We start from the raw sequence: 72,089 nt of genomic DNA on the forward strand, positions 1-72,089 counted from the left end.
GGCACTGGTCTTTTGACCAGAGATGTTGGATTCTTCATGCACTTTTCAGCACATGCTCCCCAATCAAAGCCATTGTTGGTGTTTTAACCTCAATTTTAAAACTTGATAACTTGGCCCCCTTAATAAATTTTTTGTATTTTTCCTCTTAGTCTTCGCTAATCCATGTTGAAAAACACTTTATGGAGTCTTGTTTCAAGAAAGAAATGTTCAAATTGATTGTTATAACAACAAATTTAGTAACACATATGCCAAAACTTGAGATTGAGAGAACTGATTCAAATGGTACAAAGTGGTTCCAAACCTCTTGTACTTGTTGAACATGTTTTAGTGATTCAAAAGTTTAGAGTTTGAGCTTGCAGAGCCCAAATTCCAACTTCATTTTTAGATGTACACCATTTTTAGACTTGGAATGTGAATTTAGACACAAATTCACTAGTCAGCTTTCAATAGGTTCAATAAGTTCAGTGGTTCCATGATGCAGTTTCATGTTGTAAGTTCCTTGATTTAGGTCCAATATTCAAAATGTACATTTCAACAATATTATGATTCAAACCCCATATTCAAAATTGAAGTTCAAGTTCAAAGGTTCATGTGATTCAAGAGGTTTAGCAATTGAAAGATTTAGTTTTAACAACTTTAATAGGTTTTCTAAAAACTGAAAATTGGGTCTCAGTATGGGAATCATAACTTTCAAACCCACTATCAGATCATGTTTAGTTTTGGATATGTGTGAGTAAAGCTAATTTTCTAAATTTGGATAGGAGAAATTTTCAAAATGTTCTTGATTTGTGAGATACATATGACTATTCATAACATTGTCAAATCAGCATTAACAGTCACAGAATGCAAATCACATAAATCAATCATATTTCAGGGGCCATATCTCTCAATTTGACCATTGGATTAGGCTAAATTTCAAATATTTCTTTCCAAACCTAATTCTCTAAATCTCCTCCAAATATTGTTATCAGATTCATTATATATCAAAAGTTATAGGTTTTTGAGTGTAGCACTGTCAAAGCAGTACTTATAGTCACAAAATGCAGATCACAAAAAATCAGTCATGTTTCGGAGGTCATAAATTTTAATCTAACTATTGGATTCAGTTGATTCTTGGATTATTTTAAGAGTCCTAGTCTTCTAAATATTCCCCAATTGGTTTTGTCATATTTTTTATAGATCAAATGTTACTGGCATTGGAGTGGACTATTGAAACTATCATGACAATTCTGAAATGATGACAACATTTCATCACCAGTAAATGCAACATGTCCAAGTCTTCTTATAAAAATTATAAAATGATATCCATAAAATCTTAATTATAATTTTTATAAATACTTTATGCTATAAAGAGGAATGTATAAAGGAAAGTGATCGTGAATAATGATAAAAGGAAACAAGATTTTAGTTATGATAATTTCCAAGAATGAGTTATGAAACTGAATAAAACTCTTGAGAAGTTTATTTAGTGGGAGAAATTTAGAAGAAAGGGGGTTCTTCTTTTTATAAAGAGGGAAGATGGTGTACTTCTCCTTTTTGGATGTGGAGAGTCCTAAAGATTCTACTATTTTTGTAGACTGTGTGCTGCATATTTGGGAAAAAAATAGATTGTGTAAAAGGGGGTAGTTTTAGATTATTTTTAGAACTGTTCATTTTAGTTTCATTCTTTAGTTTTTTAAAATAATTTGATTTTCAATAGTACATTCAGAAATAGTATTGTTTTTGAGTTGAATGATGGTTCTATCATTTTGAAGATTGTATGCTTCAAATTGTTCTTATTCTTGGTTTAGGTATGAATCATGGCTGAATAATGGAAACAAATTCTACTATTGTATTCATTTATTGCAGGGGCTATTCCTATTTATCTAATCTTTCTCTTTCTTTTAGAGTGCATATATGTGTGTGAAGATTGTATGCTTCCATTATTGTATGCTAAATCTTTCCTTTCTATTTTAGTTGTAATAATTTACTCCATATCCAAGAATGGTGTGGATAGCCTTCGCTTTTAGGTTAAAAGAATTTTTCAAATCTTATTCATTATATACTTAATCGAGGAGTTGTACCCTGTAAAGTTAGAGGGCATTTGCACAATTCAATGGCAAAGTGACCCAACTTTTGGTATTTTTTTGTGTCTCCATTTTCTAGCAAATAAGAGTTATTTTGATGGTTTATTGTGCGAAGACAAATCTATTTACTAACAACAAGCATGAATCAACACATCCTATGCCATGCTTCCAACTTTCACAAATTCTACCTTGGCTAACGTGTCAAGCATTGTCCCACTTGACTCTTTCCCTTTTTGTCTTCTCTCTTCTCCTTTCTAACTACAACAACTACCCTTGTGGCTGCTTATATAGTAACAAGTCTCACAAAACCACCAAGTGGTATTACATAAACCCTGTGCTAAAATCATGTGCTATTTAACCCATTGACCTCACATTTAATATTGAAAATTTAATTATTTTTCCCCAATATTAAATAATTACATGAAATATTATCACAATGTTATAATACAACTCAGCAAGTATATCCCATGGGAATCTTTATATTTGCACGTCTATCTAGGTGTAGCATTACATAATAAAATATAATAAATACAATATAACAATATTATGAAATGTGTGCAACACCCATTATCTCAACAATCTCCCACTTGTTATATACATTGCATAGGGTCAACCATAGCCACATAAATGAATAAGGGAACAATCCCTCCTAACACATCCACCATCATGGATCAAAGATTATAAAATCTTGTACCAACTAAAATACCAAGCACAAAAACTTGATCCAAAGGTAATCAAATGTATCCATAGTTGTCAAAATATCCATAGCTGAAATGACACCCACAGCAAGTGCCAAACCCATCCAACTATCCATACCTCCAAAGGTATACGAAATGAATCTCACATCATCAACATATCCAATCTATAATCTACAATCACAAGCCTCAAGAGCAATACCTACCACATATATACCAAGAAGCTCCCACTGTAAAAGCTAATGTCAAATCTATAACCAATCCACTCACAACATCACAAAGAAGTGAGTCCATGTAGTCTGAAGGACATCCACAATACATAAACCAATAACCTATAAGAAAAACTCTCCAATAGTCTCCCAAGCTCTGCACAACTAAGAGAGGAAAGAGATAAAGGAATAACCATGTCATCTCTCACATAACATAGATGAGCACAAACCAGTGATCACAATCTCTAACCAATCTCTAATTCAATGTAGATAAAACTAAACATCTAGGAAGATAACCAAGACCAAAGAAAAACTATGCAAATCATAACTGTATCATGTCCTTCTACACACATGTCTAGATGTAAATTGTGCAAGTATGGTATCCTCCATAAAACCCCAACCAAGAAGCCTCAACAACACCTAAACCATACCATATAACTAATCATGGATGTAATCCTCTCACAAGAAGATCAAACTCATAAACCATTCCTAATCCAAGGAATATGCCCAATATAAAACTATCTTTCAAACTCAACCAGCATCATAACATATGCAAATGGAGATAACCAATGCTAAACTATCTCTCAAATGAACCCCCCATCTTTCAAACTCAACTAGCATCGTAACATATGCAAATGGAGATAACCAATGCTAAACCATCTCTCAAATGAACCCCTAAAGAACTAACTCATGTACCATAGCTCAAAATCCATATCTATGAAAGACAATCATAAGCATAATACACTTGAAAGAAAAATGGGCTATACCTCTCTAGTAGCAAACCACCAAGTAGACCAAGAGTGGGGAATGAGAATGCTCATCAAGTTATCCAATTCTCCAACCAAGACTCATCTAAGAACAATCTCCTTTCAAGTCCATATTAGGTGAATGCCCCTCAGACTTCCTATTGAAATCATTAACCATCCCAACAAACACTTCTCTAATCTAAGAGAAATCAGCATCACCATCATCTCTAAGTATCCATGAGCACCTATAACCAATTAATCTATGCCAACTCCAAATGCAACATAGCAATATCATGAAGTATCCAACTTATGATCAATGTACTCAATACCAAGAAACTAAACCAAGATCAATATCAAAGTTCCAACTATGGCCTTAGGAACATAATCATGACAACATGATCTAAACCATCTCAACCAAAGAGATAACATGCTCCATATGAACATACTATAACATGTCACAAGACTAAACACGTATCAAGAGTATATCATGACATAAAAAAATGAAACCTTCTTAACTCCAAGGATAACATGCCAAATGAAAGCATAAACCACACCTTTACCAAGAACTCCACAAGTCCTCGAGATGTAACCATCTCCACACACCATGAAGAAAACCATCTTTGCATATCATAAAGATAACCAAGAACCCCATCAGTCCTCAAGATCTAACCATCTTCACACACCATGAAGATAACAAGTGCACCATGCAAATATAAAAGATGCTTTTGCAGCAACAGGATCTAAGACAAACCTCCAACATCTACAAACACTCAATAAATATGTCAATGGAAACAACTCCCACTCAACCATGGTACCAATTCATCTATGGCATCATAAAATCAATATCCTACATGAAGATCCTCTAGGTCTACATGCACAACCAAAGGTTTACATGAAGGTCCTCCTAGTGTAAGGGTTCAGATGGAGAATTTGAACCCTTGGATTTTAAGCTAGAGTTTGGAAATACAAATAATGCAGTAGAATATGAGGCCTTATTATTGGGGATAATAATAGCAAAATAAAGAGGAATAAAAATATTGAAAGCTCAGGGTGATGCAGAATTAATTGTAAGACAAATCAAAGGCCAATATTCAATGAAAACCCATAAGTTGAAGAATTATAGGAATAGAGTTTGGGATGAGATAGAGGACCTAGATGCCTTCTCTATCATAGCAGTGCCAAGATAAATGAATACAAAGTCTGACTCTCTTGCAGTTTCTGCCTCTCTATTGCTTCCTCACCCAAACTTAAGGATAAGAAGTATCAGATTGAAATTATATATTGATCTGTTGTTCTAGATAACATAGAATCTTGGCAAGTTTTCAATGATGATAAAAGTTTACAAATTTTCCTTGAAAATGATAAGTCTATTTTTGAATAGGAGTCTAGTGGTAATGATCATGAAAGCTCTGGTTTAGATAAAGAACAGAGCCAAAATGTGGGAATTCAATTAAAAGGTAATATTATTCCTCCTTATTTTGTAACCTTAGAGAAGTTGTTTAGCAGACATGATGCCTATATTAAGCAAAAAAGGGTAGAAAAAGGACCTACCACTTGTGAATATGAAGGAGTGAATATTGGAGATATTCATGATCCTAAAATGATTAACATTGGAAAGTGTTGTTCTCTTGAAGAAAGAGAAGCCACAAAAAAATTATTTGAGGAATATAGTGATGCTTTTGCATGGAGTTATGAAGATTTGAAGAGCTATAGAGGTGGAAAAGTGAAACATCAGATTCCTCTCAAACTAGATGCAGTTCCTTTTTTAGCAAAAACAAAGAAATTATAATCCTAAAGTTGTGGATGCCATCTTTCAGGAAATTGAGAAAATGTTGAAAGCAACGATCATCTATTCTATTCATCATTCCACCTAGATAGCCAACATAGTACCTGTCAGGAAGAAAAATGGGGAGATAAGAATTTGTGTTGACTTCCACAATTTGAACCAAGCATCCTTTAAAGATAATTTTGCTCTTCCAAACATGAATCATTTATTACAAACAGTCGCAGGATCTGAGATGATGTCTATGCTTGATGGTTTCTTGGGTTATAACCAGGTTGAGGTGGAGGAAAAAGATCATCATAAAATGGAATTTACTACTCCTTGGGGTACATTTGTGTATCATAGAATGCCCTTTAGATTGATTAATTCTAGTGCCACATTTCAGAGATGTATGAGCAAAACCTTTTCTGATTTAAAAGATTGAATCATAGTTATATACTTAGATGATCTTACAGTATTTTCAAAAAGGAGAAAAGATATATGGAAGAGTTGAGGAAAGTGTTATAGAGGTTCTGAGAACATGGAATATCTCTCAACCCAAAATTGTCAGTTTTCTATGTGACAGAAGGAAAGCTCCTTGGTCATATAGTGTCCCAAGGAGGCATTAGAATTGAACTTGAAAGAGTAGAAGCTATTCAAAGACTAAGCCTACCATAAAAAAAAGGGGGGGTTAAATCTTTCTTTGGGTAGGTGAATTTCCTCAAAAGTTTTGTGCCTGATTTCGTGGAAACTACTAAACATATAGTGGACATGATGAAAGGGAATTCAAATTTCAAATGGAATGAGACGGGAAAATGAGCTTTTCATGATATAAAAATTTCTATTGCTAATGCCCCGGTACTATGTCATCCAAATTATAAACATGATTTTATTATTTATTGTTATGCTTCTGAGCATACATTGTCAACTATCCTTATGCGAGAAAATTATGAAGGAATTCAAGCACCCATAGCTTTTATAAGCATACCTTTAAAGAACCATGAACTAAAATACTTGCAAATTGAAAAGCATGCTTTTGTAGTAGTCAAGGCTCTTAAAAATTTTAGGTTCTATATTCTACACTCACATTCAGTAATCCTTGTCCTAGACATAGCAGTTAAAAGTGTATTAACATAGTAGGATATAGGTTGTAATGTCAAAGGAGCATGGATAGAAAAAATACAAGAATATGATATACAGATTAAACCTACCAAGCTAATAAGAGGGAATGCTCTATGCAGAGTAATTGTAGAAAATAGAATCTCTAGAGAGTTCGAAGAATCGACTGAGAAGCAGTTAGTGCTAGTTGTAGGACTCTATGATTCATGGTTTGGAAATATCTCTTACTTCTTAACATATGGTGAATTTCCAGAAGGCTTGAATGCAAAGCAAAGTAGAGACCTTAAACTAAAAGTAGCTAAGTATGTGATTTGGGATGGTAAGATTTTTAAAAGGGGTATAGATGGTACCTTCCTTAGGTGTGTAGACAAACAAGAGTAAGAAAAGTTGTTGAGGACATTTCATGATGAAGCTTGCAGAGGACACTTCTCTTCTTCAGTCATGGCTTTTAAAATACTGAGGCAATGTTATTACTAGCCTGGGATGTTTAAAATTGCATATGCTTGGGTAGCAAAGTGTGAAAAGTGCAAGATGTTCTCTAGACGTCCTCAACTAGTTGCTCTACCATTGAGACCTGTTATCATCGAAGGGTCGTTTCAACAATGGGGCCTTGACTTCATTGGTCCTATTAGTCCTACATCTAGTGCTAGTCATCAATATTTAATAACTACAACTAACTACTTCACTAAGTGGGTGGAAGCTAAAGCTACAAAGAAGACTAATTTTGAGTTGGTGAGTGAATTCATAAAAGAGAACATTTTGGTCAGGTTTGGTGTTCCTATTAAACTAGTGATGGATAATGCATCTTATTTTTCTTCAATCAAAGTTACTAATTTCTATTTTGAGTATGGGATTACTGTTGATCATTCATCTGATTATTTCCCTCAAAGAAATGGTTAGGCAGAGTCTAGCAATAAGAACTTAATATATATTGTTAAGAAGCTAGTCTCAGATAATCAAAAGACCTGGTACAAAAAGATTCATGAGGCACTCTGGGTAGATAGAGTGACACCCAAGAGGGCAATCGGTATATCCCCTTTTGAACTGGTTTATGGAATTGAAGCCAATCTACCTCTACCTTTGGAGTTAGCCATGAAGAAACTTAGAATAGTAATTGAGGATGATGTTTATAAGGATGGTCTGGAGAAGAGAATCTTATATCTAAGAAAACTCAAAGAAGAAAGGAGAGAGATTATAGACCACATTACACAGCACTAGATGCGAGTGAAAGAGCTTTTTGATAAAAAGACAAGACCCAGAAAGTTTATGATAGTGGACATGGTGTTGCTTTGTGATAAAAGAATGGCTCTGAAAGGAATGCATAAGAAATTTGATACTTTGTGGAAAGGCCCATTCAAGATTTATTAGTCACTCAAAAAAAATTCTTTCAAGTTGACATATGAAGATGGTGAACTACTACCCCTGACTTATAATGGTCAGGACCTCAAGCTCTATCAAATTTCTATTTGAAAATAGGTAACCCTTGTGTTGTATTATAGTTAGGATTAGTGTTTTGTGTGTGTCTTAGTTAGCCTTTTACCTTCCCTTTCTATTTTCCTATTCTGTGTTTTGTTTTTTCTTTTTTTGTGTTGCCACCTTTTATCTTCTTTTGCGAAACCAAAGATTTTGAGTTCCTTACTTGGGTATACTCTACCCAAGTCCCCAATTAGAGCTAGCTATTGCCCCACTTTTCATCCTGTACCTATCTTGCAAAAGTGGAAATTTAATTTGTATCATGTTTAGTTTGGTCAGGTCGGGTCCTTTCCTCCTTAAGTGATAAGTATCTCCATCAGTTTTCCATCTTCTCCCTTCTCCCGCATTACATAACTAGGTGGGTTTCCTTATCATCATGAGTCTTATGGGTAGCTTAGGACTTTGCTCAATGGAGATTTTTGGATTAGGTTATCTCAGATGAACTTACTCGTAGCTCATTTTGATCCAAGCATAAAGAAAATTGAACTTGCAAAAAATCTAGTTTCATCTTCTCTTTGGCAGGTTTTTGCACCCTGAAGGTGAAACTTTGCTGAGATTTATGAGTACAATTTGTGAGCTTGAAGAAGGAGAGTAGGATTATATTATGGATTGATCATTCAAGTATTGCCATATTTTTACTGTGGGAATCATTCAAAATTCACTAAGATGATTAGAATAAGATCTAGTGGAAAAATCTGAAACAACTTCTCCTCAGCGAACTTCGAACCAAGAAGTTAGTTTTCCGAAAAGGCATTTGTGAAAAGGTAAAGTAAGTCAGTTGGTCCCATTTTTTACTTTCAAAGTCTCTTTCATATTTCCCAAACACTTGAAGTCAAGTGATTTGGGCATAAGAGGAAAAACAAAGACAAATGTGGAAAAGCAGAGATTGTCTTCTCCTTTGTGGGGTTTCTACCCTCGAAAGCAATTTTCCACATCTAATAGAAAATTACTCCTACAAGCATGGTTATAAGGCAAATTGGTCACAGGGTGTTTTGGGAAAGTAATGGAATCAAATTTGTTGCATATGTGAAAGTATTTTAAATAGAATTCGGCTAGGTGGGTTTTCTTCCAAGGAGTACTCCATTTCTATTTCACTGAAACTGGGTAAAAATGGTAAAGTAAGTCTATAATTAAAGAAAGTTATCGTTGGGCCAACGGAAATAGTGAAAAGACAGGGAAAAATCCATTATAATCCTCACATTTACTAATTCAACAAATTTATCCTTAAATTTTCTCATGTGGTGTGGATCATGAAAATCAATGGACAGATTAAGGGTTCTTATATAAAGATGAACGTAATAGATTTTCAAATTACTGCTTTCTCTTTTCAACTGTTATGTGTTGTATTGAATAGTGCTTTCAAAAAATTTCAAAGTTACAAGATGCACTCCTTGCACTATTTGTAATTTTTGAATTTTAGTTTACCTCTATATTAGACAAAATGGCAACAAGATTCACCAGTTTTGATGGACTGGGTGGAATCAAGTCTATATGGCAGAATATCATAGACACTTCACTTTGTTTCTTCGACATGCAAGATTTCCAAAGAAGGCTAAGGATGGAACCAATCCATCCCATAACAGAGAAAATTTGAGGAAGTGGACTGGTAGAAGAAGCCGAATTTCTAGTAGTAGTACAAGCCTTAGAGCTAATCATTGAATGTATCAATCACTACAACCCAAAAACTAAGAAAATCTTATTGCCTGATCAAACAATGTTAATCTCAATTGATAGACAAGTAGTAGTCAATTGTCTTCAGATTCTAGAGTGAGAAGAATTCTCTGAATTAACAATAGGATGAGCTATGTCAGAATTCTCTTTGAAGAAAGTGGTATGGTGGAAAGAGATTATGAGGTCTTGGTTTTAGCAACCAAGGGGAGCTAAGAGTAAGGTTCCTAAAACCATTTTCGGCACTGATCTCAAACCCAAGATCATGGACATTCTGGTCCTTTTGCATCGATTGAAAGGTGAGGTAGAAGCACTTAATTTTGTAGAACTTTATTTGTTTTTGGTGCAAATTATTTGCTTAGATACACAGTATATTGACTGGCCATATGAGGTAAGCGAGCATCCATCTAGAGCCCTTAGTGTAGAAAAGTTCTAAAATTCATTTTACATGTCTTCCTTCTTAATATATATGTTAGCTTCCCTACAATTATGGTCAAGCCTTCCCAGAATAGAGATTTTTCCAAACGATGTAAAGAGTTATGAGTTTTACCCATGTTTGCAGTTACAAAATAGTTATGCGAAGTATATCAGAGTTAATGTTGCATTTACAATGAGGATTTGCAAGGAACTCCAAGGATGCCTAGAGAGGAGATTTAGTCTAGGAGCGATGGTGGCCATCAGTTAGTTTGGTAGCTATTTCATTCAATTCTCATCCTTTTCATATTTACGTCTTACAACTTTCAATGGATTTCCCCTGAAGTTGCCTAGATACCCAAATGACGTGATCGTGCTCATTGAGATCATGAACTAAGCAATTTAGGTGAATGTGTTGAGTGCTAGTTTGATGAAGAAGAGATATGAATTCCCCATGAAAGTTGGAGCCTACAGTTGTGAGTCTTGATTAGATGCTTAAAACATGCTTAAGGCATTCAAGAACAAGTATAAGTTAGAGGAGTATGAAGTGGTGAGGCCTATGTTTGACCCAAATGGGTATGCCAGAGATGTGCTTCAAATTGGAAGTGTAATCAAGCATGTTACTACTATGGAGGATTATTGGGCAGATTGTAAAGATGAGTTGGAGAACCGAGATCAGGCTTTTTCCAGATTTACAATGGATCAACTAAAGATATATGGAATTAACTTGGATGTGAAAGGGCTAGAAGATGATGGGCAAAATATGTATAGTAATACATATTTGACTAACCTAAGGAATAATCCTATCAGTTCTAAACCTTATGTGGATATAGAGTAAGATTTTGATGTTATGATGGCTTGGATCATCAAGAGGACTGGGAAATGGGTTGAGTGGACAGCAAAAAAGGGCCAGAGTAAGAGTAAGACTACTCAAGCTTCTCCAACTGCTGCTACTCCTACTTCTTCTTAGAGTGCCACACCTAGTGTTACAACTACAGTCACTCAAGGACCTGCTCAATCTACAGGAGGAGGTGATCAACCCCCAGAGAAGAACATTTCAATAGCTCCAACTTGCTAGTGTGGCCCTCTACCAGTTATTGGAGCCCAAGCTAGTAGCGAAGAAAAGAAGATGGAAGAGTCAAAGGATGGTGTTACTACTCTAGTCTCATCTCCTCATGTTACTCCAACTCCATCTCCTCATGTTGCTCTAGTCTCATCCCCTCATGTTACTCCAATTCCATCTCCTAATCATAGCCATGTTCCATCTGCAAGTGCTCCTCTTTTGAAGTCAATTGGTTCCCCCATTCAAATAGTAGAGATTGGGGATGAAAAGAGTAGTAGCAGTGAGTCCACTAAATCTGATGAAGCTGTGAAGAAAAATCAAGAGGAAGAGAAAGCCCTGAGTTCATCTAGGCTTCTTTTTCAAGATCCAAAGAATCCTTTCTCTACAACTACAGTAGCAATGACTCTAGTAAAAAAGAAGATGTTTAGCATAGAGTCACTTGGGAAAGCTTCTAAGGTGATTGGTACAGAGTCTTGGTTAGAAGACACCTTAGAAAGGAAGAAGAAAAGAAAAGGTGAGAGTGTATCTGCAAAGGACATTGTGTCTCAAGCGATTCACTCTAGGACTGCAATGGTGAAAGCTAAGAAGTAGAAGACCCTATCAATACTTGGACAAGATCCAAAAATAGGTCACTTGACCATGGAGATAGCGAAGCCGAATAAAGTGGGAAGAATTGAAGATATGTCACTTGATGACTTTACTCTACACTCAATTGATCTTGGAGAAGCTAGAAATGATACAAAAGTGGGCTTGTGGAGATCAAGTAATGAGGTGATAGAAGAACAATTGGAAAGCTTAAAATTGTCAAAAATTAAGATGAAGGTTGAGATAGAAGAATTGAATAGGTTTATTAGGCAACTAGTTGTTCCATTAGCAACCATCACTAGTGTACTTGCTACTCAGAATCCTACAGTAGTAGAAGTATAGGCTTTTATCTGGCAACTCTAGAAAGATAGGAATTTTGGCTAGATTGAAAAGGAATGGATTGAGAAACTCAATTCAGATGGAATTGCTCTGATTGATCAAATTGGAAATGTTATCCTTCGATTGGAAACTGAGAAAGATAATATCATATCTAATTGCAATACTTTGGCCAAAGAGAAGGCAAGATGTGATGAATGCATTTCCCTCCTAAAAATGATCATCCAAATGAAGGTAAAAGAGGTGGTTGAAGCAAAGATTTTGAAGAAAGGGACTGAGCCTCTATTCGAATGGCTTCAAAGTATGCAATTTAAGCTAGAGATGATTCAAGAAACTAAAGGACTCAAAGAAATAGGGAAAAAAGTGAAGAAAATCCAAGATAGAGCATCCAAAATCATGCGAGGATTACACATTGATTCACAAACTAGTGGGCAAGGGAAAGCTCTTATTGGAGTAGAAGTAATGAAGAACAACTTCTCCACATACATGAGTAATCTGTTTGGAATGACTTCAAGAAATCAAAATAGAGTGGTAGAGTTGCAAACACTTGGCGGATGTGTACACGTGGCTATGGAAGAATTACCAAATTAGTTAAATTCTATGAAGGAACTAGCTCGAGAGCATTCAAAGTGGCTCTTGAGGTTCACTAATGTACATCTGCCTAGTCATGAGGAGCTAGTTCCAGTTATAGTTGCTGCCAAGGCATATAGGACGAAAGCTAAAAAGGGGAAGAAGTCCAAGTGATTCAAATGATGCCTCCTTTTCACTTTCTTTTACAATTTCTATCAATTTCATAAATTTTGTAATGTGAAAAACTGGCATCTTTCCATTTGTCCTTCTTAGAAGATGAACCAATTGAGTTTCTATTGTAATGGGCATCTCTTAAACCCTATATGTATGAAGTTGAATGATGAATAAAGAGTTAGTAAAATTTTTGGTGTGAAATACTTCTTGTTTCAGAGACAATCGAGAGTATTTTATATTGATCATTTTCTATTCCATTTGATGTTAATTTAAGTTTTTATCTTTCTCTTATGGTTTGGATTGGAATGAGGAAGAAACAGATTTTTACTTCCCCTATTTGTTACATAACAAATGAACGTGATAAGTATTGCTATTATTCATTCTGAGAGGAATTTTAAGTGTTATTAATTTAGCAGTTAAAGTATAGATTTAAGTTCTTATAGTTTAGCTCGTGGGAAAGTTTTGTGAATTCACAAGATGTGTGGATGCAAAAAACCAAATAGATTATTAAAAACTTATGTTCGCCTAAGTTAGATCTTGCCTAAGTCTAGCTTGGTTATACCTCTACTATTCTCGTGGTTAAGAACACACCCCCAATTAGTTGATAAGAATAAACATAATTCACTAAAAATCTATCATAGGGAGCTGTACCTATTAATTCATAGAAAAGCCCATTCATCCACAGATGGCTTTTCAACTATTGTAACTAGATATTGTCCAAAACTTCTGGTATTCAAGAGTCAAATCAAAAAGAACAAAATTGTTTACCAACAGATTTTTGGCAACTCTGTTGGGGATATGAATAGTTGCTTGACCAAAAAGCCTATGTCATGAGGAAAAATGGTACTACTTCATGAAAATATTATTCTAGTTCTCCAACCCAATCTTGGTTTTCAAGACGATCAAGAAGATATAATTTCTTCACTCAACACATTTGTTTGGAGATATAGGTGGAACGCATAACATTATAGAAATGCAAACTACGTATTGGAAGAAGAAGAAATGAGAGTTGAAGCCTTAGAGAGAGCTATCCAAAGGAGAAATATCCAAAGAGCGAAAAGAAAATTATGGCAAGTAGTTCAGAGATAAACTCAACCTAGCATCCTAGAAAATTTTAGGTTCCTTAGAAGTACCAAGGAGCAAGGTGGGAAAGACCCTATCTTTGATAAGCTTACAGAGCTCAATTTTCCAATCCTAGATGTTCCAAAGTGGAAAAATAAAGACAAAGGTCAAAGCAGGCCATCTTCACCTGTTAGAGATCAAGATACTAGTATTTCTCATTCTTCCTGTCAGGTGTTAGCAATACATGGGGTAACACCCCCACCAGTTGTTAATTTTCCTTCTTATATCTCCAGAGTAATCATGGCTACTCCATGGGCTATGGAAACAAGACCCTTAGCCTTGAATGCTTATCACCCACTTTCGACTGGATCCAGGAAGAATTTCCCTAAGTTTTTAGGTGATGGGAAAGTTACTACTAATGAGCATATTAAAGCTTTCTTTGCAGCCACTCACATCCTAGGTGTTGGACATGAGGATGTAGTTGTAAGATTGTTCATGGAAACCCTTACTAATACAGGATTAGACTGGTTTTATCACTTAGATGATGGTTCAATCACTAATTGGGATACATTAAGAACTAATTTTGAAGCAAGGTTTAAAACTGTAGAAGATGAACATGTCCTATTAACACAACTGACCTCTATCAAGAAGTAACCCACTATGAGCATGAGGGATTTCGCTGCTAGTTTCAAAAAGATCGTCAATTGAATTCTGACTGTTGCTAGGCCAACTATAGGTAATTTGATGAATTTCTTCATAAGTGTGATGCCTTCAAATATTAATTATGATCTGAGAAGACCACATCCCACTGATCTAGCTAATGCCCAGAAGAAAGAAATTGAGTGTGAGGATGATTTAATTTTTGTGGGAAAATGGAAACAAGAACTTCATACTAAGGGAAGTTCTAGTAGCACTACATCATCTGAAGAGATGATACAAAAATTATCAAATGATTTGGTGGCCATCAAGAAGCAGTTACCTAGATTTAATAACCCCTACCAATAGAATTACCAAAATTCACCTGGAAGAGGTAATGAAGGCAAACTTCCATAGCTTATAGGACCATCACCTAGATTGCAATTCAAGGTAGCATTGAAGAAAGGTAATATGTGTGTCTTTCATCTGACCACAGATCATGACAGTGACAACTGCCTAGAAATAGCTCGCATGATGCAATTATTGTCTACTAATGAATTGAACACCATAACTCCCACTTTAGAGCTTGATTCCTATCAAAATGGTGACTCTAGAAACTTATTCTTAGAATATGAGTCAGATTCTAAACCCAAGGGAGAATGTTATGCAACCATTGATGGGACTTTGTACACAGTACTTACTTGAGGACAAAAACAAAAGAATCAATCCTTTTCTCATGCTCAAAGAAATGACTCCAATCCTTCGACAAGTAATGCATTTGCCAATCAAGGGACATCTACTTCACATGATGGTAAGGATAAGACATATTTTGATTTTATCCAATTTTGTGAGGAATCAAAAGTTCAAATTTCCACTATTGATTATTTGAAATCACATCCTTCTGAGGTAAATAAGATTAATAGTTTGGTGTAAAGGAAACACATCAGATACAAATTGTAACATAATAGTTGAGGAAGAAAATGAAACCTTAATATACGGTATGAGATTAGTTACTAATTTTTGTTTTGAGTATGGGATCATTTTTGGTCATTCATCTGATTATTTCCCTTAAGGAAATGGTCAGGAAGAGTCTAGCAATAAGAACTTAATTAATATTGTTAAGAAGCTAGTCTCAGGTAATTAGAAGACCTAGCACATAAAGATTCATAAGGCACTCTGGGCAGATAGAGTGACACCCAAGAGGGCAATTGGTATATTCCCTTTTGAACTAGTTTATGGAATTGAAGCCAATTTGACTCTACCTTTGGAGTTAGCCATGAAAAAACTTAGAACAGTAATTGAGGATGATGTTTATAAGGATGGTCTAGAGAAGAGGGTCCTATATTTGAGCAAACTCGAAGAAGAAAGGAGAGAGATTTTAGACCACATTACACAACACCAGATGTGAGTGATAGAGCTTTTTGATAAAAAGACAAGACCTAGAAACTTTATGATAGGGGACATGATTTTTCTTTAGGATAAAAGAAAGGCTCTGAAAGGAATGCATAAGAAGTTTGATACTTTGTGGAAAGGCCCATTCAGTATTTATCAGGCACTCAAAAATAATTCTAACTTGATGACTTTACTCTACACTCAATTGATCTTGGAGAAGCTAGACATGATACAAAAGTGGGCTTGTGGAGATCAAGTAATGAGGTGATAGATGAACAATTGGAAAGCCTAAAGTCATCAAAAATTAAGATGAAGGCCGAGATAGAAGAATTGAATAGGTTTATTAGGCAACTGGTTGTTCCATTAGCAACCATCACTGGTGTACCTGCTACTCAGAATCCTACTACAATAGAAGTATAGGCTTTTATCTCGCAAGTCCAGAAAGATAGGCATTTTGGCCAGATTGGGAAGGAATGGATTGAGAAACTCAATTCAGATGGAATTTCTCTAATTGATCAAATTGGAAATGTTATCCTTCGATTGGAAACTAAGAAAGATATTATCATATCTAATTGCAATACTTTGGCCACAGAGAAGGCAAGATGTGATGAATGCATTTCCCTCCTAAAAATGATCATCCAAATGAAGGAAAAAGAGGTAGTTGAAGTAAATATTTTGAAGAAAGGGACTGAGCCTCTATTTTAATGGCTTCAAAGTATGCAATTTAAGCTAGAGATGATTCAAGAAGCTGAAGGACTCAAAAAAAAAGGGGAAAAATTGAAGAAGACCCAAGATAGAGCATTCGAACTCATGTAAGGATTACACACTGATTCACAAACCAGTGGGCAAGGGAAAGCTCTTATTGGAGTAGAAGTAATGAAGAACAACTTCTCCACATACTTGAGTAATCTATCTAGAATGACTTCAAGCAGTCAAAATAGAGTGGTAGAGTTGCAAATGCTTAGCGGCTGTGTACATGTGGCTATGGAAGAATTACCAAATCAGTTAAATGCTATGAAGGAACTGGCTCGAGAGCATTCAAAGTGGCTCTTGAGGTTCACTAATGTACATGTGCCTAGTCATGAGGAGCTAGTTCTAGTTATAGTTGTTGCCAAGGCATATAGGGCAAAACATGAAAAGGGGAAGAAGTCCAAGTGATTCAAATGATGCCTCCTTTTCACTTTCTTTTAAAATTTCTATCAATTTTGTAAATTTTGTAATGTTACAAATTGGCATCTTGCCATTTGTCCTTCTTAGAAGATGAACCGATTGAGTTTCTATTGTAACGGTCATCTCTTAAACCCTATACGTACGAAGTTGAATGATGAATAAACGGTCAGAAAAATTTTTGGTGTGAAATACTTCTTGTTGCAGAGACAATCAAGAGTATTTAATATTGATCATTTTCTGTTCCAGTTGGTGTTAATTTAAGTTTGTATCTTTCTCTTATGGTTTGGATTGGAATGAGGAAGAAACAGAGTTTTACCTCCCCTATTTATTACACAATGAATGAACATGATAAGTATTATTATTGTTCATTCTAAGAGGAATTTTAAGTGTTATCAATTTAGCAGTTAAAGTATAGATTTAAGTTCTTGTAGTTTAGCTCGTGGGAAAGTTTTATGAATTCATAAGATGTGTGGATGCATAAAACAAAATAGATTATTAAAAACTTTTGTTCACCTGAGTTAGATCTTGCCTAAGTCTTGCTTGGTTATACCTCTACTATTCTTGTGGTTAAGAACACACCCCCAATTAGTTGATAAGAATAAACATAATTCACTAAAAATCTATCATAGGGAGCTATACCTATTAATTCAGAGAAAAGCCCATTCATCCACAGATGGCTTTTCAACTATTGTAACCAGATATTGTTCAGAACTTCGGGTATTCAAGAGTCAAATCAAAAAGAACAAATTTGTTTACCAACACATACCAAGTAAAACCAAGACTTCCAAATCAAGAAGATACAAACACCCCATCACTATCACAAGCTCCCACTAAACTATGTACCCAAGCTATCCATGACATCATGATGAAAAACCATCCTCTAACTATGAGAATAAACCAAGGCATCAAACCGTCAAAGAACTCAAAGTGCATATCATGAGCTCCTCAAAAGAAACCAAATAACCATGATCCTCAACTAAGAAGATATACCACCATAACCAAATTAGAAATCAAAACCAATGAACATCAAGGATGTACCTATATATCCAATCATATCATGCCAAAATTCATGGCACCATGATCACATCCTTGAATTAAGCATCTGACTCTCAAAGTGTCCAACATGTCAGAATAAAATAGTCAACCACAATCTTCCACTATGACTATATCTGGTAACAATATCTCATCTCTTCTACATGAAGAAAAATTAGCAAATCATGTGACTTAAGCCATAGAAAATTCAAATCCAAGCCACCAATCTAAATATACATCAATAATGAAAGATTAATGGGCAAAGACGACCCATATCCAAGCCATAAATACAACTTATAAGTATAGACCACTTATAATACTGCACAACTTGTAGACCCAACAAGTCATTATACATATCCAAATCAAACATTGATAACCATATCACCATGAGACCAATCTAAAATATGAACTGAGTATAAAATGACATCAAATCTTAAATCTCCAAAATACACAATGTCATAAACTCACAATGTTACCATAGTTAATATATATCATAAACTATTCAAATTAATACATCACCAAATAAAAAATGCCAAACCTACAACAAATCTGAATCAATATGTGGATCTTTCCAAGAGCTTTTTTTTGACTACTCAAAGTCCAAAATATGACTCTGTATGCCCAAGTTATGCCCTAATCCATGCTCAAAATAAATAACATCCAACTTTTGAGCTTTTAAAACCTAAAAAAATGTCAATACCATAGAATCAAACCTATACCAAGTTGTAGTTCTCTAAATTAGCTTTCGAATGCCTATAATAAGTCTGAAATCTAATATCCTAAGAGAAAGTTATGGTCATTTTACTAAGATAGTCTTTTTACCATTTTCATTGTGATTTTTTTTTGTAATAAATTTGATGGCCATCATGGGCTGAAACTGAAAAACTCTTATTTCTTCTAAGCATGGCCAAACTAGGGCATATTATATATCTAAATTTATGGAAACATCGACTTGGATCCAATGGTGATGTTTTTTTTTACCCAAGAGGTCATTTCTACAAGCTACCCCCTAAAAAAATTCATTTACATGAAACATCCAAAAAACCCTTTTGTCCAACAATTTCACATGCCCAAAATATTTCAATGTCTCATCATAACAGCAAACCGAAAACTCTCAAATTTGCAATAAACAACTCATATATCTTGCCCTTTATTTTATCCTCTCATGCATTCTCATGAATTCAATCTAGGGTTATAATAATAAAACCATAGCTCTAATACCACTTGTAAGGAAACTTGCAATAAAGAATAAAATTATTTCCACATAGCCCATAATAGACTTGAAATAAATATGTATTTAAAATCCACATGCAAGAGAATAGACAACATACCCACAAAAAATATGACACAAGATATACCTAAGAAAACCCTCATTAAGAGAAAAACCCATCCTCCAAAAGCATCCATCACCATATATTATTTAGCAAAAATACCATTGCAATACAATCATGGAAGTCTTCAAAGCCATAGCCACCACTGATAAATCTATATGAACAAGCATGAATCCACACATCCCATGCCGTGCTTCCAACCTTCACAAATGCTCCCTTGGCTAACTTGTCAAGCTTTGTTTCACTTGACTCTTTTCCTTTTTGTCTTCTCTTTTCTCCTTTCTCACTACAACAACTACCCTTGTGTTTACTTATATAGTAGCAAGTTCCACAAAACCACCAAGTGGTATTACATAAACTATGTTCTAAAACTATGTGCTACCTAACTCATTGACCCCACATTTAATATTGGAAATTTAATTCTTTTTTTCTCAATATTAAATAATTACATGAAATATTATCACAATGTTACAATACAACTCATCAAGTATATCCCATGAGAATATTTACATGTTGCACGTCCATCTAAGTGTAACATTACATAATAAAATAAAATATAATAAATATAATAATATTATTCAATGTGTGAAACACCTATTATCTCAACAAAATGAACCAAAAAATATCTTCCCAAGTTATTAAGAGGGTTTTGAAAACTTTTTAAAGTCTTCAAAGTGTGATTCTTCCTTCCAAATGCATCTCTAATCCTGCACAAGCATCAAAACACACTTGCAAAACATTCTAACAAAAACAAACATTAGATTGTTAGTTTACAAGAAAATAGATTGAAATGGATGAATTTGCGAGGTCCCACTGCATGTGCCAAAATGTATCACCTATGATTTTAATTACTAATGGAATATCAAGGTTGGACAAAACATTCAACAAAAAAAAAGGTTAACATCTTTGAGAAGACCTTCAGCATGAAACCAAAAATAATTAAAACAAATGCAAGCCTCACTCCTCCAAGTAGCTCCAAGTTGAAGAGGATTGATCCAAGTGATGGAGATGTGTGATCAAGTGTGCCTCAAGCCTTGAATGAATGAGAGATGGAAGTGTGATATGGGTATGAATTTGAGCATGGTAAGGGTGTATTGGATGACTTTGTTCTTCACAAGAGCATTATAACATTAGCATAAAGAGTGGATATGAATGTAAAGGAAAAGGGGTTCATTTTATAAGAAAAAGAGTAGTGGAATGGAGGGTCAAGATGCAAAGTTGAGAAAAGATGAGTGAGGGATAGGATGCAAGAAGAGGGAAGCACATGGATTATGATTTCTCAAATCCATAGCCTTGTGACAAGTGTCACAAGGAGAGAGGATGTGAGAGGATGGGAAAATGGAGGGAAAGTGGGGGGATAAAGGAGTTATAAGGGGGTTGGAGTATGTAAGAGGAATGTAATGTAGTATAAGAGAGGTGTAAGAGATGGGATGAGATGTTTGACTTTGGTGGGGTTAAGATTTCTTAATCCATACTTAAAGTTGTGCAAATATTAGGGTGAGGATTATGCTTGGATTAGAGGGGGATTAGGAGGCAAGTGGTATGTTAGAGAAATGCAAGTGGGTTGGGTAATTAAATGGGTTTAATTAGTTAATGAAATGAGTTAGCATGGGTGAATAGGTTGGGTTGTGTTAGAACTAGGGATTTAGGATTGGGTTAAGGGTTAGATTTAAAAATAATTATATAATCAAATGGGAATCTAGGATTAAATTAAATAGATATTATGCATTTATTTATTTTAATAGAAGAATAGGGATTTAATTAATAATTAGACTTTTGGTTGTCATGTAATTTTATCAATTGGACTATAGTCAATTAAATGAATTAATTAACTAAGGGATGACATAAATTCATTAAATATTATATACTTAATAAATAATGCCCTAGGAGATGACTAAATAGAATTACTTAAATAATTTAATTAGATTTAGGTGTCTAAAATAACCAACCAATCCTATAAGGACAAGGATGTCTCACTCTCTTCAAAACAAGTTTCTGAATCATCTCTTTAGCAACAAGGTTATTGGTACTACCACCATCCATAATTACATTGTAATTTTATGACTAGACTTACAATGAGTCCTAAACAAATTACTCCTTTGACAAGGTTTCTCCCCATCCTACTCAAGTTCATTGCCACGGTCTTCAGCTTCACACACAATATCAGCTCTCCTATCACTAACCTTTTGAGAACACTCAAAAGTCTGTGTCCTTCTCCTCCACAATGAAAAAAATTACCTTTAAAGGAAACCTTACCCATCCTCATCCTCGGCTCAATAGGTTTTGGTTCATCTTCTATACTAAGTTTATCCTTTGCCTAGTTATCTTGCTTTTCCTTTCCACTGGAACTTCCTTGATTTCTCCTCTTCAACTTGTCTTCTACCTATAGAGCATACTGATAAGCATTTTCAATCAAAGCAATATCCAATCTCATTCTAATTATTGAATCTCAAGCCATTAATTTACCAAGCCACCTTTTCCTTAGAAATTTCTCTATATCCAGACCAAATAGTCAACTTGTAGAACTTCTTGGTATATTCCTTTACAAACATATCCTTTTATTTCAAATTCTACAACCTCTTAAACAACTCAAGTTCATAATCAGTATGTATGAACTTAGCTTTCAATTTAGTTACCATTAACCTCCATCTAGTGATCTTTATTTCACCTTTTTTTTCTTGATCTCTTTGCAATTCTTTCCACCAAAGAGAAACATGTCCTTTCAACTTAGTCTGACTTTGAGTGGATCTCCAATATCCTCTAGCTCAAAGTAGTCTTCTAATTCACCAATCCAATCAATTACGTCTTCAAGATAAAAAGCACTTGAGAAATTAGAAACATCTATTTTGTGCTTCAACTTCAACTGAGTGTCAGATCTACTAGCTGACCAACTCTATCTTCCATAGATCTCTCCACACAATCAGTTCTATCTTCACCATCCAATCCAACAACCTCAAATTATTCAACAACTTCCTCATAACCATCTTCAATACCCATATGTTGAGATACACCAAAAATATCCCTCACTCTTCATCAACTCCATCTCAGATCTAAAAAGAAATTTAACCTTCTCTGAGATCCTTGCTTCCATAGCATCTCAAAGATCTTCAATCGCCCTAGGGTCCAATCTTCTAGGAGGCATCTTCCAAGAGCTTCACAAGCCCTCTACAACAAATCTACAAGATCAACTAGATCTTCACTTTGATAATCTTCACCATAGGTCCTAGTGCAAACTGCTTCAACTTTGATGATTTGTCTACATACTTAGGGAAATGTAATATTTGATACCATCTAATGTAGGTACAAGGAAGGAGAATCCCCAAATGAGATTTCCTAGCCCCCAACAATTACCCACACTATAGAAACACAACACAAGATACAAGATCTAATACCAAACATGACTCTTTATTCATAAAATAACCGATAACATGCAATGTGTTGGGATATAAGGCCCTCCTAGATATGACCAAATACAAAGCAAGTAATAGTTCTACAAGATCCCTCAAGATCTAATACAAACCCTAACTAGTTGAGATATATAGTACAAAAACAATCTAGTAGAAATCTCTAATGAGATCTAAACTTGTGCTTGCAAGACACCAAGCAATCTCCTTATTTTCGAAGCTGCAACCACTAGCTCTTCTCAAACTTTTATCCTCTCAACTACTCCATGTTGAATGAATAATGGCTCAAGACTCCAAAAGATCCTCTACTTAAGACCCAAATAGGCCAATGCAAACTCTCATGATCAATCTATGCCATGATCACATACTATGTGCATTAAATGCACCAAGTTAGCTAAGAAAATCTGCAAGAACTCCATCTCACAAGCCACATTGTTGAGCATCGTTAAAAATCACAAGCATCATCAAGCTCCCACAAGCATTGTTGAGTTCCATAAGTGTCAAATAGCCAACACACATCAAGCACTGCTCTGAGTGTTGAGAAACATAGTATACACTAAGAAATATTATATGTTAAGCTCTTTTAGTGATCGAGCACCTCAACCAACACTACACCTAGTAATGACCGAGTACCACTCCTTTGATGACTGTGTCCTCAACTCCATAGCCAAAATCCCTCCAACATGTAGGATTTCTGCTAGCTTAGGATTCTCTTGCATCATAAATATTTATCTACATTTTTAACACATATGGAATAATATATCATCTCTTTCACTCTTTACATGTATATATTGGAATGCAATATATGATTTAAAATATGATCTAGTACATCATTTTAGTATTTACAAGAGGATACTTTAATTAATGTGATATATGTAGACATTAGAGATTGGGAAGTAAGCACAAATAAATATGAAGAAATAATATTTACTATATTAGTCTTGTTAAAGTTGTAAAATTTATGTTTTTGTATCGTATTGTTGTGTATCTCTAAAACATTGTTATTGTAAGTTGAATGTATATCTATACTATAGTTGAGATATATGTTATTAGAGGAGTGTACTATTAAAATTTGTATAGTAAAGGTCTAAGGTTTGAGATGGATAAGTGATTTTAAATCAAATTCATGTGTTAGTGTTTGAATATATTGTATGAGCCAAAATTACTTAATCATATAAATGCATGCAACAATATAGTCCTTAGGTGATAAGGAAGAAATTGTAAGAAGATACAAAAAAAATGTAACAAATAATATGCATATTGAACACTTGTCCAAGATAAAAAGTATTTTATCTAGATAGTTGCACAAATAGAACAATATTAATAATATAAAATTTGAAGGGTAAAAATAAAATTAGGCTCTTTATCAATACCCTATGAATTTATCAGGAGATTCTCACAAATTAATTGTGTCTTTAACACTTTTTATGTCTTAGAAAAATTCTAAAATGGGCATTTAATCATGCACCATGTAAAGTTTGTTCTAAAATTTTAAATATATCAAAATCCATCTGAGCTACTCATAATATATAGGTCAATGAGTTTGACTCAAAAATTGCACAATAAAATCCTAATAGCAATATTAGTAAACATTCTTGGTTATATTCATTTACATATTAAACAAAAGGGTTGGAGGCAACTAGAGTCCCTACACTTTGCAAAGTTTAGTTTTTGCTATTGTGGAATCTTTATTTTTTTACACTTTGTAGAATTTAATTTTTGTTGATGTTAAATCTTTATATTTTATGAATATATTTATATATCTTATTTGAGTTGAAGGTTAGAGCTGATCCCAAATGGGTTGATCTACTACAAATGTTTACAAAATATGAAATCTCAAATAAATAAAAGTATTACTATAAGGGAACTTCCAACAATTTATTTTTGGGTAGTGGTAGTAGAATTACATGGAAATGGAAAAATATGAGATACAAAAACCAAAAATTTCAAGATCCCTTAATGTTGATGCAACTAGACTTAAGAATTATAAAGATATACATATATTTAATTGTTTATAAGGGTAGAATACATTATGAGATAAATTTTAAAATGTCAATTTATTTTCCATGTTAAGTTTGTGTCTTTCATGATTTTTATGTGCACATGAGAGACAATTTATGGTTTAATGGGTTGTAAACCCCAAATTAACAATGGTAGTAAGTGAGGGGCTAATATGCCTTTACTAATTTTGATGTGTGTGTGATTTTATTTTCTAGTTTAATGGTTTTGCAAACCCTAATTTCAAGATGGTAGTAAATAACATGGTTTCATAGCCATACCTATTTGCATAAGGTCTGAAAATAATGCTCAAATATAGCTTTAAAATCAAAATCTAAGTTCTATCCTTAAGCATTGTATACATACTTGATAACTAAATGTGTTTAGAGACATGAGTATCTAGCAACTCCAATTTGCAAACATTTAAGTACCTTCACAATTACTTTTAGTAGTTGAAGAATGAATATTATTTCTTCTAATTTTTATTAGAAGAGATGAACTATGGAGGAAATTCAAAGACACTTATATAATTGTGTTAAAACAATTTATATGAACACACATTTAAATGGACTCATGGAAGTATTATACTCATTTATATAGAAATCATAAGCTATCCCAACCAAGTTCCTAATGAAATAGATGAATCATCTTCCATTGTGTTGTCAACCATTCGCTAGATTTGTAAAACATCAATAATTGCCCAACCTAATGATAAAATCCTATACATTCAACAAACTCAAAGGAGCAAGTGGTGACCTCTTCTGATCACCTTCTTTCGGATTCTATCTCTAGCAATTTTCCTATTGCCCCACCTTTGGCTTTGTCTCTAGATTTTGTTGCCCCATCTGTGGACATTGTTGATTCTTCTTCTATAGTTTGTTCCCTGGCTATGGGGGTTTTAGGGGATGGTTTTGGTGTTACAAACTTTGCAAGGTAGAGGGCAGCTAGTTTGGTGGAGGAGGGATGGACCACAATAAAAGGTAAAAAGGTTAGGCCCTCCACTCTTTTTGAAATGGCATTATGTTCTCAAAAGTTAGGAACAAAAGGGAAAGCTTGATTATGGTTGCCCCTTTATTTGGTTTTCCTAGCTCTTTTGGCCTATCATTCTTTTTTGTCTGACATGGTAAGGGACCTATTGTCTATTCTTCTTTTTTACCATGGGGTTTCAGGTGCTCGTTCAAAACCTATTTGTGTGGCTGATGAGTATTGTGTTATCTAGGATGCCACCCTAGTCACTATGTCTTGTTGGGTGACATGTTTCACCTTTGGACTATAGCTTTGTTTGGTTTGGGCTTCTCTAAAAATTTTATGATTTGTAAAGGGTTTCGAGCTCCCTTCAAAACCTATTTTTCTTATAAAAAAAAAACTCAAAGGAGGAAGATAAAGTGGGGTTTTATTCCTATTAAGAAATACCCACACACAAATATTTTTATAGTTACTTACGAAGCTTCCTTCCTATTAATATGAGAACAAATTTCTCTTCCACTTGGACATAGTAAGGGATTCTGCAAGTAATGTTATTGTAAGTAGACACGTTTAAGTAGTTAAGCTTGCCACCCAAAAATACAATTGAATCTACTTGGATAGAAACATGGTAGTAGATATGAGATATGATAATGGTTTCCATGTACGTAGGGACTCATTTTATTTGCATCAATTAAATGTACTATAATGCAAGAAAACTACTAAGTGAATTTCCAAGATATTGGAATTCCTAGGAGTTGGAGATATAAGATTGGCATGTAATCCTTCTTGATATAGTGATGATTGTTTTAAGGTGTAAGTTGTGATGCTTCTATTAGAAAAAGAATTCTTTTGACATGATGACACCCTTTTTTATTAGGTTTCTCTCACTGGTTGATAGACTACAAGCTCTTAGGGTAAAGAAGAAGCTCTTCCTTCTTCCCACAAAGATATTTCTTGATGAGGACCTCACAAAATCACACGTAGCTAAACTAAAGCACTCTAGGAGCCTTGTGGTAGAAGCAAGGAGTAACAAAAAATGGGCAGTAATAAGGAATCTAAAAGTAGTTATTTGTGACTCACCTCCCAAGGGTTGGGATGTGAGACATACCCAAGCCAAATAATGGTCTAAGAACCAATATTTGGGCAAGTCTAAGCCCTACATTGGCTCTCTACTTGTAAATTGTTGGAATCACAATGGCTCCTTTTGGTCTTTTCTAGGATTACTTCATGATGTAGTTGGGTACACTGATTTATTGGTTGTTACCAAGACTCGTGAGAGTCTTGCTCAGCCCCATCTAGGTTACACAAGATATCAATGGCTTTTAGTTTGTAGAGAGGAAGTTTTTACTTCAGGTGGGGTTTATTGTTTGATTAGAGATTATTTTTTTAGTACTACAACATTGGTTCTTTTTGACACTTAGGCCAAATTTATGTGGATCCAGGTTGGTGGCACCAGTCATAGTCAGAAAGATATCTTCATTGTTGTTTGTTACTTTCTACCAACTTCCTCACCTTATGTCATTCATAGTGTTGAGGACAGGAACCCTTTTACATATCTATTTGAGAGCATCTCCAACTTTGGGGCTATGGGTGGCATCATCACCTTAGGAGGTTTTAATACACAAACTAAAGATCTCCAGACCCCCCAATATGACCATGGGTTTGAATTGATTTGTACTACTAAGAGGGATCCTACTAGTATGGGGCTTCAACATTTTTCTGAGGATCATAGTGGACCTCTAACTTGCTATGGTCGCCACCTTCTCTAGCTTTGTGAGTCTTCTGATCTGGTGATTCTAAATGTCCTCTCTTACTTCCTGAGCTCTAAGCTTTTTACATGTTGGCCTCATAGTGGAGGTGCGAGAGTGGTTGATTATATCCTCATTGTTGCTTCTTTCCTCCCCTCCATCCAAAACTTTATCTCATGTCTTCCCCTGGAGGATCACGCCCTCCTTAGCCTTTTAGTTTGTGTTTCTTCCCACCCTATACCACCCATCTCTAGTCATCCTTCCTAGAATCACTCCCTTACTTATTTTTGTTTTGAGGATAGTGATCAAGACCTCTTCATTTTCCATTTGAGAAGATTCCTTTTCCCTACTAGCTTTAGAGATCACACTCAGGTGTCTACCATGTTTCACTTACTAGCTACCATGATTTGGGAGTTAGCTCTCCTCTCTATCTGTCATCGCTCCATTCTAAGCACTCCTAGATCTATTCGATAGAATACTTGTCCCATGAACTAGTGGTTTGATGATGCCTATAAAACTTTCCACCACTCCTTACACTTATCTTTTGATACTCATTCCACCACTTTCATGAATTTATGACTCTCCTACAAACACTTTCTTCGCCATAAGAACCAATTATTTATTGCTTCGTAGGGAAGATCCCTCTTTGATACACTTATTTAGTATCCCAAGTTATTTTGGCTCATCATGTTCTCCTAGTGTAGCCAACCATAGTCCACCCCAACCGTTGCCTCCTTGCCTCTCATGTCTCCACATTGTATGATATCTTGGGTCAACTCGCTCCCCTTCCTATCCCACTCCCCCATTATCACTTATTCTCCACCTCTAGCATTTATGATGCCATCAAACTTATGAGATGCAGTAGGAAGGTTGATGAGGAGGGTTTTTAGGCTGAGCTCCTCAAGCTAGGCACCACGATCCTAGGGCCTTATCTATCTACACTCATTAATAGAGTGGTTTATCTTGGTTTCTTGCACTCTTGGTTGAGACACACTATTCACCCAATCCATAGATCTGGGCTAAGCTCCAATCCTAGAAACTATACGACCATCATGATTGGGCATACATTTGCCAAACTTTTTGCTATAGCATTGAATACAATCTTATCCAGTGAGCTTGATAGGAGGAATTGTAGGGCTAAGGGTCTAGTAGGATTTAGAACAGACTACTAGACCATGGATCATATCTTTACACTACAGGCTATTATTGAGGAGGCTTGACACCATTCGAAGAAATTCTACTGTTGTTTTGTGGATTTTTGTAAGGCTTTTAATTCCATCCCTTAAGGGCCCTTTTTTAGAGACTAAGAGATATTGGTATTTTTGAGATCTTATTGCTATCATGAGGTTATATGAGACAGTGATTGGTAGACTCAGGACCATAGAGGGCCTCTCTAACCCTATCTATAGCACCATTGGGGTGAAGTAAGGTTGCCCTCTCTCATCCACCTTGTTTAAGATCTACACTGATGAGCTCGAGGCTTTTCTCAATGACTCCTTTCTTCAAGGTGATGGCTTTCATCTACATTAGGTATTGATCTCCATCCTTCTCTTTACTGATGGTGTGGTTCTTCTTGCTTCTTCTCTTGAGGGTCTTCAAAGGATTTTGGATAGACTTGCATCTTTTTGTGACATGAGATAGCTGGTAATGAACCTTGAGAAGACTCGTATTATGGTCTTCAATGATTTGAAGACCTCACATCTCCACTTTCACTTCCAAAGTCAAGAAGTTGAGATTACATCATCTTACACATACCTTGGGGTTAATTTTTTTGGATCTCATTTTAGTTTGAGATCAGCAATTCAACCTTGGATCAGTAAAGGGTTGGGTTACCTTGTAATGCTCAAGAGATAGTGCTTTAGACACCACTTTTAGGACACATCATCTAAGCTATCCCTCTTGGATTGCTTAGTAAGACCCACATTGCTCTATGGTTTAGTGGTTTGGGGTCCTTCCCTTTTAGAATTAGATTGGGCCATGATCAATTGAACCTAGACTCTACTCCTCTATCAGATTATCAAATGTCACGGATCTACCCCCCATAGTATTATTTTGGCTGAATTTGGAGCTCACCCATTCAAGCTTGCTGCCATTTTTTATCTGATTTGGTTTCTCCACTATCTTCATGGTTTTTTAGACTTGGTTGAAGGCAAACATAAATACCCTTACTTAGCCTACTACTCCTTATTTTCTATTGCAGACTTTGATCCAGCTACTAGAGTCTATTGTTGGTATGCTCAGGCTACTATCTTGCTAAGTTCAGTTGGGATTGACACTGACCATCTTCCTCCATACCAGTTCTCATTAGACACTCATGCTCATCTACTCCCCTCTTGGCAAGAGTTGAATGGGCATGTCAGACTTGACATCTACAAGCAGTACATCATACGGACCTAGGTGGATCCTCCAAGGGGACTACGTCCAAGGATGGCTTTCTACATCGAGCACTTCTTAGATATTCAGGATGGGATTATTATTTTCCCTAATTACTTACATAAATACTAGACACATGCCCTACATTTCTCCCTTGGCTCCTTTAGGGTGGGCTCACACAAACTCTAGATCTAGGTCAATCACCATATTGCTAGAAAGGATCGAGTGTGCACACTTTGTACCTTAGCTAAGGTAGAATCTGAGACTCATTTTCTTTTCAGATGCCCCATATACTACAAGATTAGAGGGAGATTTTATTGTCTATTTAGAGATTGCAGATCCCTCTCAGATTTTTTCAAGTATAATAATCAATGGTGTATTGTGCTCTATCTCCATGATTCCTTGCAGCTTTGTGATCATACTTTACAGCTTTCATTTCCCAGGAGTTAGGCCCAGACATAGCTTATTATGACCTTGTTCTCATCCTTAACTTCAATTTAGGCTGTGAAGTGTCTATACAATTTCCCTAATATGGGACTTTCTAGATCTTTAAGATCCTAGAGGGGACCTCTTCACTAGTGACACTCCTCTCATAGTACTTAGCTTCATCACAAGGCCTCTAGTAGCTACACTGATTGGTCATTATTGGACCTTTTCCCTACAAGGATGGATACCTAATCTTTTTTGTGATGTCTCCTAATTTTTTCTTCTTTGTTGTACTTGTTTTTTTGTGGGCACTATTTGGTGCTTTATTTGTCTGTTATTTTCTTGGTGTATGCTTACAGTCCCATAGACCCTCATTGTGGTCTTTTGTTAGACATTAATAATATTATCTTATCTTATGATTTTATAAGTTACAACTACTTGAAGTAGGGGTATGACTGCTTGCTAGAGATATTATAGACCTAAAAATTAAAATAAATTTTATTTAGATGTAGATATGGGTAAACTAATCATGTTCTTTGACACCTTCATAGGTTCTTCCAGTGCTTCTGATTATCATTTTATCAAACTTGAACATCTTGATATAGAGATTTTGAGATGAAGACAAAATTTATTAAGAAGCATTATATACCAATATATTTAGATTTATTTTCATTATTCAAAATGGTTTTGATCTATGAAATATATTTTATATGTAAAAATCACAACCTTCGATTAATTTTTTGCTAGCCACATTTTCCACCTCTTATAGACATAATCATAATATATAATTTGGAGAACTAGAATAATGGTCGTAATTATATATGTACAGGTGCATGACACAAATAAGTAGAATGTTATAAATATTCAAGGGAAAAAACATAGTTAGCCTGGAATCTTGATCATGAATGCTTTAACCAATATAATATAATTTGATTTTCAGAGGACTTGTTATTACCAATATCATGTAAAGATACATTGGTAGCTACACAATTTTAGAAAAAAGAAAATATTAGTTGTGAGAGATGACAAATCTCAAGTCAGCGACAAATTAAAAAATGTAATTAATGTCTAGCTCTATTTATTATGAAAAATATATTAGAAAGGATGAAGTTGGGATTAGTAAAATGAGTTTCTTGTGTACACGTAAAACATAAAAATAGAAGATGAAATGAAAAAACAATTTATATCTAACTTATTCAATCATTTCATGGATACTATACTACTAAAATGAGATAAATGAATTATAAAGAGGTACTACTTTTCAGAATTTTTCTTCAATAATTTTGGCAGGATTTGTAGTGGCTTCATCATAATATGTTTCCCATTTTTAATTTCCAACTATTTCATGACAATTTCCTAATAAAACCCTAAAATCTATTGTTTCAACTATTTCATGAAATTTTCAAATAATAAATACAATGATGTGATCATTTATAAATTGAGAATATGTAGAATATGTTGGTCTAAATTATCTTCGTACCAGGCATAACGAGGGCCTTCAATTGCCAAGGGAGTGGGTGGAAAAAGTTTGAGCACACAAACAAATACATCTCCCAATTCTCTAAATGAATTTTCTCTAATGTGTCTCTAAATGACATAAAATGGTATTAGGTGAATGATCCCGTGTAACCTCCATAAAGGTGTAGAAAAAATTGGAGTATATTGTTGAGCTAACTAAAAGATACAAAAAATAAAGTAAAACCAAAAATTGAATCAAAAATAGACGCAAGAGTGGACACAAAGTTTATAGTGATTCATCTAGCTATTCTTGACTACATCCACTCTTCAAGAAGGGGAATTTATCATATTCAAATAAATCACACATAAAAATAATACAACAACAATCAACACATTATACATATTCTTCTCAGTCTTTCAAAGGAAGATGAAAGGGCATGGAAGATGAAGAGACAGAAATAACTGGACTTCACCATCAAACAATCAAAGTTGTTACAATATTATCTTCTAGAACTATTGCAATCTCCCACTTGAAGGCTAATTACTGTTGCATAGAGATATCCCCTGCTTGGAATTTTTATGGCTATGTCATGAGAGAGGCTCTACAGGATCCACAATTCTATTGAGGTACAACTTTTATAAACACATCATTCGAATTAATATTTGTATCAATCTTCTCTAACTGTAGCCTTCCATCTTTAAGAGAGTGATGGATGAAGTGAAGTTGGGTTTCTATATGCCTCGTGTGACTATGGAAAGCTGAATTTTTAACCAAATGAATGGCACTCCTACTATTAGAAAATAGAGTAAATTTGGATTGTTGAAATCTTAGTTCTTCAAATAGTCATTGTAACCATATCAGCTCTTTAGCTCCCTCAGTAAGAGAAATATATTCGTCCTCTGTAGAGGAAAGAGAAACAACTTGTTTCTTACAAGAAGTCTAGCTAATCACTTCCCTAGTAAAAGTAAACACATAGCCTGTTGTAGACCTCCTTTTATCTAAATCTCCAACCATATCAAAATCAACATATCTGTAAATATAAGGGGTCTTACTATTAAAACCTAAAACATGAGAGGAAGTGTCTCTCAAATATCAAAAAATCCATTGAACTACTTGCCAATGAGTTTTACCTAGATTACTCATAAAACCATTTATGACTCCCACTGCATGAGCAAGATTGGGACACGTGCTAACCATTGCATACGTTAAACTCTCGATTGCTAAAGAATAAGGAAGACTATCCATCTCATGTTTTTCTTTCAGAGTGGAAGGATAGATCTTTTAAGACAACCAAAAATGACTAGCCAATGGAGTGGCAATAGATTTAGCACTTAACATATTAAAATTTTCTAGAACTTTAAGAATAATACTTTTCTTGAGATAATCTAATTTCTCTTTTATGTCTATCACAGATTATATCCATCCCAAGAATCATCTTCATTGCCTTTAAATCTTTCATGGAAAAGTGAAGAGCCAATGTGTCTTCATCTCCTAAATAACTCTCATACTATTTCCAATAGTCAACATATCATCAGCATACAGTAGAAAAATCACAAACTTACCAATAGAAAGTCTTTTGTAGTAAATGCACAAGTCTATTTTTCAATGTGTAAAACCTTGTTGAGTCATGAAGTTATCAAATTTTAAGTACCACTGGCATAGAGATTGCTTCAACCCATATAAACTCCTCTTTAACCTACAATATAAATGCTCTTGCCCCATTTAAAAAATCCCTCTGGTTGCTCCATATACAATTCCTCCTCAATATCCCAATGTTGAAATGTTGTTTTGACATCAAGTTGCTCAAGCTCAAGATCCTAGGTTGTTGCTATGCCCAAAACCAAATGAATGGTTTGCATTTTAACCATTGGAGAGAAAATCTCATTAAAATCCATACCTTTTTGTTGAGAAAATCCCTTCACTACCAATCTAGCCTTGTACCTCTTTTATCCTCCTTCGTCTTTTATTCGGTAGACCCATTTTTTTTTTAGAGCTTTACAATTTGGTGGAAGAGGAACCAAATCCCATGTATTATTTGCATTCAAAGACTCAATTTCATCTTTCATTGCATCCATCCAATGGATTGAATTTATATCATTACACTCTTTCTTAAATGTTTGTGGCTCTACCTAATCAGAACTTAAGAAAAATAAAAGTTCATAATCATCAAATTTATGAGGACACTTTCTATCTCTGGTATATTTTCTTGGTTGAGGGATGTCATTGATATCTTTTGTATGTTCTACTCGAAAATCATTGTCAATGCCTTATTCAATTATGTTATTTGGGTTGTGAGAATCGAATGGGACTCCATCAGTCCCTTGATCTATACTACATACTAGAGTAAGTTCATCAATGGGCATGTGTTACAAAGTAGAATCCATAGGGTACCATGTAGCAAGCTGAGGCTGTAGGTGATAGTGGTGCACCACATATTGGAATTTGGAAGAACCACCAAGTGGACATGTAGTGTAGGCAGGATCTATTGTATTTGATTTTTGCACAAAGGCTCCCTACAACTAGTCAAATAAGGGAGGAGGACCAAGCATTGGCACTGCAATAGGGAAGTGTAGAGTATTTGTGGCATTATGCTCTATATTAACAACAACTATAGGGTATTACACACGTGGATGCTATACTACATTGTCACCATTGTGAGCATCGGGTACAAGGGATTTCATTAGAGGGGTGTTCTGAAATAAAGAACATGGCACTACACTATCTATTGTGCTTTGCAATGTAGGAGAAATTTGCATTGGTGTGGGAGGAGTAACTATATGAGATGCTATGAAATTTGTGGTGGAAGGGATATTAACTGGTGAAAAACTAATAGTAGAAGGATGAAACAATAACAATAATAGATCTGAAAATTGAACCATTATTAAGAACATCAAATTTAGTAGAATCATTTGAAAGAGAATTCAGAACTTTCAAACTTGAGAATGACTTTTCATGGAACACTACATCTTGACTCTGAACAACTTTGTGAACTATTGGATCCCATAAGAAAAATCCATATTGATCTGCACCTTACCCCAGAAATACACACCTTTTGGACTTAAAATCCAATTTTGTTCTTTCCTCCTTAGGAATCTAAATATATGCATCACACCAAAAAACCCGTAAATGAGAGAAAGAAATTCTTTTACCAGTCCATCTCTCTTCTAGAATATGAAAATCAAGATGTGATGAAGGAGCTCAATTAATTAAATAAATTGTAGTATTATACACCTCTGCCCAAAATTATTTTCCCAAACCAACATTTGATAACATATACCAAACCCTTTCTAATATAGTATGATTCAACCTCTCTGCTGCACCATTTTCTTGAGTTGTACAAGGGATTGTTTTAATCCTCTGAATACCATGATCTACACAAAAATTGTCAAACTCTGAAGAACAAAATTCACTACCATTGTTCGTTAGTAGACATTTAATCTTCTTCCCAACCTAATTTCCAACCATGACCTTAAAATTTTTAAATTTCAAAAACACTTATGATTTATTATTCAACATATAAACCCAAACTTTCCTGGTGCAATTGTCAAGAAAAGTTACAAGGTGATTAGCACCTCTAATTGAAGTTACTGATATAGGACCAAAAATAATGGAATACACAGGCTCTAATGGAAAATATTTCTTCTCATGACCCATCCTTACAAAGCTGGTGCAAATTTTCTTTCGATAAAGACAATGCTTGCATAACTCCAAGTCAAGTGATTTGAGACCCAAAAGTTGGTCTCTTTGATGTATGACTTCAAGACCCTTCTTACTCATATGACTGAGCCTCTTATGCAAAATTTTAGTGTTACTATATTTAACTGCCATGGCTGCTCCCACTTCACTATTGCACTCTAAAACATATAAACTTCTAGATTTCTTTCCTTTAGCCAAAACTAACTAACCTTTGGATGCTTTCCATGAATCAAGATTAAAGTTAACATTACAACCTTGTGTATACAACTGACTAACTAAAATCAGATTGCACTTGAGTGAGGGAACATGCCTAATATCTTTTAAAAGCCATTGACTACCATATTTTAGCAACAATAAAATATCCCCTTTTCCAACAATATTACATTCTTTGTTATTCCCAAGAAAAAATTTAGCAAACATACCTTCATGGTGATTTGTGAATGCACTCTAACATGGAGTACTGGAATCAAGTCACTAGTTGCAAGTACCAAAACTCCATCATCTTTAACAACTATGGTATTGACACCATCCTAAATTACTTTATTTTGTTCCTTCTTGTAATCCCAATATTGCTTCTTTATGTGGCCTAGTGTATCATAAAACCAACAAGTGCCATTTCTTCCTCTAGACCTCGAGTGATGATTTGATCTACCTCTTCCATTATTATTATTATTATTATTATTATGTCTACCTCTTTCATGACTTCTTCCTCTCTTGTTTGTGCTCACAATTGTTAAAGCATCATCAGAAGAGGGTTCTTGGTGCTTCCTTCAAATGTCTTCACTAAGTAATGTGGCTGTGACTTCATCAAATTTTATCTTGCTCTTGGCTTCTATTGAAGTCCTCACAACCATTACTACACCTTCCTAGTTGTTCAACAGTGAACATAATAATAAAATAGCTTTTATTTCATCATCTAATGGTATACCAACTGATATTAGTTGACTAGCTAATGTATTAAACTCATTTAGATGATTCAACATTACTCCCCCTTCTTTCATTTTTAGATTACATAGCTTCTTCATTATAAAAACTTTATTCAATGTTGAAAGTATCTCATACAATGAAGATAATTTCACAGCTAGCTCTCCAGTTGTCTTCTCAACTAAAACATTAAACAACACATTATTGGAGAGAGCTAAGAAAATCATTGCCCTTTCTTTCAAATCCAGTTTTTCTCATTCTTTGTCTATAAACGATCCTTTGAGTCTTACCAAGCAATGTAGGTTGTAAATCTTTCTTGATGAGTGAAGACTCTATCTACACTTTTCATAGTACAAAGTCTTGCCCAGAATTTTTTTTGAATTTCCACTTATCTACCTCATCCATTGTGCCTGTAAATCTTTATTGACTTCTAGAAAATCAAATGAGCTTAACCATCTTTGATGCCAATTGTTGAGGTAAATAAAAGATACAGGAAATAAAGTAAAACTAAAAACTAAAAACTAAATAAAAAATAGATGCGAGACTAGATAGAAAGTTTATAGTGGTTCATCTAGACTACATCCACTCTTCAAGCAAAAGAATTTCTCTTATTCAGATAAATCACATGTAACAACAATACAACAACAATCAACATGTCATACATATTCTTCTTAGTCTTTCAAAGCAAGACAATAGGGCATGGAAGATGAAGAGATAGCAGTGATTGGACTTCATCATCAAACAATCAGATTTGTTACAATATTCTCTTCTAGAACCATTACATATACATGCAACAAACTCAAAAGTTCCTCATGATCAAAGTCTAGTGATAAGATCTAGATTGAACATGATCCCTTCAACTTTGAGCTTTTCACCATCCCTTCCATGAGAAGGATTTTATGTGAATCAAATTAATGACTAAGGCCACCTGAACATTCTCAACACTGGCACTTTTATAGAAAAGGTTAGACACGACATAAATGAAAACCCAAAATGAGAGAATAAATGATGCCTTTCATAATATCAAGTTGTTATTTTAAAGTTTGATAGAGAAATTATTGATGTTTAGAAAAATGTTTAAATCAAAAATCTCAATGTATTTCATCATGCAAACCACATCTTTGCACAAAATAATTTCATAGACTAGCAAAAAATGCCATGTTTAATGGCTTGCAAAATGCCACATGAAACTTCTAGCAATAGACATTTACCTACAAATTGCCACCACTCCTTAAGCCTTGTTTTTGCTAAAATTTTATCAAAAGAAAAGAAAAATACTACCAACAAAATACAAGACACCCAATAAGAAAGTAAAGACAAAATATGGAAATTTGATTTAATAGCAAATATTGGGACAATTATAGCATAAATGGAATATTTTGAAAATAGCCCAAAGGTCAAGACTACAATTAATAAAAAATAGTTGATCAAAACTAGTATTCCTTAACATTAAAAGGCAAGGACTAATAGTAAAACATCTTACCTAAATTATATATTCATCTCATTCCTCAATGTATAATTTTATTTTTCAACATATACTTCAATTTACTTCATAGCTCTAGTCTCAAAATATATTATTCTATTTCCTTGATTTGTTTGAGGACATAGGATCTAAAAATTATATTAAAGGATTGTAAAGCTTGTAAAATTTTACATTTTTTTTCTTTTGGATGCCAAAAAAGCATCATTTATGTAGGCTTTTGATCAAAATACTCCAACCAAAAAACATAATCATTTGCACTATAGCTTTTCATTACAATTTTATTCTCTTATACCATGTCAAATAAATTTGATATCACAAATAATATAGGATCATTATATACCTTCATATATAAAAACTAATATTTCTATATGTTCTTTTGTATTAAGAAATATACTTATATAAAGATACAGGTTAGCAAAAAGTAGTGTAATTAATTGTTGCATCATTTCTTAACTTTACATAAGATTAATAATAAATATGCTATGATTAATCTTTCTCCTTTTACTGTTAAGCCCATGGAGAGTTTAAAGTTTACTAATCTCAAGATTAGTTAAAATTTAATAGGATAAACCATCCCTAGCCCCACCTCACTTCTACTAGTGCTCTAATGAGCAAGGGGGTCAAGATGACTAGTATAATTTAACTAGATTTAATAAACTAAGATACTAAGTGTCAAAATAAACTTAATAATTTCAAATATTTAATTCAAAATAATATCAAGACAATAAAAATTAAAATAATGTACTACAAAGGTAAAATGTGAAATCTACAAGCTCAATATTAGGATCCGTGCATTAGTCCTGGATAAGAGTGTAGGTTTAAGATGATTGTATAGCACACATTTATCCTATATGGATAGACTAAGGAGGATGCTAGGGAAAATGAGTAAACTAACTAGAAAGTAAAGAATGAGTAAAATGTCAAAAGCTAGAAAAAACATATATGAGTAAACAATAAAAGTAATAAGGAAATAAGGAGAAGAGAGGAGAGAGAGAGAGAGAGAGAGAGAGAGAGAGAGAGAGAGAGAGAGAGAGAGAGAGAGAGAGAGAGAGAGAGAGAGAGAGAGAGAGATGACCTCATGATAGATGAAAGTTGACAAATCCAATAACCTACCTTGTTCTCCCCTATGAACCTACATACATGGGGAAAAAAATTGGGTGGTTCTTTGGATCATTGACTTAGTCAGGTTCCTGCTTTGGTGTTTTTGTCTACTAAATAGATGAGATAACAATGATAGATACCCATAAATACAAATAAATAAAAGATAATATTGCCAGATATTGATAATGAAATGTGATATGCTAAATAAAATATCAAATAAAGTGATATGGATTGTTGATCTTAGATTGGTTTTGACAAGTGAGTGTCTATACACTTAATTCATTTACTTAGTTCATGTCAAACAAGTAATATATGCCAAACACATCATGTATAAGTTAGATCATGCCGAGTCAACACTGAGTGTCGAGTCACTCATGTGCTAAGCAGGCAGTATATGCCGAGTGATTCAAGAGCCGAGAAAGCAGTGTATGCTGAGTCATTCAAATTTCAAGACACAGTATTGAAATTAGTATATGTCAAGCATCAGAGACTTCAAATGTTGAGTAACATAGTTTTTCTGTAGTTATTTGTATTGGCACAAACTACTATGTAAACCATTTTTGAGCTAACTTATAGATTGGATTACGATATTTTGGTGATAAGGATAAATCTTAAGTTGGAATCCCTATTAATTACATGCATCCAATTAGGTAAAGGGAAGGTTTAAGCAGCAAAATGGATGAAACACATCCATTGATTCATACCTAACCCTAAGTCACCTAGGTCTTCTTAAGGAGGAAAAACCCTAAACTTCTTATGAGCGTGCAAAGGAATGTATGAATGATCAAGGAGAGTTTTGCATGCACAAACTAGGACATTCATGATGACCAAGGTATTATGATCTAAAATTGCATTGTAGAATCAATTAAAGGAGAATAGAAGAAGGAAATATTGAACAACAAAGAGACATCTGATCAAGAAGCATCAAGAATACATCAATTTAGAGGTGATCTATCATCAAGCAACAAAGTGTTAACTGTAGGATCAATGCTGAGACGTTCTAACAGGTGAATCAGTTAAATCTCTTAACAAATTAATCCTAATAGGCAGTATTGAAATCCTCTAACAAGGTGCTTACTTTATTGTGAGTTGAAGTCCTTTAACAAGGCACACTTTTAATAGGGCAAGACCTAAAAGTTTTTGTAAGATTTTAATAGGGTAGACCTTTCACAGGGTAGATCATGTTTTATGATCAAACATTGTAACCTTCATTGGATACACTTTATTACTACAATAGTAAAGATTTGTGGGTGTTATCCCCACCCCAATTTTACCTTCTTATTGGAAGGTTTCTGGGTAATCATATCTAGTGTCATATATGTGTGAATGCTTACTTTTTTACATGCTTTACATGGTATTTCAACTTACTTATTAAATGTATGAGATGGATGTGTGGTGAATGTTTTATAGGTCAAAGTTTAAAACACTGATTCACCCACACACCCCCCCCCCCCCCCCCCCCCCCCCCCTTCTCAAAATTTTACCTTTCCTATTATAATTCCAACAATGGATAACTTCCCTTCACTATTATCAAAAAGAAGATACACCATATGATGAGATAGTATTAGAAGTAAAGTCCACACATTAAACTTAAATCTAAATTTGTAAATTACAACAGCAATAATCAAAATAAAGATGCAAAATAAGAGAAAATGATACACCATAACACAATGATTTGTTGACTAGGGAAACCCTTGGTTAGAGTGAAAGCTGGGGTGGTTATAGCACCTACAAGATAGTGTACTAATATATATGTTTTGTGTGAAAGGATGTGACCCTATTAGGAGCCAATTGCAGTGCATTCAGTATAGTAGTCCTTGTTAGAGGATGAATTCCTATTAGGAGACCTTGAACCCTTTTTAGAAGGTTCTAACAATGTTAAAGGTTGATAAAGAAATAAATAGAACTATTTCCTAAATGCTTTAGCAATTATGAAGATTAAACTCCAAGGGAACATATCCAAAATATTGAACTGGCTAATCTACAACTTACTTGCAAAAATAGTTCCTTTGAATCTCAATACAATCAACCAACTCAATTTCTTCTCTACTCTTATCATCCAACATTCAAGCTTGCATCATCTAACCATATGTATTACATACATGATATATCATGATTTTTAACTAAGGAAAACATTTTTCCTATATACACTTCACAATTAACTAATTAGTTTGGCCTATTAAAGCTTCCCCAAAGAACATTTAATTACATCTATCCATTCTAAGGCATAACATCATCATAAGAATCTCTAAAAAAAGTTCCCATACATCAAAATACAATTATTATATTCTCTAATGATATACAACACATCTCCTTAACCTAGTTGGCTGCTAGTAAAACATATTGCATATTTCGCAATGTCAACCATTCTAGAATAATCTACAAGCCTTTCTATCATGATCATAGATGCACAAAATATTATTTTACCATGATCTAAGCTTGCTGACATTAAGTCCACCTTGCTCATCAGATATAGAAAATATGCCACTTACTATCCTTGACATTATTTCTTGTACTTTGGTCTACTACCAACCTTCACCAAATGAACTATAACTTATCTAAAATTCAATAGATTGTGACTTTGTTATAGTGCCTCTGGTACACAATAACCTTGCAAACACTTGATTGGTGAGGTTACAACCAAGTCGAGCTAGACCCTGTTGCTTTTCTGAAAAAATGATTTCTAGGTTTTGTTCGCTTCATCATTTAATTAGGGAATCCATAATTAGATATTCAAAAATAGACTTGGATCTATGATTTTTGGAGCTAAAATACATCTTCTACTATGTATTTCAAGGTGAGTCTTTCATACTTCACTTCCTTGCATATTTTTATCTTAGATCTATATCTTAATTGGATTGATTGTGTACAGTTAGCATCTAGATCTACAATATTCAATCAATTAGTTAAATTTTACATACACATTATCACACATGGTTCAAAGAGTGTATTTCCTTATATGGCATTCTCCTTTACAATCAAATTTAGAATTGACACCCTTCCTCTTTTGGGTCTTTTCCAATCTAATTTGGATTCAAAAAGGAATCATATTAGGAGATTCCCTCTTTACCTCAAATACAAATTTGAATGGATTAGTGAGTAAAGTGGAGACCTACACCTCATTAAAGTGCTTCCATTTTACCCCTAAACAAGAAGTAGTAAGAATGTTCTTAGAATATGCAATTAAAAATTCAAGTTATATCAAATGGATGTTAAGTCAACATTTTTGAATGTCGGAACTTGAGGAAGAAGTCTTCATTGTACAACCTAATGATTTTCCACTCACTGAACACAAAGACATGGTTTGCATATTGAATAAATTATTTTATGGACTAAAATGTGCACCTAGAATATGGTATCTGGGATTAGAAAAGAATTTATTGAATTTGGTATTCTAGAAAGGTAATGTGGATAGCAACATGTACTTTAAAAAATTAGATGGATTACTAATCATTTTTGTATTAGGTGACAATATTATCTTTGGAGGCAGTGATGAGGCTAGTGAGAAATTTTCTAAAGGAATGGAGAATGAATTTGAAATGTCTATGATTGGAGAAATGAAATATTTCTTGGGATTTCAAATAACTCAAAATAAGGAAAGAATTTTCATATCTCAAAACAAGTATCTTAAAGATCTTTTGACAAGATTTGGATTGGGGAGAAGTAAGTTAGTTGAGAAACCTCTAGTTATATGATGCAAATTAACAAGGATGAGTCTATTGGAATTACAAGAGGAAAAGTAAACTTCTAAGAGGGGGGGTGAATCAGTTGTTTAAACTTAGACCCATAAAACTTTCACCATACATCCATCACATGCATTAAATTGAATTAACATGTAAAGCATATACATCTAATCATATAACCATGTAAAGCATATACATATAATCATATAACCTATAAAACATTCACCACACATCCATCTCATAATTGGATAAGTAAGTTGAAATACCATGTAAAGCATGTAAACAAATAAGCATTCACACATATTTGACACCAAATATGATTACCCAGAAACCCTCCAATTGAGAAGGTAAAACTGGAGTGGGGATGACACCTACAAATCTTCACTATTGTAGTAATAAAGTGTATTCAATGAAGGTTACAATGTTTTGATTATGAAACATGATCTACCCTATGAAAGGTCTGCCCTGTTAAAGGCTTACAAAGACTGTTAAGTCTCACCTTGTTAGAGGATTTCAACACCCTATTAGAAGTGTTCCTTGTTAGAGGACTTCAACTTACAACTAAGTAAGCACCCTGTTAAAGGATTTCATATAGCCTATTAAGACTACTCTATTAAGAGATTTGACTGATATCACCTGTTAAAATATCTCAGCATAGATCCTATGGTTGGCACTTGCTTTCCTGATAATAGATCAACTCTAAACAATGTCTTCTTGATCCTTCATGATCAGATGTCTCAATGCTATATCCTTTTCTCTATCCTCTATTCTTCTCTAACTAATTCTGCAATTCATTCTTTCTTCATAACTTCTAAGTCACCATGAATGCTCTACATGCAAACTATCTTGTTCACTCCTTCAATTCCTTAAACATTCCATACCACTCTCTAAAGATTTTAGGGCTTTGTCCTCCTTAAGAAGACTTAGGTGGCTTAGGGTTAGGTATGAATCTATGACTGAGATTCATCTATTTTATCACTTAATCCTTCCCATTTTTTGATTGGTTGTATGTAATTGCATAGGGAATCCAAATAGAGATTCATCCTTATCTCCAAAATATCAAAATATAATCTTAAGTTGGCTCAAAAATGGTTTACATAGTTGTTTGTGCCATTACAAACAAATATGTAAAAACTATGTCACTCGACATATGAAGTCTCTGATGCTCGACATGCATTGATCTTTATACTGTGACTCAATACCTGCATTGCTCAGCATCCATTGTTTACTCAGCTCTTGAATCACTTGGCATGGTCTATCTGTTTGGCACTTGAGTGACTCGGCACTCATTACATCTCGGCATGGTCTAATTTTTACATGTTGTGTTTGACATATATTGCTAGTTCAACATGAACTAAGTAAATGGCTTAAGTGTGTTGACACTCACTTGCAAAACTAATCTGAGATCAACAATCTCCCCCTTTCACATGAGTGTCAAAAACACTTGAATATACAATATTATCCTTAATCTCTCAAGCATAACATATCCATGACTCAGCTTATATACAAAATTCCAAAATTCCAAAATGTTGCACTAACTTGTATATCTCAAAATTTGATGACTCCCCCTAAGTTAATATGTCTGTATTGTATCCAAAATTCCATTCTCCCTTTGAGTAAATGTGTCTCTACTGATACACTTTGACTTCAATGCATTGTGTAACTGATACTCTTTCATCTGGTATGCTCTCCCTTAGCTGATATCTATCCCTTTTGCTACTTACCCACCCCAAAAAAATATATCTCCCCAATGATATATCTCCCCCTTTGTTCTTACTCTCCTATTTTATTCTCCCTATTGCTATGCTCCCCATATCTTATCTTTCTCCCCTTTTTGACACTTATGTCAAATGGGCTATACACTTGGTGTGTGTTTTTCCAAAAAGGATTTATGGACATCCATTATGATCTTGAGGGTTGCATCCTAGTTCTTAAATGCAACATCCAATGACTTAATTTGGGTTGTAAGCTCGACAGCATGGTGTACTAGACAATCTAAAGTAGAACAATTGGGGTCTTTCATCAATAGAGTTTCAACATATCCTAGATCCTTGTGCAATATCTCAATGTGTGGGGTGAGAGTAGCTTGTATGCTTGTCAATTTGGCTCTAATGTTAGCCTCATTTGTTGTTAAGACAACTAACTGAATCTGCGTTTGAAGCAATGTCCTAAAATGCTTCTCACTCTGAGCTAGATTTGTAGGTAGTCATGTACCTAATGCAGATATTTTTCTTTCTAGACTCAGAATGTGACTTCTGGTCTCTTGGGTGAAGAGTGTAGGATTGCACAATTTTGTCTACAATGAGAATATATTATCAAGTATCTTCTTCACATCCTCAACCTTAGTTGCCAATGCAGCTTTTTGTAGTGCTATCTTAGTAGATATTTTCTCATTTACACTATTTTGGACTTCTTTTCTAACCATTCTAATAGTTTTGCATTTGTATCAAGGTCTTCATTACTGACCTTTTCCATTATAGCTGTTAGTTGTTCTATTAGTGGCTTGGTCTCTTTAGGAGTTGGCAGACTGAATGCATCTAGAAGATGTCCTTAATATCTTGAAGTGCTTGCTTCTGCCTATATTCTCTCCTAAGCATTTCTTGATGCTTTTTCCTTTCTAAGGCTTCTTTTAAAATGCATATTTATTCCAATGTCGTAGTATCATAATCATACTTTAGAATAACAATTTCTTCATCAAGGCTTATATCTCCATAATGTATTACCTTTTCATCCTTTGACAAGCTTGGGCTTGGCATTAAGATCTACAGTGGAGTAGTATTTGTGCTTGGCTTCTAAAGAGTTTGTGTAGGAGTACTAGATGTTGGTAAAGCTACTAGTGCTTGGATGGCAACTTATTCCTTCATCTTTGGTTTTGTCTCTTCAGGCTTGCCCTTTATATCACTATGACTTGGCTTGCACCTTGTTCTTGTGTTGTAGGTACAGATGAATCTATTTGTCCTATTTCCTTATGTTGTTTTGTAGTGGTGTCTTTCTCTTCTATTGTTTTCTTCTCAATTGTATCAACCTTGGTAGATGTATCTACTATCATTTGGATCAAAGGTTGTACATTAGTAACTGAAAGGATGATAGAAGGTGGTTCTTGTGGATTCACCTTTTCCCTTGTGACATCAGTTACTGCCTTTTGTAGTTCTTCTATACTAATCAAATTTGGATTGCCACATAGTTTAGCTTGCAATAAAGATTAATCTAAGATTTTCTTTAAATCTTCTATAGTAAGAGGATTGGTGTTTTGAGTTGATGGATCAGAGACATTCTTGATAGTTATAGTTCTAGTAGTTTTGGTTGTGTTATGGGGAGAATTGACACTCGGCAATTGTGTGTCATGCACACTCTGTTCTTCTTGTTGCTACTCAGTTGTTGCCTTGTCATCTTTTTTCTTTTTTGTCTCTTGTCCAACTATGTTATCTTTGTCATAATCTTCCTTATCATCATCTTTTTCATCATCTTTATCATCATCTTTACTCTCTGAAGGGTGAGCTTCTCCTTTCTTGCCAGTGGTTAACCCATAAATGAGTTTTCATATTTGTGTTGATTTCTTAACAACCTCTTCAATATTATTTTGGAGAATGCTAAAGGCTCTATATTTAGGTGTGAACCTAATTGCATATTTCTTTACTGCCTTAGCAATTTGTGTCTTTGTCAACTTACGCTACTTGGGCTAGTGTTGTTTCCCTAATTTGTCTTTCCAAATTTAGACAATAATGCCATTTTTCTCAACAATATCATATAGACTCTTAGGTACTGAGTTGGAAAATTCTAGTGGTGTTATCTTAAATTTTTACATCATCACTTGACTTTTCTCCTCTTTACCCAATTTATCAAAATCAACACAACTAAAACCTAATAAATCAACATTATTTTTAACATTTTCACATAGATTCTCAAGATCTGAGAGAGGATTGTCACTCACCACCTTGAACTGGTTGTTGTCATCTAATTCTGTCTTCTCTTCTTCTGAATCTAGTTGAGCCACATACTTCCTTCTCTATCTTTTCTACTCCTGTCCTCCTTGCTCTATTTTCTTTTTCTTTTCCTTAACCTTTTGTGTTGTATCATGTGTATTGGCTCTAGTTGTAGGTGCAGTGGGCTTTGGTTGACTTGGTTTAACAAGTTTCTTGGTCCTTTCCACTGGCTTTGCCTTAGCCTTTCTTTTCTTTTGCTCAACAGGAGTAGGTGCTTCCTCGGCTTCTTCGCCCTTGGCACCTTTAGTCTCCTCTTCCTTATCTTCTCCCATGCCCTATGTTAATGCTAGAGGTTCTTGAGCTTGAGTTTGTTCTTCCTCTTCTTCCTCTTCTTCTTCTTCTTCTTCCTCTTCCTCCTCAACACTCTCTCCAAATTTTTCTTTAAATTTATTTACTATCTTCTCCTTTTTCTTCATAGCAAAGGCAATTTTCAAATCCATGGTAATTTTGGATTTTACCATCTTATAGTTTCAAAAAACTTTTGCAGCCTTATCTACTTCTTCTGCAAGTAGAGTTGTTATTGCTGCAGAGGTTTCATCTACATTTACCGCATACCCTAAGGGTCTCAACCATCTTACCCTTGGTCTGGTAGATTGCACAAATGTGTTGTCAACATTAACAAGAAAACATGCATCATTATAATGTATCTCAACAAAGGAAACTGGTATTCTAAGTCTCTACTTCATTGACATTTTGAAATCTTCAAAGTAACTAGTCATTAAGAATTCAAATTTTTCTCCTAGTTTCTCAATGTACTCTCCAATCTATACTGCAACTGATCTATTAGTCTTCCATCCTACTATTCCAAATGAGGGAAATGTGTTATGTACATAAAATAATATGCAAATCAATATAGAACCAAACTTACATTGTGCACTCTTGATTTTCCTTATTGCTCCAAGGTTCTCCATTAGTTGCTGCAATTGAAGTTTTTCTAGATCATATGTATGATCTTTCTTAACAATATTATAACCAACATCCATAGCTATGTAGGGTACACTATTCAATCTACTGGATTGATAGAATTTATGTGAGATTACCCTTACAAAAAAATTGATAAGAGGATCTATGATTGTATCTATAGTCATACCTCTCTTATTCCAAACTGCTGCAATATTCTTCTCAATCATTTCCTTGGAATCACTTTTAAGTGTCTTTGGTTGATCTAAGGTTGGGTAGCCAATAACCCTATGAATTATTCTCTTAGTTATTCTGATTGGTCCTCCTTCCAACCACAAGTAACCATCATGAATTCAGCTTAGTACAATTCGTATCCACTCTGTTTTAAATATATCAGGAAAATCTAGTGCTCATGTTAAACCCTTTTTCTCAACAATTTTGAATTCTTCTTTCAAACCACCATTTTCACACAACCGTTTATATGCACCTCTTATTTCCATGTCACAAATGCTTCCTATCTTGCAATTGTATCATTTCCTCACATCTTGCACCATTATCAGATTTGGTGAGATCATAGACAATGCGCTAGAAGAGTCTTGTTTATAAGTGATGTTAGGAATGGCTTTAAATATAGGTTGCTTAACTTCATTACTAACTAGCTGAACATTTAAATCTTCCTTTCCTTCAACATTTTTTGAACTTGATGCCATTTTGTCAAGCTAGGGTTTATGAAAAATAAAACTGCATAACTCGGCTCTTGATAAATACCTTAGAAAATCTAACAAACTAGCAATAAATCACTACACAAATCTTCTACAATTGCTTCTGACAAATTTCTAGGTCACTTAGGTCTTCTTGCTCTCTCTCAATTTTGAAATGATAAAAAATGAGCTGAAATCAATCATATACCCTTTGAAAACCTTGCATTTAATGTTGAGTGCTTACACAACTATAAACTCGGCATCAAAAAATTTTGAGTTCCCTTGGCATCCATTGATATTTCCATCACTCAGCAGCTACTACAAGCTCGGCATCAACTACCTAGTTTGGCAGCTTGGCATCAACTAACATTCCACTTGGCACATATAGGAAACTTTTCATACTTGGCAACAACATGATAAACTTAAATATTTGTCTTGAATTTCTAATAACATCTTGCATCTTTATTCATGCTAATATATTCTTTTTAGTACTATCTCCTTTTGGAACTGATGCATGATATAACCTTTAAATAGTAGTCCCACATACCTCTTGTTTGCCTAGTTTGATGAGCTATGATCACCAGACCCATTAGGTGAAGTGATCCCTTCTCCATTTGATGTGTTGCAAAAATCTTTCTTTTTCCATGTCTTGTTCATCTCATCTCTGATGTGTTCAACATCTGCCTTACCTTTACCTTTATCAAATTCACAACTTGGTACCTTTGACTTAGTTGGACAATATTTACTAAGGCAACCAGTCTTCAAACAGTTAAAACATGTAGTTTGACTTAACCATCTTTTTAAATTGCCACTAAAGTGTGTCCTAATAGAATTCACAAGAACATGTCCATATTCTTGTCAATAATGATAGCTATATCTTGTATTATAATCCCAATTATAAGAGTTGTAATTGTTTCTTACCTTTTTTTTCTTGTTTGATGACCACATGGATTTGGATTTGCATTCAAAACCTCTATGTCCATTCTTCCGACAATTGTACCAATATTCTTCAAATCTTTGTGTATGCATGGTCCTAGTTCTACATTCATGTGCCTAATGACCTTTCTTGTTGCACTTATGACAATGAGTCATGTTCTTAGGCTTGACATTCTGATTTGTAGTCTTGCTCTTGCACCCATTAGCAATATGTCCTTTCTTACCACAATTATGACAAGTAGGTTTGGAGTACTTACCTTTGGTGTTCCTTTTTTCTACAACTTTGCATAATTCTCCTTCTTCAATGCTTGTGTAACCCAGTCCTGATGTATCATTGTTGGATCTAGGAGATCTCAATAATTGCTCAAAGTATTTGATGGCTTCATTTGGCTTGCTAAAACTTTTAGCAAATTCCTTTTCTCTCTTTAGGTCACTCTGCAATTGTTCATTCTACAACTTCAATATAGTAATCTCAATGTCTTTGACATTCAATTCATGGTTGGCATTCATCATTTGACTTAGAGTATCCAATTGCATGTTGGAAATCTTGGTTAGCTCTGTTAACTTCTATTCCAATCTATTGGCCAGAGTTCTTTTGTCTTCTTCAATCATGGCTTTGTCTTCCATAGCTTTCTTCTTTTGTTTGGTCACCTCACATAGCAATATAGCTTTTGATTCTTCTTCTATCTTGAGATTTCTGATTTCCTCAGCTTGGACTCTATTCTTTTCCATTAGATCTACAACTACTACATCAAATTCATTAGAGTCACCATCTACAAATAGCTTAGTAGTTGTTATCTCTTTGTATAGTGTGTCATTCTCTGCAATAGCAATCTCTTTCCTTCTCTTCAAGGATTTCTTTAGTTCCTCTCTTGCTTCATTCATTTGATGTAGTATAAGATGTATTTCAATCTCCTCATTTTCAATAGTCTTTCCCAACTTATAGACTTTTTTTTTAAGATCTTTTCTCAAAGCTGCAAAGCTTCTCTTTTAGAGAACAAGGCCCTGATACCAATTGTTGGAATTACAAGAGGAAAAGTAAACTTTTGAAAGGGGAGTTCAATCAGTAGTTTAAACTTGGACACAAAAATTTCACCATGCATCCATCACATGCATTAAACTGAATTAACGTGTAAAGCATATACATCTAAATCATATAACCATCTAAGCATTCACACACATAACACCATATATGATTACCCAAAAACCCTCCAAGTGAGAAGGTAAAATTGGGGTGGGGATGACACCTAGAAATCTTCACTATTGCAGTAATAAAGTGTATCCAATGAAGGTTGCAATGTTTTAACCATGAAACATGATCTACCTTGTGAAAGGTATGCCCTGTTAAAGGCTTACAAAGACTGTTAGGTCTCACCTTGTTAGAGGATTTCAACAACCTGTTAGAAGTGTTCCTTGTTAGAGGACTTCAACTTACAACTAAGTAAGCACCCTATTAAAGGATTTTGTATAGCCTATTAGGACTACTCTGTTAAGAGATTTGACTAAAATTATCTATTAAAATGTCTTAGCATAGATCCTGCAGTTGGCATTTTATTTTCTGATAACAAATCACCTCTAAACAATGTCTTCTTGATCCTTCATGGTCAGATCTCTCAATGTTGTATCCTTTTCTCTATCCTCTATTCTTCTCTTATTGATTCTGCATTTCACTCTTTCTTCATAACTTCTAAGTCACCATGAATGCTCTGCATGCAAACTATCTTGTTTGCTCCTTCAATTCCTTAAACATTCCATACCATTCTCTAAAGAGTTTAGGGCTTCGTCCTCCTTAAGAAGACTTAGGTGGCTTAGGGTTAGGTATGAATCTACGACTAAGATTCATCCATTTTTTCACTTAATCCTTCCCATTTTCTAATTGGTTTCATGTAATTGCATAGGGAATCCATATAGAGATTCGTCCTCCAAAATATCAAAATATAATCTTAAGTCAGCTCAAAAATGGTTTACATAGTTGTTTGTTCCATTATAAAATATATATATATCAAAACTATGTCACTTGGCATATGAAGTCTCTGATGTTTGGCATACACTGATCTTTATACTATGACTCAACACCTACATTGCTCAGCATCCATTGTTTACTCAACTCCTAAATCACTCGGCATGGTCTATCTACTTGGCACATGAGTGACTCAGCACTCATTGCAACTCAACATGGGCTAATATTTACATGTTGTGCTCGACATGCATTACTAGTTGGGCATGAACTGAGTAAATGGCTTAAGTGTGTTGACACTCACTTGTCAAAACTAATATGAGATCAACAGAGTCTCCTAGTGCTATAAAAACAAGGTACAAATCAATAATAGGAGGATTGCAATATCCAACTCACATAAGGCCAAACATAGAAAATGTAGATGTAATTGTTACAAGATTTCAAGTAGCCCTAAAGAGACACATTTAGGAATAGAGAAAATGATATTTAGATATTTGAAGAGAGGGTTATGGTATGAAAAATCACCACTAGTAAGTTGGTTGAGGTAAGTGGATAGATGTTTTCATTAATGGAAACATTAGATTTTGGGTTATGATATGACAAATCATTGCTAGTAAGTTGGCTGAGGTAAGTAGATAGATGTTTTCATTAATAGAAACATTATGGTAGGGTAAGGTTGCTAATAGTCAGTGTTAAGTTTGATATTGATCAATGAAGGAATTTGACTAGGTATCAAGCAAGAAAATAGAGTATAGGAAGACAACTTATTTTGGCGAGCTTCATAGGGAGTAGAAACAAGGCTACAAATTGGATAGTGATAGTATGGATAGTATATATGATGTGTCCAAGGCCGCTAAACTTATCATGATGTTTTGCATCAGTTTTTGAAAGTAATTCTAAGGATAATATGTTATCATAGAAATAGAGCATATTATAGAGTATGGTCAAATTAATCAAGGAATTGGTTTGACTTGTCAAATCAAGAATTTAACAAGGTAGGGACAACATCCTAGATGCTAAACCTCAGTTAGTCTTGCACAAGACTAACATGTTAAAGAAAACAAGATAAAGGAAAGGGCTTTTGGTTTAGCAAAGATGCCACATGTAATGTAATGTTATGATTATTGTATTTGCACTTTACCAATGTTGGTTAGATGCAAATTTGATAGTCACAGAAGAGGAGTTTATATGCATGATTGGATATAAGGATCACCACAGGACTCATCAAATATTTGGATATCAACATAGTCAAGTTTTGGTATTTCTCTATACTACTTGTAAATTTTTATATTGTTCTAAAAGAGAAGAGCTCACCATTTTGTAAAACAATTCCTAACGGCATTGAGGCCTCTAACAAAGTCTAGTCATGTATCAAGGACAGATACATTATATGTATGTAATAGACTCCTAATAGGTTCCACACCTTTCACAAGGTACTTTTGATTAGAGAATCATTTTGTGGGTACCATACCTAGTGGGTTTTCCCCCTGGCTAGGGTTTCTCTAGTTTTAAAAAAATGCTTATTATTTCTCCTTAGTTTAATCATTTATGAAAGTCTAAGGTTAATATATGATATCCATAGGTGGGCAAAAAGTTTTGGAATAATGTTTCACCCCTAAAGAAAACCTTATATGATAACCCTAAAGAGAATGTGGGGTGAATTTTTTTCCTCCTCTAAAGAAAACCTTATAAAACTATGGGTGAATTCAAGTCATCAAAAAATTTCTCTTCGAAAAGTGTAAGTGAATATTTTGGATTTGTTATGTGCAAAAAATAAATTTGTTTGGCTATATCACACAAAGAATGGAGTCAATTGCATAAATCATTAGGCAATGGGTCCAAGGGTGCAACCCATTTTTTATTAAGTTTGGTGACATGCCCTATCCCAAATGTTGAAATAATTTTCCAAATTCAAGTATGTCAATGTGTAAAATTTGCAAATTGGCGAATATTTTCCACTAAAATTATCCCTGCCTTAGGAAAAGGTGAATCTTTTGAACAAAGTAGGTACAAGAATGAAGATATTCAAATAACTAATTCCCTAATTGGAAATGTGGAATAATTGTTGAAATAATAACATACCCTCAACCTAGAAGAAATTATTACACATTTCGTGAATCTTCAATAAATAGGAGAAACCCTTTCTATTGAAAAGGACAACTTTACATTGTCAGAAACAAGGAATTAAAAATTAACCACAAAAGGGAAACTAGATCTCGCTCAAATCACTGGATAGCAACTTGGTTTTCGATTGTAGGAAATTGGGATGGAGCATACTCTAGGCAAAGATGAAAGTCCTAGTCAAACAATCAAGGTTTTTCCCAATCAATTTAAGATACTTTGAAAAATGAAATGGCAGTTATCCATGAGGATTTACAGGCTAAAGAATAGTACTCTACTCAAGAATTTAGAATTTTGCAAAGAACATCAAATTGGTTGGAAACTAAAATCACACCCCTTCAACAAAAATTACAACATCTATGTTATAGATCCTAGAAGCAAGAAGAGGAATGAAAGAAAATCAAAATTGGATCATCATTAAAGGATCAAGAAATAGATATGGTAACTTACATACCATTAAGGGGACATCAAAAAATAATTCCAGGTTACATATCCATAGAAAAGCACCATAACATAGTGGAAAAATTAAAGAGGATTTTGAAGGAAGGTGGTAATACTAACCTTCATTTTGCTATGGAGGAACATGAAATCCTTGGACAAATGAAAGCCTTGTGGGAGAAAAAAATAGAGAGAGGATATATCCATAGCTAAGCATAAGAAAATTATATAAGAGTTGAGGGATCATTGGGAGGAAAGAAACATTGCAGAATGTATTTCTCAAGAATGCCATCAGAGATAAATCAAAAAATTGAAGGCTAAATTGAAATAGGAAGTGGACATTCAAAATGCAACATGGTTAAAAAAAGTTTGAATAGGATATGTCTCAATGGAGAAACATCTTCAAGTTATCTCAAAATTAAAGATCTCTTTGCAAGACAACCTTAAGGTTGACTACATCTCCTTAAGTACTCACAACAAATGGTGATAGAATTGAAACAAAATTGGAAAACTAAGATGATGACATCCATGTAGAACCTTGCAATAGAACAAAAAGGACTAGCAAGTTGTGATGAGAATGTCTAATGGGGAGGATCCAAACTAGGTCCTAATCTCATCTTAGACTCTTTTAGGCTTCTTCTCAAGCCTCTTAGGGTTCTCTTTCTAACCCTAAATCAAGAGGAATATCTCCTCAATTCCCATTCTTCACTAATCCTCACCTATCAAGTAATCAATCTCCAAACTCCTTCTTACCCTTTTGCAATACCTAAGTTTAATCTTCCAACTAGCAACCTAGAGCCAACTCAAATGTCAGATGGTGTAGTAGGGCTTCTTCACATGTTTATTTGATATTTTATGGGGTCATCATGATTCCAAGACACATAGTTTCCCTAGCAATCTCTTCAAACTTTCTTATAGGCCTTGTAGCCCTTGAGCCCCAATTAGGTCTCCTATTAGGGTTTTTAAGAAATAACTCCTTAAACCTCTTAACAAGGTGCTAAACAAATCATGAATGGTGACACCCTTTTGGACAATCTACAAGATTCTTTTGCTCTTAGACCCGCTACTCATTTGTACAATACTTGCCAAAATATTCCCTATTTCCAAGGGTTTTAAGCATTTATAACAACCATTATTTTCTTGTGAACAAAAGACACCCAAATGTACTCAATTTCTCACCAAGTATTGATCTAAGGATCTTCATTCATTACCCTACACACCTATAATATTTATTGGCACAAACCAATCCATCCACCTTAGCTTCCAAGCTTTGCAACTTCTTAAAACACTATTGGTAAACAGATTTGTTCTTTTTATCTTTTGTGAAATTATGACTCTTAATGCCCAAATTATGAACAATATCTATTCACAATAGTTGAAAAGCCATTTTATGGTTACCATCTTTTCTCTAAATTGGTAGGTACAGCTCCCTATATGAATGATATTCAAAGAATTATGTTTGTTCCTCCTATCTAGTTTAGGGTATGTTCTTGACCCAAGAACAGTAGAGGTATAACCAAGTTAGACTTAGACAAGACCTAACTCACGTGAGTTTGAGTTCTAAGCATCTAATTATTTTTGTGTATTCACAATCTTATGAATTCCCAAAACCTTCAGATATCTAACTACGAAAACTTGAAGCTAAACTACTGCTATTAATTAATTATACTAAATTTTCCTCTTTGAATGAACAATAACAATGTTTATTACATTCACTCACTGTATTATGAATGAGAGAAATAAAACTATGTTTATTCCTCATTCCAATTCCAAACATCTGAGGAAAACACTAATTTCAACAACTCTACGAAACAGAAAATAATTGATATTGAGTACTCTCAATTGTCTCTGCAACAAAAAGCATCTCACACCAAAAATTTGCCAACCTTTGATTCACCATTAAATTTCATACATATAGGATTTGAGAGATGACTGTTACAATAGGAATATCAATCGGTTCATCTTCTCAGATGACAAATGGCAAGATGCCAATTTGTCAGATTTTAAAATTTACAAAAATTTGTAACATTTACATCAAAAAATAGAAAAGGAGTATTGAATAAGTCATTTAGACTTCTTTCCCTTTTCAGTTTTTGCCCTATATCTTCTGGCAGCCACTATAATTGGGATCATCTCCTCGTGACTAGACACATGTACATTGGTGAATCTTAAGAGCCACTTTGAATGCTCTCGGGCCAACTCCTTTACTGCACCCAGCTAACTTGTCAACTCTCCAGCTGCCACATGTACACATCCACCGAGTGTTTGCAACTCTACCACTCTATTTTGACTGCTTGAAGTCATCCCAGATAGATTATTCAAGTATGTGGAGAAGTTATTCTTCATTGCCTCTATCCCAATGAGAGCCTTTCCTTGCCCACTGCTTTGTGGATCTGTGTGTAACCCTTGCATGAGCGCAAATGCTCTGTCTTGGATCTTCTTCACCTTTTCCTTCATTTCTTTGAGTCCTTCCTCTACCTCTTGAATCATTTCCTACTTGAATTGCATGTTTTGAAGCCATTCAAACAAAGGCTCAGTCCCCTTCTTCAAAATATTTGCTTCAATTGCCTCTTTTGCCTTCATTTGAATGACCATATTTAGGAGAGAAACACATTCATCCGACCTTGCATTTTCTATAGCCAAAGTGTTGTGATTAGAAGTAATATTATCCTTCTCAATTTCTAACCGAAGGATAACATTTCCAATCTGATCAATCAGAATAGCTCCATCTGTACTGAGCTTCTAAATCCATTCTTTTTCGATCTAGCCAAAATGTCTATCCTTTTGGAGTTGTGAGATGAAGGCTTGCACTTCTTCTGCAGTAGGGTTCTCAGTAGCAGGCACACCGGGAATGGTTGCCAATGGAACAACTAGTTGCCTGATGAATCTTTTCAATTCCTCAATCTCTGCTTTCATTCTGATTTTTGATAGTTTGAGGTCCTCTAGTTGTTCCTCTATCACCTCATTACTCGATCTCCATAAGCCCACTTTTGTATCATCCCTAGCTTCCCTGAGATCAATTGAATGCAGAGTGAAGTCTTCTAGTGTCATATCTTCAATTCGCCCGGCCTTGTTTGGTTTCGCTACCTCCAGAGTTAAGCGTCATGTTTCTGGATCTTTTCCTAAAATTGACAAGGTCTTCTTCTTTTTAGCTTTCACCATGGTAGATGATACAACATCTTTCAAAGGAACACCTTCATCTTTCCTTTTTCTCTTCTTTTCCAATGTATCCTCGAGCCAAGATTCTGTAATAATCACTTTGGAGGCTGTTCCAAATGACTCAACGCTGAACATCTTCTTCTTCACTAGAGTCATTGTTGTTGTAGTTGCAGAAAAGGGGGTCTTTGGATTCTGAGAAAGAACTCGAGATGAACATGGACCTTTCTCTTCCTTTTGGGCTTTCTTCGCAACTTCATCAGAATCAGTAGATTCGCTACTACTACTTTTATCATCTTCGATCTCTACTATTTGAATAGGAGAACCAGTGGGCTTTAGAAGAGGAGCACTTACGGATGGTGTAGGGCTATGATGAGGGGATAAGACAGGGGCAGCATGAAGAGATGGAGTTGGAGAAGCTTGGGGAGATGGGGGAAGAGCAGCATGTGGAGGTGATACTGGAGCGGGAGATCCATCTCTCCGTTCCTTTGTTTCTTTTTCAACTTTGGCTTGAGTTTTGATTATTGGTAGTGATCCACCTTGACAGGTTGGGGCTATTGGAACATTCCTCTCTAGGGGTTGATCACCTCCACCTGTAGATTGAGCTGGAGCTTGAGCAACTGTGGCAGTAGCACCGGGAATGGCACTCTGAGGGAAAGTTGTGGTAGCAGCAGATGTGGAGGCTTGAGTAGTTTTACTCCTACTCCAGCTTTTCTTAGTTTTCCATTCAACCCACTTCCCAGTCCTTTTGATTATTCTTGTGATGCAGGAGCATCCAGAGGTATAAGGGCAATCTTGTGTCACCCAAAAAAATGTAATTAGACTTAGTTTCTATTTCATGTCTTTACATTTTTGGATACCCATTTGGCTCAAATAAAGGTTCCAACTCTCATAGTTCAACTATCAGTGCGTTTGAAAATCCCAAAAAAATAGGAGCATGTATTTGGGCCATCATTTCAGTAAACTAGAAGGTGTGAATTGGCCAGATGAATGTAATCGTGATTTAGAGCATTCTAGAAAAATAATCAGGTCAATAGGCCCCACGGTTTGAAAGTTATTGCATTTTTTCGAGTTTTGGAGACCTCCTAAGAATGCTTCAAAGTCAGGTTTGGGGCATTAAATAACCTCAAAAAGGGTCAAAAAATGGGGGATGAGCAAAGCTTGTCCATAGGGCTATAGAGCGCTTCGAGATCTTTTCGAAAATGTACTAGCTTATTTTCTCAGTTAATATAATTTTCCCTTTCTGTTGGTTCCATTCTGTTCTTGGGCCGTGTCCCCATCAAGTGGAATCAGAGCATAGTTTTTCTGAGTGTGTAGACAGAGCGCCGACTGTGAGGCAGTTTGCACCAGGACTGTGTGGTTGTGGGTTCGAGTTAGAAGATGCCTCCATGAAGAGAGCGTGGTGGAAGGGCCAGAGCTATTGATCCTGAGGAGGTTAGAGCCCTCCAGAGGCAAGTACAAGCATTGCAAGAGGAGCTTCGTAGAGGAGCAAATGTTGTCACAGGTGACAATAGTGAGGATGACAATGAAGAGGAAGTAATGGGACCAGAAGAGGAAGTTGACGGGAAAGTTTTGAATCCTATAGAGGAAAGGCTTTTTAGGGCCATTACTAAGTTTGGGAAAAGACCTACAATTGAAGTGGGTATATTTTTAGGAAATCTGAAACCAGATGAGTTGATCGATTAGATCAATGAACTGGAAGAATACTTTGAGTATGAGGATATAAGGGACCCAGATAGGGTTAAGTTTGCAAAGGCCAAACTGAAAGGCCATGCCAAAATCTGGTGGCAAGAGGTTCAATTAGAAAGAGTTAGAAGAGGAAAGGAGAAGATCACAAGATGGGATCACATGGTGGACAAATTGAAGAAGTAGTTCATTCCTGTGGACTACGAGCTTGATCTATTTAAGAAGATGCATGGGTTAAAGCAAGCAGGAAGATCAGTCCAAGAATATACAGAGGAGTTTTACCGACTCTTGATTAGAGTGGGGCATGCAGAAGCAAAAAAGGAGAAGGTTGCTCATTATATTAGTGGGTTGCGACCTAGCATCCAAGAGGAATTAAGTCTGGTAAGAATGACCAGCGTTGAAGAAGCATACCAGTTTGCCCTACGAGTTGAAGAGAAGCTGAGTAAAAGGTTTGAAGGAAGACAAAGAGGGCACGGTCAAGGAGGAAGGGGAAGTGGTAGATCATCTGGAGGCCGCAATGAAACCCAAAAGAAAAATGAAGATGTGGGTACTAGCAGAAACCAGAGGAATGAGGGTTTCAACCGCTCCCATGATCAAGACTTTGGAAATCAAAGAGGAAGAGGTAGAAGACATGGACAAGCAAGAGGAGGCTTCTGTGGTACATGTTTCCATTGCAATGAAGAAGGTCATCGTGCCTTTGAATTCCCTCAATGACAAGGAAGGACAGATAGGAGAGTTGAGGGCCAAGCTAGGGTTGCTCATGTGGATGAGGATGCACAATCATCACATTCAAAGGATGCAGAAAGAGGAGAGACCTTGGTAAATGAAAGAGTCCTACTAAGTGGTGAGAATGAACCAGGACAATGAAGGAGTTTGTTTCATACCAGATGCAAGTGTGAGGATAAATGTTGTGACGTGATCATTGATGGTGGTAGCACTGATAACTTGGTATCAAAAGAGATGGTCTCTAAGCTAAAGCTCAAGAGAGAGAAACATCCCCAACCCTATCGGATTTCTTGGGTAAAAGATGATCATAAGGTCTTGGTAAGTGAACAATGTTTAGTAAAATTCAAAATTGGGAGTTACCATGATGAAGTTCTCTGTGATGTTATTTCAAGGGATGTTTGCCATCTATTGTTGGGTAGACCATGGCAGTTTGATAGACATGCAATACATTATGGACATGCAAACACATACTCTCTGATAAAGGATGGAGTTCACCACAAATTGAAGCCCATGAAAAAAGAAGGTGAAAAGGTATGTAGCAGTGCTAAGATTTGTCTTGTTGATGGAAGGAAGTTTTTAGATGGCATGAAACATCAACATATGTGCTATGCTTTGATTCCTAGGAAAGATAAATAAGGTAGTAGTGAAATACCATTTGAAGTTTCAGATTTACTAGGGGAATTTGGAGATATTATCTCTGATAATGTTCCAGATGGATTGCCACCAGTAAGGCAAATCAGTCATCAGATAGATCTGATTCCAGGAGCTAGTTTTCCTAACAAGGCTACTCACAGGATGACTCCTACTGAAATAGAGGAGCTAAATAGACAAGTTCAGGAGTTGTTGAGGAAGGGCTTGATTCAAGAGAGCCTGAGTCCATGTGCAGTACCTACAGTACTTGCACCAAAGAAGGATGGAGAGTTGAGGATGTGTACAGATTCTCGAGCTATACCAGTTTCCTTTACCAAGGATGGATGATCTTATGGACTGCTTGAGTGGAGCTCAGTACTTCACAAAGATAGATCTGAAGAGTGGCTATCATCAGATATGGATTCGAGAAGGAGATGAGTGGAAAACAGCCTTCAAGACCAAGGAGGGTCTTTATGAGTGGTTAGTCATGCCCTTTGGATTGACGAATGCCCCAAGCACCTTCATGCGGCTCATGAATGAGGTACTTAAGAAGTTCTTGGGAAAATTTGTTATTGTCTATTTGGATGATATTTTAATTTTCAACAAGACTTTGGAAGAACATTTACTGCATATTCGTAGTGTCCTTGAAAGGCTAAGGGAAGAGAAACTGTTAATTAATCTAAAGAAGTGTGTCTTTGCAAAAAGGGAGTTAGTCTATTTGGGATTTGTTATATCGCCTGAAGGTCTCAAAATGGATCCAGAGAAGGTAAAAGCCATCTTGGAATGGCCTACTCCAAGGTCTGCTACTGAGGTAAGATCATTTCATGGTCTGGTTAGTTTTTATAGGAAGTTTATTAAGAATTTCAGTGGCATATGTGCACCCCTAACTGATACAATAAGAGGGGATAGAAAAGAGTTCAAATGGACTGCAGCAGCTGCGAGAAGTTTTGAATTGCTGAAGAAGAAGGTGACTAAATAGCCTGTGTTGGCACTTCTAGATTTTAGAAAAGTATTCCAGGTGGATTGTGATGCTAGTGGTAGCGCTATTGGGGCTGTATTAAGCCAAGAAGGTAAGCCTATTGCATATTTTAGTGAAAAATTGAATGATGCAAAGAAGAATTATTCTGTTTATGATCAAGATTTCTATGCAATAGTTCAGGCCTTAAAGAAATGGAGGCATTATTTATTGCCAAAGGAATTTGTTTTGTATACTGATCATCAGGCATTACAGTACCTAAATAGCCAAGGTAAATTGAATCAGAGGCATATGAAGTGGGTAGAATTCTTGCAGAGTTATACATTTGTGTTGAAGCATAGAAGTGGAAAATCTAACAGGGTTGCAGATGCACTAAGTAGGAGACAGTCACTGCTTACAGTAATGCAGGTTGAAGTAGTTGGGTTTGATGAACTTAAGAATTTGTACCCTGAGGATCCTAATTTTGCTAAAAGCATGGAAAGCTTGTAAAGAACCTGTTACTGTAGATAGAACCAAGTGGTTAGACTATTTGATTCAGGATGGCATGTTGTTCAAAGGTAGTCAATTGTGCATTCCAAGGAGTTCCATGAGGGAAAATCTGATTAAGGAGAAACACAGTGGGAGGATGGCAGGACATTTTGGTCGAGATAAGACCATTGCCATTCTTAGAGAACATTATTTTTGGCCTCAAATTTCACAAGATGTGAAGAAGTTCGTACAAAGTTGCCAGGTTTGTCAAGTTGCCAAGGGGTTTAGTCACAATACTGGTCTATATCAGCCATTGCCTATTCCATCAAGGCCATGGGAGGACATAAGTATGGATTTTGTTCTTGGATTGCCAAGAACACAAAGGGGTAATGACTCAGTATTCGTGGTGGTTGATAGGTTCTCAAAAATGGCACATTTCATTCCATGCCACAAAACTCATGATGTTGTCCATATTGCAGACTTGTTTTTCAAAGAGGTGGTAAGACTACATGGTCTTCCAAGGAGTATAGTTTCTGACAGAGACACTAAATTTGTGGGATATTTCTGGAGGACATTGTGGAAAAAGTTGAGAACAGACTTGAAATTCAGTTCCACGCATCACCTGCAAACTGATGACCAAACAGAAGTGGTAAACAAAAGTCTAGGAAATTTGCTGAGATGTTTAGTTGGGGATAAGCCCAAGGGATGGGATTTGATTCTACCACAGGCAGAATTTTCTTATAATAACTCTGTAAATAGGAGTACTGAAAAATCACCATTCCAAATTGTATATGGGAGTAGCCCAAGGACTGCACCAGAGCTGAGGAAGATAGAACAAGGGGAGAGGACAAGTGCTGAAGCAGAAGAATTTGCTGAACATATCAAGCGTCTACATGAGGAGGTTCAAGCACACATTACCAAGATGAATCAAGAATATAAAGCTAGGGCTGATCAAAGGAGAAGACATAAGGAATTCCAAGTAGGGGATCTAGTCATGGTGCACTTACGAAAAGAAATATTTCTAGCCGGTACTTACAATAAACTAAAAATGAAGAAATTTGGCCCTTGCAAAATTTTGAAGAAACATGACTCAGGAAATGCATATGAAGTGGAGCTGCCAGATGGTATTCAGATTTCTCCCATTTTCAACATTGCAGATTTAACAGAATATCATGATGATGGTGCAGATGAGGAGCTGGTTTTAGAGCCATGTCCAATTCCTGCTTCTAAGAAGGAGGAGATAGAAGACATTCTAGATCATCGTGTGGGTAGGAGTACTGGAAACAGGCAGTATGAAGAGTATTTGGTCAAATGGAAAGGACGGACGATCGAGGACTCAACTTGGATTTCAGCAGCTGAGGTTTCCCATTTGGGATTTTCTCTACCATCCATAAAGTGACAGGGTCACTTTTCAATCTACCCTGGGTGTCTGATGCAAGAGCATCTAGAGGTATAAGGGCAATCCTGTGTCACCCAAAAAAATGTACTTAGACTTAGTTTTTGTTTCATGTCTTTACATTTTTGGATACCCATTTGGCTCAAATAAAGGTTCCAACTCTCATAGTTCAACTATCAGTGCATTTGAAAATCACAAAAAAATAGGAGCATGTATTTGGGCCATCATTTTGGTAAACTAGAAGGTGTGAATTGGCCAGATGAATGTAATCATGATTTAGAGCATTCTAGAAAAAGAATCAGGTCAATAGGCCCCACGGTTTGAAAGTTATTGCAGTTTTTCAGGTTTTGGAGACCTCCTAAGAATGCTTCAAAGTTAGGTTTGGGGCATTAAATGACCTCAAAAAGGGTCAAAAAATGGGGGACGAGCAAAGCTCCTCCATAGGGCTATAGAGCGCTTCGAGAGCTTTCTGAAAATGTAAACGGTTCATCAATCAAAGCTATGGTTCAAAAGTTATGCCTCCCAGAAGTTTCGTTACCGTTTCTGGATTCTTCTAGATTTGCACCGACTTCTAACGCAGCTTCCAGAACCTTCTATTTCATCGGTGGATGTCTACTAGCACTTTCTAGAATGTACTCCTAGTCCTTAACCCTCCGGGGTCTATTTAAGGAGATTTCTAGCATTGTAAAAGGTAGTTCGGAGTGGAGTTTGAGAGGAGGTGCTAAAAGGAGAAATATTCTCCAGATTTATGCTATTGTAAGCCCTTAGGGCATGTTCTGAAGATTATTTTCTCTGTATTGTTTGTACTAGCTTATTTTCTCAGTTAATATAATATTCCCTTTCTGTTGGTTCCATTCTATTCTTGGGTCATGTCCTCATCATCTTGCCATCATGACATCGAAATCTTCTACTATGTCAACATATGGTTCGAAACTTATGGGAGTATTCCTCAACTTAGTCAAATATGTATTGCTGTACATATTTTGACCATCATCCTCCAGTCCCTCCATGTCTAAATTTATACCATATGTCTTTACCTGATCAATTGTAAATTTGGCAAAGGCACGATCTCGACTCTCCAATTCATCTTTACAATCTGCCCAGTAATCCTCCATGGTTGTTACATGTTTGATCACGCTTCCAATCTGGAGCACATCCCTAGCATACCCATTAGGATCAAACAAGGGCCTTACTGCTTCATACTCTTCCAATTTGTATTTACTCTCAAATGCTTTGAGTATATTCTTTGCATCTGATCTGGTTTTGCAACTGTATGCTCCAACTTTTATAGGGAATTCATACCCTTTCTTCTTCAGGCTAGTGCTCAACATGTTCACTTGTATTGCTTGCCTCACGATCTCCATGAGCACGATCATATCATCTAGATACCTAGGCAGCTTTAGTGGGAATCCATCGAACACTGCAAGACGCAAATAAGAAAATAATGAGAACTGGATGAAGTAATTGCCAAATTGGCTGATGATCGCTATCGCTTCTAGGCTGAATCTTCGCTCTGGGTGCCCCTGTAATTCCCTACAAATCCTCATGGTGAATGCATCATTTACTCGGATGTATTCTGCATAACTATTATGTAATTGCAAGCATGGATAAAACTCGTAACTTTTAACATTATCAGGGAAATCTTCAATCCTAGGGAGTCCTGGCCACAATGAGGACATATAAAAAGAATTATAAAACTTAGCTGCATTAAGAGCCCTAGAAAGTTGTTCACTGACCTCATGCGCCCAGTCAATATACTATTTGTCTGAGAAAATAACTTGCACCAAAAAGAAGTACTACTCTACAAAATTAAAAGCTTCTACCTCACCTTTGAGTCAATGCAATAGAACCAAAATATCAACAATTTCTGGTTTGAGGTCCATGTCGAAGAGAGTTTTAGGGACTTTACTCTTGGCCCCCCTTGGCTTCTGAAACCAAGGCTGCATGATCTCCTTCCTCCAAACCATCTTTTTCAGTGAGTACTCGGACATGGCTCCACTCATCATCAAATCAAAGAACTCCTCCCATTCTAGAATTCGCAAGCAATTTACCACTGATTGTCAATCAATTGAAATCAACACTGTCTGATCAGGCAGTAGAATCTGCCTTGTATCTGCGTTGTAATGATTGATGCATTTTAAAATCAACTTTGGGGCTTGTATTGCTATAGGGAACCCAGTTGCTTCTACTAATCCGCTTCCTCGAAGTTTCTCTGTTATGGGGTGGATTGGTTCTACTCTCAATCTCCTTTTAAAATCATGCATATCATAGAAACAAAGTGAAGTATCCATGAAAGTTGACCATTCCGACCTAATTCCACCCAATCCATTGAACCCTGCGAATCTTGTTTCTATTTTATTTGATGTATTATAGCAAAAACTCAAATAGTTACAGCTAACACAAGATGCCAATTCTATATTTGAAAAATACTTGAAAACACTATCCAATGCAACAGTATAACAGTAAGATGGTAGTTTGAAAGTCTGTTAGTTCACTCTTTATAGAATAACCCAAATTTGCCCATTGAATTTCATAAATCGCACCACACGAGTGGAATTAAGAGTAAATCCATTGGATTGGTAAATATAAAGGTTATAACGGATTTATCTTTGTCTTTTCACTATTTTCGTTCGCTTCAACGGTAACTTTCATTAATTACTGGTTTACTTTCCGTTTCACCTATCTTTCGAAAAACAAGAACGGAGTACTTCCTAGGGAAAAATCTGCTTACCTCAATTATGCTTGCAAACACCCCATCAATTCACTAATTTGCTTCTATTTACTTGTCCAAAACAATCTGCAATCAATTCACATGTTTACCATGCTTGCAGGAATGATTTTTCCCCAAATACAGAAAACAGCCTTCGAGGGTAGAAAACCCGCAGTGGAGAAACAGATTTTTGATTTTCCCTTTTAACTTTAGCTTTTACCTTTCAATCCAAAGAACTTTAATAATTTTTAAAAAAACTCCGAGAAATATAAAAGAGGCTTCGCGAGTGAAAAATGGGGTCCACTTAGTAACTCTATTTTTCCATTTGGGCCTTTGCGAAAATTTCAACTCTTGGTTCGAAATTTGTCAGAGGAGAAGCCACTTCTGAATTTTTTGCCAATGCTTATCCTGCTCATCTTAATAAGCTCTGAGTAATTTTTGCTATGCAAACTCGATGATATTTGAATTATCTAACCATTAGGAAACTTACATACCCTTGTTTCAGTCTACCAGTAGTAGTTATGGATCTCTGCGGAGTTTTACCTTCTAGGTGCGAAAACCCGCAATGGAGAAGAAACCTATTTTTCCGCCACTATTCTTTATTTTAAGCCCCCGAAAAACACAAAATTGACTTCGAAAGTGAGGGGTGGGGTCCATTGGCTTTCTCAATTCCTTTACATAGGCCTTTTTGGAAAATTGATTACTGACTTCGAAGTCTGCCACAGAGAAGCTCTTTTCTGATTTTTCGCCGATGCTTATCTCGATCATTTTCCAAGCTTTAAAATGGTTCTCGCCGTGAGATTGTGATGTCACTTGAACGATCTTTTCTTATCATGATCCACTTTACTTGAAGGAGGCTTACAAATAGCTTTTGCGAGTCTTTGCGAAAATTTGCCTTTGGGGTGCAAAAACCTGCCAAGGAAAAGCTGGAACTAGATTTTTCGCCGATTCAATTTTCTTTAACTCCAAATCAAATGAGCTGCATAGAAATCAAAAGATGTAGCACAAATTGAGAATCTCCATTGAGGATGGCTCTAAACTACCCCTAGGACTCATGACAACCAAGAAATACCCACTCGGGCTAACTGTGTTATGGGAGAAAGGAAAAGATGAAAATCCGATGGAGAAACTCAACACCCTCAGAAGAAAGACCTAGTGACCCGACTTGATAGAACGTGACATTAGTTTACTCTCCAATTTGCAAAAATTTGTATATGGTGGAAAAGTGGGGCAACAAACACCTAGCTGAGTACAACATTCTTGCCTAGGGCTTGATTGGAAAATTAGCAAACCATGACCAAATACTCCCAAAAGTCATATTTACACAATATGTACAATGCTCTTCTTGATTCCAAGTGGCCATAGAAGTTCAACCATTGGAAATCAAGATAGAGCCATTTCTTGACTACTAGCTATGTACAATCCAATGAACAGGGCACTATAAAAGAATTTACAAAACATTTATCAAACATGTTAACTTGAAAACTCAAAAGTAAAGTAAGAAACTAGAGAGAAAGCATTGATTAACCATGCAACAACATTTACTAATTCAATTCATTGATGTGCGAAAAGTGACTTGCTATCATACTCGAAACAAATTTCTTTCATTGTTGATAGCTCTAAACTAAAATTTTGTACAATACCAACACCAACACTTGTTTAGGGTTTATTGTGTACTTATATATCTCATTTGTATGTGTGGAAACTACTAGAATGACCATCTAACTGATTCTATTGGTGTAATTAAATATTCACTAATTAAACTTACTTAAGCTTACTTAGGATAATGCATTGCATAGTAGTTTATGACTAAGACACTTGGGAGTTTGCACCTCAATTAAACACATGGTGTAGGAGAATTCTACTCTAGGTGGTCACAGTTGCTATCTCATTCCACCTATAGTGTACTTATCACATTATCATCTTCATCATCACACATACTTCATTGCATAATGGAAGATGATCCACCTCTGGTGGACATGTGATTCCACCTTGTGTGGGTGATAGCTTATCTTCTCCTTATCATCATCTCTTATTGCCTCTCTTATATAAGGAGACCTATTATGTACAATTTAAATCAATCCATTGGATGTCAATCAAGTGCACTATCAATAATACATTCTTGCATCTTCATGTAATTGTCTTGTCAATCTCTTGTGGAAGTTATCTTGGTCTTTCATTTGATCCTGGGGGTGTTGTAGAGTCACCTAAAACTCTAATATGGTATTAGAGCTCTCATGGTGTGAAGATCTCTTCTCAAGAAGTTCAATCATGTCTTGACTTATTGTTGGTGTAGCATTGGCAATTTAGACATCACAATTTGGAGGAGATTTTGAGAGTTGTATTTTGTGACCTTCTATTGCAGGCAAAAATGGAGCTTGTTGGTCCAAATCAGAGGTTGACATCATATAGATGAGATCCAAAAACCCCTAAATAAAATTTTGTTTCATCTAAATCAGACATCTAAGGCCAAATCTACAACCATTTGATTTTTGAAGGTGCGACAATGGCGATTTAGAAAAAAATATTTTCAAAGGTGATTTTCAAACAGTGATATCTCCCTCATATGGGCTCCTTTTTCCAAGCAATTTTTTTTTTGTTTTGGGGTATAATTTCACAATCTACACAGTGGTGTAGTGATTTTGGATCTTTGTCTCTGAATTTTTCTAAAAATTGCAAATCCCATTTTTTGCAACTTTCAAGGCTCTATTTAGGCACATCCGATAACATTTTTAGTTGCAATTTTTTTTGAAAGTGCATGATTCTTCCTCTACTTTCTAGATTTGTTATCAGATTTTAGTGGTTTGGAGTGGGCATATAACTTTCAAAAATAGGTCTTTTTTGGCTATATTTGCACTTGGTGAATACTTAGATTTTAATTTTCTTAACTAAATCAATAATTTGAAGGAGTTATCAATTGATTTCAGTCATCATTTGATTTCATTATGGATTTTTGAAAATTTCAATTGCTCACTCCATATAACTATCATGAATGGAAACAAGTAGTTTCTAATCAATTCATGAGTATTGGATTGCTTAGAATGATTATTGGACAGGATCTAGAACCAACTACAGGTGTTGCAGAAAGAAGGAAATAGTTTGATAGAAGGAATAAAGCACTTGGCTCTCTTAGATCTACCATCTCCAATGATTTGTTATATCATATTGCATCCTACACACATCCTCATGATGTCTGGACTACATTGGAAGGAATCTTTGGTAAACTTGATGGAATAAGAAAATTCAAATTGGATAATGAGCTTATAGGTCTAAGTCCATGTAATTTTGACAATATTCAAGACTTTTTCTCTAAGTTCAATTCCATTAGATTGGAGCTTTCTAATTGTGGTATTACTAAAGATGATGAGCAATTGATATTATCTATTCTTTCCAAGCTAGGTCCAAAATATTCAATCTTTGTTTCCACATTCTATGCTACTATGGATGCTCTTGGTAGTGCATACAAAATGCCTTCTCTCGATGAATTTGTAGCTCAGCTCACAAGGGAACAAGCAAAGTTAGCACACATGGATCAATTGAAGCCTTCCAAGTATCAAGCATTGGTTGCAAATGACTCTTCTCCAAAAGCTCCCAAAGGAAAGGGAAAAAAAAAATACAAGGATCCTAAGCAACATGACAAAGGTGATGAATCTCCTTCACAACATAGTATTGAATCCAAGTCCTCTTCAAGAGAGGAAACATCTAGAAGAAAGAGAGATAAATGTGCTTATTACAAAAAGTTAGCATATGATGAGCATAAATGTTTCCATAAGAAGATTGATGAGCTCACTCACATTCTTCAAAAGAAAAATATCTAGTTGCCCTCATCAATGTCTTCTCCTTCTCAATATCAGGAAGCTACTACATCTACATCATCATCCAAAGGCAAAGGACAAGTACTCATTGCTTCCACACATCCTAAGCAAGGTAAATGGCATCTTGATTCAGGTGCATCACGTCATATGGCATCTTCTATGGATATGTTTTTTTCTATTGAGTCTTGTACTTCTTCACCTATATTGATGGGTAATAATACATACATGAAGGTTTGTGGGAAAGGTCCTATTCCTATGGGAGAAGCTACATTTAATGATGTTCTTTGTGTACCATCCTTGACCACTAATCTCCTTTTCATGTACCAAATTACTCATGGGGGAAAAGGTAAAATTGTTGAGTTCACTCTTGATTGTGTCTATATTAGGGACATGGAGACTAGAGATGTCATAGCTATGGGAGTTGTTGATCATACATCATGCTTGTATTCTTTTGCACAATTTGTTGATAATGATGATGATATTCATGATGTACCTAACCCTTTATCAAGGGTGAATAATTCATGTGAGGAGACCATTAGACACTTAAATCATTTGGTTCTTGAGACAAGTGTTGAACTTCCTACTCCTCCACCTCTTGCTTCTTCAGACATGAGTTCTACTATTCAGCAGGATGATCTTTATGCTTTAGATCTTACAATGTGGGATGAATTCCTAGATGCTCTTTTAGATGAGTCTCATAATGTAGATTTGGTTAATACATCTGAGGGGGTTTCTCTTTGAGATACTTCTTCACCTTCTTTGGAGATTATATTTCCCAACTCTTCATGTTCTCTTGATTTTTCACATCGCATAGGTCAACTTGATGGTGTAACAGAATCTTTGAGCTTGGAGACAACTATTCAATCTTTAGAGATGCATACATGGAGACCTTCTTCCTCCTTCCTCACTTTTTACATGGAGTGGCTTCTTCATTATTTCATGTATTTATCTCTTCCTAAGGGGAGACATGTTTCTTGTAGGCATTGGATTATATTTTTCTTGCAAGTACCTTTCATCTACATTGGAGCTTCTTCATTAAGGAGGGGATACCATGTCTCATTATTTCCTTCCTATGGGGGGATCATTCTTTGTATATACATGATTTATGCAATTTTTGGGAGGTCTTGAGTACTCCATCCATCCATGCATCTCGTTCTCATCTCTGTTTTTGTGGGAGGGTTTTTCCCTTGAGGTTTTCTCTCTTTCTCCACTTTATGGGAGATTACATTTCATGTATTGCATTGCATATTGTACATGGGTACCTAAAATGGCCTAGTAGTCGGGACCCATCTTGCATTGTGAGTTTAAGTACATTCTCCTAAGTTGCACTTAAGGGGGGGTGTTGGTGTAATTAAATATTCACTAATTACACTTACTTAAGCTTACTTAGGATAATGCATTGCATAGTAGTTTGTGACTGAGACACTTGGGAGTTTGGACCTCAATTAAACACGTGGTGTAGCAGAATTCCACTCTAAGTGGTCATAGTTGTTATCTCATTCCACCTATCATGTACTTATCACATTATCATCCTCATCATTGCACATACTTTATTGCATGATGGAGGATGATCCACCTTTGGTGGACATGTGATTCCACCTTGTGTGGGTGATAGCTTATCTTCTCCTTATCATTGTCTCTTATCACCTCTCCTATATAAGGAGGCCTATTATGCATATTTTAAATCAATCCATTGGATTTCAATCAAGTCCATTATCAATAATAGCATTCTTGCATCTTCATAGGATTGTCTTGTCAATCTCTTGTGGAAGTTATCCTAGTCTTTCATTTGATCCTAGGGGTGTTGTAAAGTCACCTAAAACTCTAACAGATTCTAGGTGAGTTGCTCATTTGTTGTCAATGTTGTCATGAGCAACTTTTACAATTTTTGCATTTTGAATCTTTCTAACCTCAAACCAACTTCTAATGAGTCAAGTTTGATTCAAATCCACTCTTAAACACAATTTTGCACCTTGTATACTATCCTTGAGGTCAAATTCAAAATTTTCCCATCTTGGACCTATGTGAGCAACTTGTGCAATTACAAGCATTAAATTGACAACTCCTTAAACAACTAAGTGTCCATGGTCCATGGGACTCTTAAACTAATCAAAAACACACTTTTGGGATTACTAGCCATCCCTTATTCACATGTGGTTTAGCTAGGACCACTACAAGCCAAAATTGATACTAGAGTTGACCCATTCTCTAGGTGCTCCTATGCCAATGTCACATGAGGACATGCACCATCTTTAGTGGGGACTAAAATAATGAGTAAAAAGCACAACTTATATTTTCTTATACATTTTCCTAGTTTTGTAGTCATTTGTTACTTGCATCCATCCATAATGTACTATAAGTTTCCATAAAATGTAAAAGAATTAATAATTAGCATGAATGAAAAATATACAATCCTCTAACATTTAAACTTTCAAAATGATATTAATTATGGTGTCTATGTGAAACAAGGAACTTCATGATCAATAAGGCATGGCTGAATATTTTGGGTCATTTGTTGTCCCTCTTTAGTGTAGACTGCTAATATAGAAGGTTGTAATTTGTTTTTTTTTTTGTTTTAATTAGGAAAATACTATTCTTAGCATTACCAAATACATTCTCAACCATCTATTTCGAAGCAAGTTGTTATAAACAAGTTTGTTTTGCATGTTTCTTGAAAGACATGTGTGTGTGTGTGTGTGTGTGTGTGTGTGTGTGTGTGTGTGTGT

Source organism: Cupressus sempervirens, chromosome 5, assembly GCF_028749045.1.
Source record: "Cupressus sempervirens isolate cs-2001-9-10 chromosome 5, ASM2874904v1, whole genome shotgun sequence".
In the NCBI taxonomy this organism is placed as follows: domain Eukaryota; kingdom Viridiplantae; phylum Streptophyta; class Pinopsida; order Cupressales; family Cupressaceae; genus Cupressus; species Cupressus sempervirens.